The sequence below is a fragment of the Bubalus kerabau genome, chromosome 1, assembly GCF_029407905.1.
Source record: "Bubalus kerabau isolate K-KA32 ecotype Philippines breed swamp buffalo chromosome 1, PCC_UOA_SB_1v2, whole genome shotgun sequence".
NCBI classification, from domain to species: domain Eukaryota; kingdom Metazoa; phylum Chordata; class Mammalia; order Artiodactyla; family Bovidae; genus Bubalus; species Bubalus kerabau.
The window spans coordinates 22,701,922-22,774,010 of NC_073624.1; the positions used below are offsets into that span (position 1 = coordinate 22,701,922).

The 72,089-nt window shown below is 36.0% G+C and overlaps 1 protein-coding gene and 1 pseudogene across 1 annotated transcript; both read left to right on the forward strand.

Moving 5' to 3' along the window:
* Positions 1–6,524: 6,524 nt before the first annotated feature.
* On the forward strand, positions 6,525–11,230 carry LOC129641395 (NKG2-A/NKG2-B type II integral membrane protein-like). The gene is made up of 6 exons (XM_055566127.1): positions 6,525–6,652; positions 7,215–7,313; positions 7,809–7,862; positions 8,394–8,545; positions 10,620–10,720; positions 11,043–11,230. Exons 1-6 carry the CDS (start codon positions 6,583–6,585, stop codon positions 11,158–11,160), a joined length of 594 nt encoding a protein of 197 aa, XP_055422102.1. The 5' UTR covers positions 6,525–6,582; the 3' UTR covers positions 11,161–11,230.
* Positions 11,231–28,340: 17,110 nt separating this feature from the next.
* On the forward strand, positions 28,341–47,110 carry LOC129632505 (NKG2-A/NKG2-B type II integral membrane protein-like; annotated as a pseudogene).
* The last annotated feature ends 24,979 nt before the right edge of the window (positions 47,111–72,089 follow it).

A 72,089-nucleotide genomic window follows, 5' to 3' on the forward strand; every position in this document is an offset into this window, starting at 1 on the left:
GTCAATATCTATTTGGATATATCCACATAAGTTCTTTTCTTCGATTCTTCTTTCCTTTCTGCATATCCAAATTTTCAACTAGAATAAGAGTTTCTTCTTTACAAGACCTTAAAATGTTTCCTTTACACAGAGTCATTTAGTACTTTTGACAATCTCCCTCCATTTAAAAATTTCCTTGAAAATGAAGGAAGCCATCATATTAAAAGGGTATTTGAAATTACTATGGACCTCCAATTTATCTCTCTCTCTTAGATCACTAGGTACTTCCATTTTAGATATAGTCATAAACATGTATTTATGCAATAAACAGTAAATTCAAAATACTCTTAGATGTTGAGTATTATCTTGGCTGTATGTGGATTAACCATAGATTTTATTAAAGTTAAATACTAGAAGAGTCAACATATTTGGGCATGTAACCAAGGACATGATGTGTACAAAATTATTTAATTGAAACCAGCAAAGTGTATGATAACATGAATAATACATTTAACACTTGCCTTGTAGCTCAGCTAGTAAAGAATCCGCCTGTAATACAAGAGACTTCAGTTCAATCCGTGAATTGGGCAGTACCCTGAAGAAGGGAATGGCTACCCACTCCAGAATTTTTACCTGGAGAATTTCATGGACAGAGGAGCCTGGTAGGCTACAGTTCATGCATTTGCAAAGAGTTGGACACAACTGAGTGACTTTCACTTTTCACTTCAAATTTTAAAAGTGAATATTACATTATTTGGCATCACTAATGAATGCTTCACTTGCTATAATTCAATGAAGTGGGTAATAGAATATTATTTTTTAGTTTATTAATATAAAATATAATAAAGATAGTCCCCATATAGGTAGCCATTAGCGATTGCTATAGAAAGTTCAAATATTAGTCTATATTATTAGGACATAATAGAGTTTGCAAATAACTTACAAACAGCTTACAAATACCTGAGAAAAGAAGAGAAGTGAAAGGCAGAGGAGCAGGAAAAAATATACCTAACTGAACGCAGAGTTCCATAGATTAGCAAGGAGAGAGAAAGTCTTCTTAAGTGAACAATACAATGAAATAGAGGAAAACAATAGAGTGGGAAAGACTAGAGATATCTTCAAGAAAACTGGCGATACCAAGGGAATACTTCATGCAAAGACAGGCACTAGGGAGGACAAAAATGGCAAGGACCTAACAGAAGCAGAAGAGATTAAGGAGAGGTGGCAAGAATACCCAGATTAACTGTACAGAAAAGCTCTTAATGATCCAGATAACCACAGTGGTGTGGTCACTCACCTAGAGCCAGACAACCTGAAATGTAAAGTCAAGTGGGCCTTAGGAAGCCTTACTAAAAACAAAGCTAATGGACGTGGTGTAATTCCAGCTGAGCTATCCCAAATCCTAAAGAATGATGCTGTTAAAATGCTGCACTCAATATGCCCCCAAACTGGAAAACTCAGCAGTGGCCACAGGACTGTAAAAAGTCAGTTTTCATTCCAATCAGAAAGAAACGCAATGCCGAATAACATTAAAATTATATTACAATTGCACTCATTTCACCTGCTAACAAGATTATGGGCAAAATCCTTGAAGCTAAGCTTCAGCAGGACATGAACAGAAAACTTCCAGATATTCAGGCTGGATTCAGAGAAGGCAGATGATCAAATTGCCAACATCCATTGAATCATAGAGAAAGCCAGGAAATTCCAGAAAAAAATCTACTTTTGCCTCATCGACTCCGCTAATGCCTTTGACTATGTGGATTACAACCACCTATGGAATATACTTAAAGACATGGGAATACCAGACCAATTTAGCTGCCTCCTGAGAAATCTGCATGCAGGTCAAGAGGCAACAGTAGAGCAGTACATGGAACAATGGAATGGCAAGTTGGTTCCAAATTGGGAAAGGAGCACATCAAAGCTGTATATTGTCACCCTGTTTATTTAACTCATATGCAGAGTACATCATATGAAATGCTGGGCTACATGACTCACAAACTGGAATTAAGATTGCAGCAGGAGATATCAACAACCTCAGATAGCAGATTGTACCACTTTAATGGCAGAAAGTGAAGAGGAACTAAAGAGCTTCTTGATGCAGGTGAAACAGGAGAATGAAAATGATGGCTTAAAATTCAACAATCAAAAAACACAGATCATGGCATCCAGTCCCATCAATTCATAGTAAATACATGGAGAAAGAGTGGAAACGGTGTCAAATTCCATTTTCTTCGGCTCCAAAATCACTGCGGACAATGACTGCGGCCATGAAATTAAAAAGTGCTTGCTGATTGGAAGTAAAGCTATGACAAAATTCGATAGCATATTAAAAAGCAGAGACATGATTTTGCCAACAAAGTTTCATCTAGTCAAAGCTATGGTTTTTCCAGTGGTCATGTATGGATCTGAATATTTGGACCATAAACGCTGAGAGCCAAAGAATTATGTTTTCCAGCTATGGTGCTGGAGAGAGTCCCTTGGACAGCAAGGAGATCAAGCCAGTCAACCCTAAAGGAAATAAACCCTGAGTATTCATGGGAAGGACTGATGCTAAAACCGAAGCTCCAATACTTTGGCCACCCGGTGCAAACAGCTGACTCATTGGAAAAGACCCTGATGCTGGAAAAGATTCAATGCAAGAGGAGAAGAGGGCCACAGAGGATTAGATGACTGGATGACCTCACTGACTCAATGGACGCGTAGTCTTGGGTGTGCTCAGTCTCTTCAGTCATGTCCGACTCTGTAACCCCATGGACAGTAGCCCCACTAGGCTTCTCTCTCCATGGAATTTTCCAGGCAAGAATACTGGAGCGGGTTGCCATTTCTTTCTCCAGGGGATCTTCCTCAGCCAGGGACTGAACCTGGGTTTGTTGCATCACAGGCAGCTTCTTAACCATCTGAGCCAGGGAAGCCCCTCAATGGATGTGAATTTGAGCAAATTCAGGGAAATAGTGAAGGACAGGGAAGCTTTGCCTGCTGCAGTCCACAGGGTCACAAAGAGTCAGACACAGCTTCATGACTGAACAACAACAATAAACTGGTATATAACTACAGCTTTATATTCCACTTTTCTAGATTTTAGAAAGCTAAATTTGACTGTGTGGATCACAGTAAACTGTGGAAAATTCTGAAAGAGATGGGAATACCAGACCACCTGACCTGCCTCTTGAGAAATTTGTATGCAGGTCAGGAAGCAACAGTTAGAACTGGACATGGAACAACAGACTGGTTCCAAATAGGAAAAGGAGTACATCAAGGCTGTATATTATCACCCTTCTTATTTAACTTCCATGCAGAGTACATCATGAGAAATGCTGGACTGGATGAAACACAAGCAGGAATCAAGATTGCAGGGAGAAATATTAATAACCTCAGATATGCAGATGACACCACCCTCATGGCAGAAAGTGAAGAGGAACCAAAAAGTCTGTTGATGAAAGTGAAAGAGGAGAGTGAAAAAGTTGGTTTAAAGCTCAACATTCAGAAAACGAAGATCATGGCATCTGGTCCCATCACTTCATGGGAAATAGATGGGGAAGCAGTGGAAACAGTGTCAGACTTTATTTTTCTGGGCTCCAAAATCACTGCAGATGGTGACTGCAGCCAGGAAATTAAAAGACGCTTACTCCTTGGAAGGAAAGTTATGACCAACCTAAATAGCATATTCAAAAGCATAGATATTACTTTGCCAACAAAGGTCCGTCTAGTCAAGGTTATGGTTTTTCCTGTGGTCATGTATGGATGTGAGAGTTGGACTGTGAAGAAAGCTGAGCGCTGAAGAATTGATGCTTTTGAACTGTGGTGTTGGAGAAGACTCTTGAGAGTCCCTTGGACTGCAAGGATATCCAACCAGTCCCTTCTGAAGAAGATCAGTCCGGGGATTTCTTTGGAAGGAATGCTAAAGCTGAAACTCCAGTACTTTGGCCACCTCATGGAAGAGTTGACTCATTGGAAAAGACTCTGATGCTGCGAGGGATTGGGGGCAGGAGGAGAAGGGGATAACAGAGGATGAGATGGCTGGATGGCATCACTGACTCAATGGACATGAGTCTGGGTGAACTCCGGGAGTTGGTGATGGAAGGGAGGCCTGATGTGCTGCAATTCATGGGGTCGCAAATAGTCGGACACGACTGAGCGACTGAACTCAACTGAAAAAAGTTTAAAATGTAGTAACTCTTCTGAATTAGGGACAAGTATCCTTAAATACAAACTGTCAATTGAATTATGATTTCCTCCATTATAATAGAAATGACACAATGAAATTATAAGGAAAAAATAAATAATGCCTAGATTTAGTAAACTTATCTAAAGTAAAACTTAAACATTGAAGTTACTCTTGACAAGGCATAAATGTTCAGCATTGATGAATGAAGTGAAAGCAAGTTAACAGCATGGTGATCATGTCCTTTGTCCCCCTATATCTTTTAGAAGGTGAAATCAATTCTGAGGAACTCACCAAAGAACAAACCAACTGATACACTACATATCCAAAATCTCCTATATTCTGGAGTTGTGTGATGAGATAAACTGTCTTCAAAATACCCAAGCGTAAGAATTTCCTGTTTCAGTGACACGGTGATAAGAAATGTACTTTTTTCACTATTGTTTCACTCTGGGCCTTCACAGGGCAGTCTGTGAAGACCACAGACATTGTTTGATTTTCACAGTAACCTGGCCACTCACGAGAAGAGGCAGGACTCTGGCCTGTAGAAGGTATGTGCTTTTCTCTCCTTCCTAATTCCTCATCTCATTTAGTAGGAGATTACAAATGCCAATGTGGTTCGACTTAGGGACAATTGCTAAGCAAACAAATTACAGAGATATTGGTATCTGTATTTGATATTTGGGTATTTCAAATTGGGAGAAAGTAAGAATAAAATATGAAGTATTTGGGAAGATTTCTTAAAATGTTCAAGTGCTTACCTGCAGACGTTATTCAAGTGAATACATACATGTATAACTGATTTTGCTAATCATTGCAATTTAAGATGAAGTATCAGGAGCATCAGGACAAGGGACAGTTAACATTGTATTTTGTCATCAATAGACATAGAATTAGATATAGTATTAAATATTTAACTCAGCCCTTAAAAATAGAATCTTAAAATGGATTCATAGAATTGTGAATGGCCAATATAATTCTACACTGATCTAGTTAAAGTAAAAATCAGAATATGGTACCTCCAGTAAAATGCTGGATTACCTCAATTATATATGATCAAACGATTCATAAAAACTTGATCACAATATTGAAAAAAGATAAATCACACTAACACAGAGAATTCTGTCTAATAAATTACATTGCCTGATATGAATAATACCATGGCAATTGCATTAAAATAAGAAATACAATAAAAGTCAAATTTAATATTAGGTGTTTTACATGCTTTATATCATACATATTTTTATTTTCATTTTAGATTAGTAAACTCATTTGCTAAATAGTAAATAATTTTTAAAGGTCGTACATTGTAAATTTCAAGGCCAGAATTAATTGTAGATTGCACTGACTACAGAATACATTGACTGAATTTTTAAGGCATATCATTGACTGATTATAATTGCTGATACAACTAAAGCTTCTCTTATTGACTTAACAGCCTCAGGATCTTCCTGGAAGTTTGTACGAACATTATTCTTCCATAAATGATGTATGCTTTTCCTTATCATTTTGTGATTTCATATCTTAGCCATTGTCAATTACTCATGAAATATAAGTATTTAAAGACATTTTAACATTGTTTTGTCTTTATATGATAAAAACTTTTGGAGAATTTAATATGTCATGTACCATTTTTAACATGTAAAATATTTCTTTAATTTTTTTAATGATTTCTCAGAGCTCCACAATAACTCAAAACAGAAGAATTATTTGATAGCATCTCATTCCCTTTTCATTAATGAATGTCCCAATTAAAGTAGTTGAATGCAGAGTGTACCATATATGCCAATACTGTTATTCCCTCATCATAGAAAGCTGTCTTTAACTTTTAATGGATTTTAAACTTACCTATATAATAGGTGCATGTTTTTCCAATATGGACTTTAATTTGAACAAAGATATTATAACAATTTTCAAGTGTTTCTGTGAATTTTGACTTTCAATTCATCAGGATATTACTATTCATGAACTTTTTCAGTAATCTGCTAATTTTCATTGTTCCAATAAACAAGTAACATTATGTCAAACAGAATATTTTTTAAAATATTTATTTGTTTTTAACTGATTGATGACTGGTTTACAATATTGGTTTGATTTCTGTCATACATCAGCATAAATTAACCATAGGTGTACATATGTCCCCTCCTTTGAGTTTCCCTCTCACCTCCCACCTCCAACCCATTCCCACCACTCTTGGTTATTAAACACCAAATACTACTTTTAAAACTACTTACTCTACCATGAAACAGTTGTCTAAAGGTCTACTGAAATGAGAACCAAACTTGGATTTGCTCAGCTGCTAAATGAGTGCTGTTAACTGATCTCACACATCACCCAGTTTAACCTTTCAAGCTTTCTTGTGATGTTATACACCATTTATTAACTACTTATGTAAAGTTTCCATAGAGTAACATCCTTGACATTAAACAGCCACAGAGATGAAGAACCAAAAGGAAAGCTACTCAGAACCAAGTCTGGATAAGGACACCAGGAGACAGCAAATGAGAGGTAAGATCCTGAAAAGATCAATTTTAGCAGCTGAGCAGGAGAAAACCCATGTGGGATTAAACTTTCAAATTGCCTTTCATTATGTCAATGGAATGACAGGAACTACCACTGCAAGTGTAAAGCATTTACCCGCTTACATGATTTTATTAATGAGACTTAGAGCTGGAGTTTGAAATCCAATATTCTAATATGACATACGTGCTGTGCTCTGCTGCTCTTAGTCATTCAGTTGTGTCCAACTCTTTGCCACACCACGGTCTGTAAACCGCCAGGCTCCTCTGTCCATGGGGATTCTCCAGGCATGAATGCTGGAGAAGGTTGCCATGCCCTCCTCTAGGACTATCTACCCACGCATTGCTGTAATTTGTAGTCTTTGATCTACAACTCGTGAAGCCTTATATTCACTGAAAAAGGAATGGTATATTCTGAGAGGGGGATTGCAATGGTAGATATCGTTTTGATGTTGATGTCTTTGAATTCTCATGGATGTGGGATCTTTTGTTCTTCTGAAATAACTGTCTCCATCACTCCTTTCTCAGTGTTTCCTTTTCTCTCCCTGCAGATTCACCGTCCGCTCGAGAGAAACTCATTGTTGTGATCCTGGGAATCGTCTGTTTTGTCTTGATGTATACTATAGTGAGAGTGATAACTTCTATTCCACGTAAGTCAAGTTTTGAAAGATTATGATTGAACCTTTCATTTTAATGATCGTCGGTGCCTCTAAAATTTCATATTATTATGGAATAGAACTCTTATTTTAATGTGTGCATTTAGCCTAAGTATTGAATGGTTATCCTGAGTTGAGCAAAGTATAAATTACAGAATGATTGTAGGGAAAATTAAATATATACACAGATATTTTCTGATTTCATAACTCAAAGATATACTTTAAGAAACTGAAACACCTTATTGAGAAAAACAAATTAATTCTTGAGATTGCTTGAACCAAGGATTGTAAGAGGTGGTAGAATCTTTTCTCCAAGATTTTTAAAATATACACCCCCCAGTCTTCATTACCTCATTAATTATTCTTAAAGCAATATTTTCCAGATCATCCTAAATCCTACTAACGCCATGTTTAAACTAAAAAATAAATTTTTAAGATGTATTTAGATCAATGTAAAAATTTTAAAAGATTACTTCCATTTTTTTCTAGGTACCCAAATATCAGAACAGAATAAGTCCTCTCTGGTAACAAAGCTCCCGAAAGGTACATAATGATTTCAAACTTCTAATATAAATATAGTTTGTATTTTGTCTCTCTCTTAGGCTAGTGAAGATAGAAATAGATCTGGGGATAAAATATAAATTATAAAAGCAGGCAACAATATTCCTAAATAATGATTATAGGAGAGTCTTTCTCCCTATGCAACAATATGATCACCATATCCATTGTTGGCAATTGGCTGTAATTTCCTGCTGTTATAATATGATAAGAGACAAATAATTTTGCTATCTAAAATAGAAGTTTCATTTCTTTATTTTTAGGACATGTAAATAGTAGATATTTCTATGTGTTTGCTTTATATGGGGACATAAATTGGGATATGAGAGACAGACCCTCTCTATGAATGTATGAATGAGATTTGTTTTATATGTACCAGCCTTGAGGATGCATAGATATGTTATTTTATATATGTGTGTGTATGCATAAATGTTTATATCTATGCATATGTGTAAGTTAATTTTTATTTTTCAAAATCAAATTGTTTTTGAATACTAATTCATAATCTTTCTTCAGAATGTCATTGTGGTCATTGTCCACAAGACTGGCTTACATATTCCAACAACTGCTATTATACTAGTTTGGAAAAAAAATCATGGAATGAAAGTTTGATATCCTGTGCTACTAAGAATTCTACTTTGCTTTATATAGATAATGAAGAGGAAATGGTAAGATATTAAATGTTTCCAACACTGCTAAAGGCTTCATTTAGTCAACATTATATTTGTTAGGATTCACTTGTGCTTTTGTACACATTTGCAGCTTGATTATTTTAAGGTCTGCTAGTATTCCATTAAACAATGGAATATAACTTTATGATACTTTATTTACATTTTTATACCATTCATGCATGAGTGGTAATTTCTGGTTCTTGTTTTTCATAGAAAACCATGTTTCTACAAATGCTATTAAATTCTAAAATACACTGTGCTATCTAATTTTACCATACATCAAGGAAAATAAACATATGATTTTGCCTATAGAATTGTGTAATTGCACATCAGATCATGGAAAAGAAGTTTCAACTTCCCAGCAGCCCCACCCCTCTGTAATATCTTATCACGTCTCCACCTCCTTATTTACTCACTGTCCTGACTTTTGATTTTATAGAATCTCTTTGATTGCTTTTGAATCATATACATGGAATCCCGTGTTCGTACTTAGTCGTTCAGTCATGTCCGACTCTATGCAACCTCAATAACTTCAGCCTGTCAGGCTCCTGTGTCCATGGAATTTTCCAGGCAAGAATACTGAAGTGGGTTGCCATTTTCTACTCCAGGACATGGAATCATACAGGTTATCCCTGTCTCATCACTGCCATATGATATTTTGCAGTTCCTCCAACTTTTTGCATTTATGTGAAGTTTGTAAATTTCCACAGCTCATTGTGTGAATTCAACAGTTAAGATCCATTCTTTCCAATGCCGCTGGGTGGAGATGGAGTCTTACACCCTCAGGGATAAAGAGGCTTCTTAGCTTCAGTAGCTTTAGTCAAGACATCCCCTTTGCTGGTCCCACCCCCACCCCTATCACCCAACCCTAGTGTCTCTCAGTGGAGGAAACAGAGGCTATTTCTGACTGCTCCTTGTTAGTAAGTGTCCTGATGGATCATCTTGTAAGGCTTACCTGGTGTTGCCTACACGGTTCTCTCAACACACAGGAGGAACGGATTACCTGTGACACCCCCAACAGCCAGGTTAGGTATTGTGTGTTTGGGAAGTAAGAGGCCTAGGTCACTTTCACCTGGTTGGTGGGGAGATACAAGATGCACCTAATTATCTTTCCCTCACCTCCCACCTTGTTCTCTCATCACGGAGAAGTGATTAGCGATTACAGAGAAGTGGGGCTGCTAGGAAGTCTCAAGCCACATCACCCTTCTCTTTCCACCTTTCAGAGTTCTCCTTTCTCATGTCTTTCATAAGCTCTCATGTTTACAGTTGAACTTAGCAGGGAGGAGCAGAGAGAAATGAGTCTCTGACCCCTTGTCTGGTCCACTGATTCCACCAATACAGAAACAGATGGCTTTGGGCTTTATCTAGTCAAAGAATGGTGTCAGGCTCAGAAAACCAAATCTTCGGCTCTCATGTCACTTATTTTCTCAATTTCATTTCCTTAATTTCCCTCTAAAACTGAAATTCTGAGAAACATATAATAGTAGAGAAATCCATCAATATTGTCACAATAAATAGAAAAATGAATGTCATGGAATCTAAAGACTTATTTAAAGCCTTGCTATGTTAGTTTTGACATGAGGAAAAATGAAATTATGTGAATCAGAATTTTCCTCATTGCACATATTCAATTACTCCACCTTCTTATCCCTTAGGCTTAATGTCAGATGTAGTTCACGGCTGTAAGTATCCCCAAGTTGTTATGCAAGGTGTGTTCTTCTGTAGGATCTCTACAACTAATTCATGTCTTTGTAAATATTCTCTATATTAAATGGCTGTCAAAAAAAAGGAATTTTCCTTATTAACATTAGAACACAGTGACACTGATGAGTATAAATATTGAGTTAATTTAGAATCAAAAGTACAGATATTGGTTAATATTTATGGTACTACTAAAACTTCAAACTTTCAACTCCTATGTTTTTTAGTGTTAGATTAGAATCTAACATGCTCAATTTGTTCAAAGAATGAAAGATGCTATGAAAGAACACATCCTTTGACTTGCATTTTAAAAATTAACAAAAACATTTCATAGTGACTATTTATGTGAAAATTCTTTATTTTGGGCTAGAAATTTCTGATGTCCCTATCAATTGTATCGTGGATTCAAGTCTCTCGTGAAGGCCGCAGTCATCCTTGGAAGTGGCTAAATGGTTCAACTTGCAATCTACAGTAAGTTTGTAAAAAGAATGCTATATAGAGGAGGAAAAATACAAAAAAAGAAATATTTTTAAAATAACATGAATACATTTGTTTTAGTCGAATTACAGAAAGCTGAAGGAAGATATTGAAAGTTAATAAAATGTTGATACCAATGTTGAAAACTAGGCTACTCTGTAGCCCAATTTCCTAGTAAAAAGCTCTTACTGAAATTTTATTAAAGACTTCATTACCCATTTTCAAAATATCTTGTATTACAGTTGCATGGAAAATGCTATTGTTTTATGAGTTGTCTTCATAGAATGTAACAGAATTATGCATTTTTCCATAACAGGATAGCAGACAAATTACCTGGTGAACGTAACTGTGCTGTACAAGCTTTATGGGAAATAAGAGCAGAAGACTGTCAGTTTCCAAATGCATATCATTGCAAGCATAAGCTTGAGAATTAAAATATGAGTTTGGATGCTGTTGGGTAACTTGACCTTTTATGAAATGGAAATAAAATTCTGATTGCATACATTTTAAAATGAATTATATTATTTTTTCTGATAATGAATGTTTTTCAAAAACAGTTGAAATATAATTGTGTGTGCTCATTCGTTCACTTGTGTCTGACTCTTTGAGACCTCATGGACTATAGGCTGTCAGGCTTCTCTGTCCAAGGAATTCTCCAGTAAAGAATACTGGAGTGGTTCTATTCCCAGATTTTTAAGGAATTTCCACACTGTTCTCCATAGTGGCTGTACCAGTTTGCATTCCCATCAACAGTGTAAGAGGGTTTCCTTTTTCTCCACACCCTCTCCAGCTATTGTTGTTTGTCGACTTTTTTATGGTGGCCATTCTGACCGGCAGAGATGATACCTCATTGTGTTTTTAATTTGCATTTCTCTAGTAATGAGTGGTGTTGTGATATGAGAAAGCTACATATCTTTTCGTGTGTTTTATTAGCCCTCTGTATATCTTCTTTGGAGAAATGTCTGTTTAGTTCTTTGGCCCACTTTTTGATTAGGTTTTTCATTTTTCTGGTATTGAGCTGCATGTGCTGCTTGTATATTTTGGAGCTTAATTCTTTGTCAGTTGTTTCATTTGCTGTTATTGTCTTCCATTCTGAAGACTGCCTTTCCACCTTGCTTATAGTTTCCTTTGTTGTGCAAAAGCTTTTAAGTTTACTATGTCCCATTTGTATTTTTGTTTTTATTTCCATTACTCTGCAAGGTGATTCATAGAGAATCTTGCTGTAATTTATGTCAGAGGGTGTTATGCCTCTGTTTTCCTCTAAGAGTTTTAATAGTCTCTGGTGTTAAATTTAGACCTTTAATCCATTTTGAGTTTATTTTTGTTTATGGTGTTAGAAAGTGTTCTAGTTTCATTCTTTTGCATATGGTTGACCTGTTTTCCCAGCATTTGAATCAGTTCTAATGAGGTGGATGAAACTGGAGCCTATTATACAGAGGGAACTAAATCAGAAGGAAAACCATCAGTACACTATATTAATGCATATATATGGACTTTAGAAAGAAGGTATCAACGATCCTATAACAAGGCAACAAAAGAGACACAGATGTAAAGAACAGACTTTTGGAGTATGTGGGAGAAGGCGAGGGCGGGATGATTTGAGAGAATAGCATTGAAACTGTATATTCCCATATATAAAAGAAATGACCAGTGCAAGTTTGATACATGAAGCAGGACACTCAGAACTGGTGCTCTGGGACAACCCAAGCGATGGGGGAGGGAGGAAGGTGAGAGCGGGGTTCTGAATGGGGGAACACATACACACCCATGGCTGATTCATGTCCATGTATGAGAAAAATACCACAATATTTTAAAGTAATTATCCTCCAATTAAAATAAATTAATTAATTTTTTTTAAAAAAGACTACTGGAGTGGGCTATCATTTCATATTCCCTGGAGGACCTTCCTGACTCAGGGATCAAACCCTCCTCTCCTGCACTGGCAGGCAGTCTCTTTACCACTAGTGCCCCCTGGAAAACCCCACTGAAGTATCATATACACATCCAATGATATAGGTATCGTTCTTTTGTGTCTCACTTTTTTTGCTCAACAGTGTGTTTATGGCATTCAGACTTCTAAAAGATTGCATATTGTGTGAGCCCATTTCCATGTAATATCAAAAATAAGAGTAGAGAGACCAAAAGTAGATTAGTGATTACTAAGGGTCGTGAAGAGACGGAATAGGAAAAGACTGCAAATTGATTAGTGATGAATGCTCTCTAGAGTTTGATAGTAGTGACGGTCGTAAACTGTGAATAATTTCAAAATCATGGATTTATATATTTTAAATGGATAAATTTTATGCTCTGTAAATTACACCTCAATAAAATTTTTAAAAAGTAACTGCTTTGGGACTGCGTTTAATCTTTAAAATAATTTCTGAAGATAATCGTCTTGCAATATTGACTCTTCCAGTCAATATCATGCTTTATCCTTCCAATCAATTAGGTTTTCTTTAAATTCTGCCTATTTTATTGATCAATTTTTTTTTTTTTTTATTTGTGTGATGCTGTTCAGCATGTGGTAATTTGATTCAGCGACCAGGGATCGAACGCCCACTCCCTGCACCGGGAAGCAAGTAATCCAAACCACTGGACCACCAGCAAAATCCCCCTATAATATTTTATAGATTCCAACATTGAAATTTCACACAAATATGGACTTTTCATAGCCATGCTTTTGTAAACAGCTATTTTGTTTTTAAATTTGTAGTAATTGTTGCTGTTACAAATAGAATCATGCCCAATGATTTCTCTGATTGTATGTATTAATTTTATCATTTCAAATATATATTCCTCTGGATTGTTTATGTAAATAGAGAGTGCATTTCTGAATAATCACGTTTTATTTCTTCCTTCCAGGTGCAATAACTTTTTCTTGTTTTTCTTTTCTTTTTTTTGTTTTTCTTGTTTTTGACTTATTTTTACCCGATTGGCTTTTATTTCCAATGTTGAACAGATGGTACAGTAAAGGTCTTATAAGTATCTTTCCTATACTGGGGGTGAATATTTCAATACTTCATGCTCAAATATATGTTTTTTAAGGTTTTTTCATATACATTTCTAACATGAAAGCAATTCTATAGTATTCATAATTTTCTTATAGGTTTTGTATGCAATTAGTCATGTTACCATTTTACTATTTTTCTTTCAATGGAATGAGAAAATTTTTAAATGTTTTTGAAATATCCCTTTCCTTCAAATGTTAACCAATTATGCATTCCTGAAATAAAACCACAAAAATCTTTCTATATTGTCTTCCTTTGAAAAATCACTGCATATATCATATTTAGATTAAGACAATTTTCTTCATCCACTTATCACAAAGAGTTGGGACTGAGTTCATTGATATTATGTAACTTGACAGGTTTTGTTATCAAGGCTCTATGGAAGCCTCTGTTTTATGCTGAAAGACATGGCATAGTTTTAAGTGTTATTATTCACTACTGATACCATTAGAGCTCCTAGAATATTTTGTAGAAAGGTTTATACAGTGAACTTAATATATTTAACACATGCTAAGCTTATACAGGTTTATGGTGGTTGTACTATATTTGGTAATTTGTATTTTCTAGACATTCTATTTCATATGGATTGTAAAAAGTTTTTATAATACAGCTTTATTGTCTGTTTAACATCCGTAAAAACCATACTGGTTTTATCAGGTTTCAGTTCAGTCACTCAGTCATGTCTGACTCTGCAACCCCATGGACTGCACTATGCCAGGCTTCCCTGTGCATCACCACCTCCCAGAGCTTGCTCAAACTCATGTCCATCGACTCAGTGACACCATCCAACCATCTCATCCTCTGTTGTCCCCTTCTCCTCCTGCCTTCAATCTTTCCCAGTGTCAGGGTCTTTTCCAGTGAGTCAGTTCCTCCCATCAGGTGGCCAAAGTATAGAAGTTTCAGCCGCAGCATCAGTCCTTCCAATGGATATTTAGGACTGATTTTCCCCAGGATGGACTGGTTTGATCTCCTACTAGCCCAAGGGACTCTCAAGAGTCTTCTCCATCACCACAGTTCAAAAGTATCAGTTCTTCAGTGCTCAGCTTTCTATATGGTCCAACTCTCACATCCATACATGACTACTGAAAAACCAAGCTTTGACTAGACAGACCTTAAAGTAATGTCTCTGATTTTAATATGCTGTCTAGTTTGGTCATAGCTTTCCTTCCAAGGAACAAGAGTCTTTCAATTTCATGGCTGCAGTCAAATCTGCAATGATTTTGGAGTCCAAAAAAAAAAAAATCTCTCAATGTTTCCATTGTTTCCGCATTTTTTTTTTTTGCCATAAAATAATGGGTCTGGATACCATGATCTTCGCTTTTTGAATGTTAAGTTTTAAGCCAGCTTTTTCACTCTCCTATTTCATTGTCATCAAGAGGCTCTTTAGTTCTTCACTTTCTGCCATAAGGGTGGTGTCATCTATATATCTGAGGTTATTGATATTTCTCCCAGCAATTTTGATCCAGCTGTGGTTCATCCAGCCTGGCATTTCACATGATGTGCTCTGCATGGAAGTTAAATAAACATGGTGACAGTATACAGGCTTGACATATTCCTTTCCCAATTTGGAAACACTTCGCTCTTCCATGTCTGGTTCTAACTGTTGCTTCTTGACCTACATACAGATTTCTCAAGAGGCAGGTCAGGCGGTCTGGTAATCCTATCTCTTGAATAATTTTCCACAGTTTGTTGTGATCTACACAGTCAAAGGCTTTGGCATAGTCAACAAAGCAGAAGGTGTTTTTCTGGAAGTCTCTTGCTTTTCCAATGATCCAACAGATGTTGGCAATTTTATCAACAACAAAGAATCAAATTGCCAACATCTATTGGATTGTCACGGAGAAGGCCCTGGTGACCCACTCCAGTGCTCTTGCCTGCAAAAATCCCATGGATGGAGGGGCCTGGGCTGAAGTTCATGGTGTTGCTAAGAGTCGGACACGACTGAGCGACTTCACTTTCACTTTTCACGTTCTTGTACTGGAGAAGGAAATGGCAACCCACTCCAGTGTTCTTGCCTGGAGAATCCCAGGGATGGAAAAGCCTGGCAGGCTGCCGTCTATGGGGTCACACAGAGTCAGACACAACTGATGTGACTTCGCAGCAGCAGGAGCATTGGATTGTCATATTTATATAGATATAAAAGATTCATGTTTTCTCTATTCTCCACATGTCATTTATTAATTTTATTGTCTTTCAAATGAAAATAGCTTTGACCCTTTTATTCCCCTCTACTGTAATTTTTTCTTTTTCACGATTTTTCATATTTGCTATTTTCTTCCTTAGTCTTTATGTCAACTACTTTAATTTCACCAAAATTGCTCTTTCATTGCAAGTTTCTTGTCAAGCATGCTCAGATTTCTTCTTTTGTTTTTTGTTTATAATGTATGCTTTAACCCAATTAATATGTCACAAGACAGAATCTTGTTGTTATATTTTTCTTTTAATTCATATAAAATTATGAAATTTGACTTTGATTTTTCCTTGGTGCGTATGTTATTTAGAAATAGATTACTGAATATAAAATCTTAATAAAGATTTTTAAAATTTTGGTTATTGACTTCTATTTTAGGTAAACTAGTTAGAGACATTTTCATGAGCCTGGAAACGTTCTGTATGTCTATTACATATGGCTAATGTGACTATGAAATCTATCTGAAATGTTTATTTCTTCTAATTAATTAAAAATTAAATTTGAATATTCACATTTCAAGTGCCCACTTGCCAAACTTGGCTGGAGGCTAGTGTTGTGACACCATAGTTCTGTAGCTTTTTTAGTAATGTAACTGGACTTAGGCACATATAGCGAATTTTGGGGAAATGTTCATTTGAACTTAAAAAATAAGAATATTCTATGTTAGTGTATGGAGAAGGCAATGGCACCCCACCCCAGTACTCTTGCCTAGAAAATCCCATGGATGGAGGAGCCTGGTAGGCAGTTCATGGGGTCGCTAAGAGTCGGACACGACTGAGCGACTTCACTTTCACTTCTTACTTTCATTTACTGGAGAAGGAAGTGGCAACCCACTCCAGTGTTCTTGCCTGGAGAATCCCAGGGATGGAGCCTGGTGGGCTGCCGTCTATGGGGTCGCACAGAGTCGGACACGACTGAAGTGACTTAGCAGCAGCAGCACGTTAGTGTATGTGTGTGTGTTCATATATGTCCTGGTTACTTGTCTAGTTTAGATATTTCTATTGCCTACTGCTATATCTGCTTGCTTGATAAGTAGTGGTGATAAATTGTTTAAATCTCCATTTATGGTTATTTATGCATGGCTTTCAATCTGTGTTGACCTTGTGCTATTCAGTATATGCATTTTAAAATTGCTAATAGCTTAGATACTCAATATATAATTATTAAACATGCTCCATCTTTTGTAACGTGGTTCTTGCTTTATACTGTGAGAGTAATTAACTAAAGCAGTTTGTGTTCTTCTTCTTTACTTTCCTGTTCATGGCTTTTGATAACATAATATGGCTCTTAAGTTAGCAGTTATTAAAATAACTGTTTTACATACATAGCTATGTTAAACAAAATATTTTAAAATATAAACATTCATAACTCAAATGGAAAGCTATTCCATATATATTTAATATAAAGGTAAGATTATCATATGCTGTATTTACATATATTATTTAAGTACATATAGTTAATATTTAAGTATAATATATTGTTACTTTGAATTCTACATTATGTTGCTTTTTTAGCTTTCACAATAAATATTTTTAACTTTCTTTTATAAGAATTTATAAATTTAATATGTCTTAGTTCTATAAGTGGAGAAGGCAATGGCGACCCACTCCAGTACTCTTGCCTGGAAAAATCCCATGGATGGAGGAGCCTGGTGGGCTGCAGTCCATGGGGTCGCTGAGTCGGACACAACAGAGGGACTTCACTTTCACTTTTCACTTTCATGCACTGGAGAAGGAAATGGCAACCCACTCCAGTGTTCTTGCCTGGAGAATTCCAGGGATGGGGGAGCCTGGTAGGGTGCTGTTTATGGGGTCGCACAGAGTCGGACACGCCTGAAGCGACTCAGAAGCAGTTCTATAAGTGCCCTGCATTTTACAGCATTCTTTACTCAATAGTCTAGTAAGTTCATATTTTTGTACTTTTCTGAAACAATGAAAAGATATAGTTTCTCTCTACTGTTTTCACTGCTCATGCCATTTTTGCTCCCTTGACTTCTAATACTAACATACATGCACAATTTGATACTTTATCATTACTATTTTACCTGTCACTATCTATTTGGATATATCCACATAAGTTCTTTTCTTCTTCTTTCCTTTCTGCGTATCCAAATTTTCAACTAGAGTAAGAGTTTCTTCTTTACAAGACCTTAAAATGTTTCCTTTACATAGAGTCATTTAGTAATTTTGGCAATCTCCCTCCATTTATAAAACTTCCTTGAAAATGAATCCATCTAGCCATCATGTTAAAATGGTATTTGCACTTACTATGGACATCCAATTTATCTATCTCTCTTAGGTCACCAGGTACTTCCATTTTAGATATAGTCACAAAGATGTATTTATGCAATAAACAGTAAATTCAAAATATTCTTAGATTTTGAGTATTTATCTTGGCTGTATGTGGATTAACCATAGATTTTATTAAAGTTAAATGCCAGAAGAGTCAACATATTTGGGCATGTAACCAAGGACATGATGTGTACAAAATTATTTAATTGAAACCAGCAAAGTGTATGATAACATGAATAATACATTTAACACTTGCCTTGTAGCTCAGCTGGTAAAGAATCCGCCTGTAATACAAGAGACTTCAGTTCAATCCGTGAATTGGGCAGATCCCCTGAAGAAGGGAATGGCTACCCACTCCAGAATTTTTACCTGGAGAATTTCATGGACAGAGGAGCTTGGTAGGCTACAGTTCATGCATTTGCAAAACGTTGGACACAACTGAATGACTTTCACCTTTCACTTCAAATTTTAAAAGTGAATATTACTGAATATTACATTATTTGGCATCACTAAAGAATGCTTCACTTGCTGTAATTTAATGAAGTGGGTAATAGAATATTATTTATTTAGTTTATTAATATAAAATATAATAAAGATAATCACTATATAGGTAGCCATTAGCGATTGCTATAGAAAGTTCAAATATTAGTCTATATTATTAGGACATAATAGAGTTTGCAAATAACTTACAAACAGCTTACAAATACCTGAGAAAAGAAGAGAAGTGAAAGGCAGAGGAGCAGGAAAAAATATACCCAACTGAATGCAGAGTTCCATAAATTAGCAAGGAGAGAGAAAGCCTTCTTAAGTGAACAATACAATGAAATAGAGGAAACAATAGAGTGGGAAAGACTAGAGATATCTTCAAGAAAACTGGCGATACCAAGGGAATATTTCATGCAAAGAGAGGCACAAGGGAGGACAAAAATGGCAAGAACCTAACAGAAGCAGAAGAGATTAAGGAGAGGTGGCAAGAATACCCAGATTAACTGTACAGAAAAGCTCTTAATGATCCAGATAACCACAGTGGTGTGGTCACTCACCTAGAGCCAGACAACCTGAAGTGTAAAGTCAAGTGGGCCTTAGGAAGCCTTACTAAAAACAAAGCTAATGGACGTGGTGTAATTCCAGCTGAGCTATCCCAAATCCTAAAGAATGATGCTGTTAAAGTGCTGCACTCAATATGCCAGCAAACTGGAGAACTCAGCAGTGGCCACAGGACTGGAAAAGGGCAGTTTTCATTCCAATCCCAAAGAAACGCAATGCCGAATAACATTCAAATTATCTTATAATTGCACTCATTTCACATGCTATCAAGATTATGGGCAAAATCCTTGAAGCTAAGCTTCAGCAGTACATGAACAGAAAACTTCCAGATATTCAGGCTGGATTCAGAGAAGGTAGATGATCATATTGCCAACATCCATTGAATCATAGAGAAAGCCAGGGAATTCCAGAAAAAAATCTACTTTTGCCTCATCGACTCTGCTAAAGCCTTTGACTTTGTGGATCACAACCACCTATGGAATATTCTTAAAGAGAATTGGTCTTAAAGACCAATTTGGCTGCCTCCTGAGAAATCTGCATGCAGGTCAAGAAGCAACAGTAGAACAGGACATGGAACAACGGAATGGCAGGTTGGTTCAAAATTGGGAAAGGAATACTTCAAGGCTGGATATTTTCACCCTGCTTATTTAAATTATATGCAGAGTATATCATGTGAAATGCTGGCTGGATGACTCACAAGATGGAATTAAGATTGCAGCAGGAGATATCAACAACCTCAGATAGAAGATGATACCACTTTAATGGCAGAAAGTGAAGAGGAACTAAAGAGCTTCTTGATTCAGGTGAAACAGGAGACCGAAAAAGATGGCTTAACGTTCAACAATCAAAAAGCAGAAATCATGGCATCCAGTCCCATCACTTCATAACAAATAGAGAAAAAGTGGAAACTGTGTCAAATTTTATTTTCTTTGGCTCCAAAATCACTGTCTACAATGACTGCAGCCATGAAATTTAAAAGTGCTTGCTCCTTGGAAGTAAAGCTATGACATAATTAGATAGCATATTAAAAAGCAGAGACATCACTTTGCCAACAAAGGTCCATATAATCAAAGCTATGGTTTTTCCAGTAGTCATGTATGGATGTAAGAGTTGGACCATAAAGGCTGAGAGCCAAAGAATTGATGTTTTCCAGCTATGGTGCTGGAGAGAGAGTCCCTTGGATAGCAAGGAGATCAAGCCAGTCAACCCTAAAGGAAATAAACCCTGAGTATTCATGGGAAGGACTGATGCTGAAACCGAAGCTCCAGTTCTTTGGCCACCTGATGTAAAGAGCTGACTCATTGGAAAAGATCCTGATGCTGGAAAAGATTCAATGCAAGAGGAGAAGAGGGCCACAGAGGAATATGTGACTGGATGACCTCACTGACTCAATGGACATGTCGTCTTGGATGTGCTCAGTCTCTTCAGTCATGTCTGATTCTGTGACCCCATGGACGATAGCCCCGCTAGCCTCCTCTCTCCATGGAACTTTCCAGGCAAGAGTCCTGGAGCGGATTGCCATTTCTTTCTCCAGGGGATCTTCCTCAGCCAGGGATTGAACCCAGGTCTGTTGCATCACAAGCAGATTCTTTACCATCTGAGCCACCAGGGAAGCCCATCACTAGACTTGAATTTGAGCAAACTCAGGGGGATAGTAAAACAGAAGCTTTGCCTGATGCAGTCCACAGGGTCACAAAGAGTCAGACATGGCTTCATGAAGGAACAACAACAATAAATTGGAATATAACTACAGATTTATATTCCAGTTTTCTAGATTTTAGAAAGCTAAAAACGTGCTGTGATTCATGGGGTCGCAAAGAGTGGGACACGACTGACGCGACTTAGCAGCAGCAGCAGTATCATATCTAAGAAACCATTGCCTAATCCAGGATCACAACTTTCACCTATGCTATCTAAGCATTGTTTTTACTTCTTCATGTTTGTGCTTTCATCCATTTTCAATTAATTTTCACATGTGACATAAGGGAAATATGATATATCTTTCCATCCATTTATTTAAATCTTTCATTTTTAACAATTTTTTTAAAGTATATGTTTTGCACATATTAGTTAAATATATTTCTGGATATTTTATTATTTTTGATCTATTTTAAATGGAACATTTTTCTTTTTTTTTATTTTTTCCAACTTTATTGAGCTATAATTGACATATAACACTGTAAGTTCAAGGTATACAATGCGTTGATTTTATACACATATATTGTACAGTGATTACCACCAGCCACATAATTACCATTTCTTTCTTCTGGTGAGAATATTTAAGATCTTCTCGGCAACATTCAAGTATTGAATACAATATTTTAAATTACAGTCACAATCCTGTACATTAGATACTCATCATGTATTTATTTTATAACTGAAATTATGTACCCTTTGAACATTTCTCCTCCTTCTCTGCTCCCCAGCACCTAGAACCTACTATTCTGGTCTCTGTTTCTATGAGTTCAGTTTTTTAGATTCCACAAATAAGTGACGGCATACTATATTTGTCTTTGTCTGACTTATTTCACTTAGTATAATGTCCTTAAAGTTCATCTATGTTGTTGCAAATGGCAGAATTTCCTTCTTTCTTGTGGCTGAATATTGCATTGTATGTATCTGCATATGGGTGTGTGTGTGTGTGTGTATCCCACAACTTTTTTATCCATTTATCTGTCAATGGACACCTAGGATGTTTCCATATCTTGGCTGTTGTGAATAATTCTTCAAAAATGCTATTTTCAGATTACTCATTGTTGGCATTGAGATCACAAGCTTTACCTTAAAAATCCAACTACCTTAGCATCCCTAAAGGCTTTTTCATGATGTAATTTGCGTCTTCCTTTATAGTCTTATCTCCATCTCCCTAAAAAGCACAGGAATAAAACTCCTGAACATTAACTGACATCTTAAAATTTAATTTATGCCTTTTAGTCTGCCCCATGTTATGTTTTCCTAGAGCTAATGATGTACTGATGTACCTGAGAGCTCAGTCGGTAAAAAATCCTCCCACAATGCAGGAGACCCCGTTTTGATTCCTGGGTTGGGAAGGTGCCCTGGAGAAGGGAAAGGCTACCCACTCCAGTATTCTGGCCTGGAGAATTCCATGGACTGTATAGTCCATGGTATCTCAAATGGTCAGACACAACTGAGCGAAATTCAATTCACTTCACTTCACTTAAATAATGTACAGTAAAAGTTTTCCAGGGTGGATTACCAGAGCCTTCATTGGACAACGGAACACAAGAAAATTCCACATCTAAAAACATGACTTTCAAAGAGAAACCATGTATACCTGTGGCGGATTCATTTTGATATTTGGCAAAACTAATACAGTTATGTAAAGTTTAAAAATAAAATTTAAAAAAAAAAAAAAGAGAAACCACTTAATAAAGGTAGGTAGATAAAAGACTGAGAGCAACAAGTATCTTCTCTGCTTTTCTCAGTCAATTGATAACCTCCTCAATTTGGATGTTATTTTAGACTTAGCCAACTGTGAAGTCCAACTTTCATTTTATTTAATTGGGGGGAAAAAAACAAACTTATTCTTTCCCAGTGGTTAGATTCTTCTGTATATATGATATATTTTTTTAATCATCATTTCTCAAAATAATATTTTTTCTACCAAAAAATTCTATATATCTTTAACACATTATGTAATTATTATTATATGCTCTCATATGGGTATATAGATCAGGCACTAGGTTAATATATCAATGCTAAGTTAAGATCAGGTCTGTACCTATAGATTTTATTCAGTCTAGAGAGTTCAAAGAAGTTGTCTTCCCCTGTGAAGTCCTCTCTGTAGAGGTTGTGAGGGAAGGCATCAATTTTCTAAGATTTATTTCCTAGAGAATTTTAATAATACTATACATATATTTGGAGGGATGTAAGTCTCTCCTTAAGGCCAGAAACTTCAGAAATGAAGTCCTTCCATCTCATGAAATCAATGGTTTTACAAGGACTAGAAAGGATTCCTTAAAGCTAAGTTCCAGAGCATTCCTTTCAATACACACACTGAATGGTCTCTGGACATAAAACGCTCTTGTTTTCAAGGAAAGAAATGAAAAGTAAATGGTCGTGTTGTGGACAGAAATGTTACTATTTTTTGGATGAATTGAAGAACTTTGAAGACAGTAAAAAAATCTGCAAAGAAATGGACTCCACACTTCTTAAGCTAGAAGATAAGGAAGAACTGGTGACGTATTTCTGTTTTCCATTTCACACTGTGTTAATTCGTCCATCTGTTATTGGCTAAATCTTTTTTTTTTTTTTTGGCAGCACTTGCTCTTCCTTTCTACCTTGGGCTTTCTCTAGGTGCAGCGAGAGGGCTTCTCATTCAGGTTATTTCTCTTGTTGTGGAGCGTTGGCTCTAAAGTGTGGGCTTAGTAGTAGTGGGGCATGGGTTTAGTTGTTCTGTGGCATGTGGAATCTTCCTGGACTGGGGAGCCAAGTTGTGCCCCCTGCATTGGCAGACAGATTCTTAACCACTTAGCCAACATAGAAGTGTTGTTGGCTAAATTTTAATGCTTGATAATATTAAGTGTCCATAGTTTACAGTTGTAAATTGATTTAGATCCAGACAGTACTCATATTAAAGTCAAAAATACAAATAGAAATGAAATTAGAATTTCATTTAATTCATCTAATTAATCCACAAATAGAATTTTTCCAGTATAGTTGATATAAAGATGAACATGAACCAATTAGAAAAAAAATGCTTAAAATATATCATTTTATTGGAGATAATGTATTTTCATACTGATAATTTCATGGAATATAGCTTTCTCCTCTCTGGAAAGAAAATGTCATTTTACCTCCAACAAAATCGAGAAATACAACATTACCACTGAGTTTGAGGGGAAAAAAAAAGAGCTCTATATGAATTTAAAATTGAAGATCAATTAATTTAAACTGACACTGAATTTTGTCTCATGCTAGTTTCCAATAAAATTGAACTAAATATTTTATGATACTTATCATTATCTTTGATTTGAATAGAGAAATAATTTACTATTATTCTTTCAAGAAATATATATACTTACATTCCAGGTTGAGGAGAATCTTTTAATACTATTCTCTCAAATATAAATAAGCACTAAGACTCCTTCAATTATCTGTACTAGTTCATTACCCATATCCTTGGCTTTAACAACTCATAAATAGCTATAAAAATATGAACTTGAAAACTTTCAAGAAAAGAAAGCAAATCTGAACCCAAAAAGAAAACATTTGTAGAGTCTGAATTAACCTCTTTTTTACTCCAAGGGGGTTCCCTGGTGGTTCGGATGGTAAAGAATCTGCCTGCAGTGCAGAAGATCTGGGTTTGATCCCTGGATCAGAAAGATCCCCTGAAGGAGGGAATGGCAACCTGCTCCAATATTCTTGACTGAGAATTCCATAGACAGAGAAATTAGTTTTAGAGTCATGAAGCCCTAACCTTTCATGCACGGTATTGTCGTCAAAAATAAAAGCATCTATGAGAACCATGAAATTGAATGCCAAATTTTATGAATATATATGTAGGTTTTTTCTGGATAGAGGAACTAAGTTTTTGCTGTCTTCTCTATGGTAAAAGAAACAAGAAAATAAAAACTAAGGGTGAAAATTAAAGCAGAATAGGGAAACACAGAATTTATAGTAAGAAACCCTTTATTTCACTCCCTTTCACACATTACTTTGCCTGTAATAAAGCTGGTTATATTTTCTTTCCAACATATTTTAAGAGGATCACATTAGATAGTATATGTGCCTTGTTGTTGTTCTTGTTATTTAGTTGCTTAGTCATGTCTGACCCTTTTGTGGACCCATGGACTGTAGCCTGCCAGTCTCCTCTGTCCATGGGATTTCCCAGGCAAGAGTACTGGGATGGGTGGCCATTTCCTTCTCCAGAGAATCTTCTCGAACTAGGGATCAAACCCTCATCTCCTTCATTAGCAGGTAGGTTCTTTACCCCTGAGCCACCAAGGAAGCCCCAATGTCTGTGCATACATGTTGTAAAAATTAAGTTACAAGATGAACATTGGTTACATTTGTACTTGTCAAGTTATTTCCACATACCTGTATAAACATCTCATCTGGTAGAATAAGGACTACTTCTTCAAGATGCCCACTTCACAAAAAAATAAGCACAGTAATTGTGAAGCAAAAATTTAAATGACATTGGTAAAAACCTCACATCTATAACACCTGGACCTCAAAATACAAACCAATTTTGCTCAGAATTTGTTCTTGAGCTACAAGAATCAATTTTGAAAGTAATTAAGATATTTCAGTCTGAAGATTAAATAAGATAGGTACAGGACTTCCCTAGTGGGCCAACAGTTAAGACTTTGCCTTCCAACACATGAGGTATAGGTATGATCCCTGGTTAGGAAGCTAAGAGCCCACATGACTTTCGGCTAAAAATTCAAAGCATAAAACAAAAGCAATATTCCAACACAGTCAATAAAAGCTTTAAAAAATGATCCACATTCAAAAAGTCTTAAAAAAATAGATAGGTAAGCTACGAGTGTGTTATTTTGTCTCATTTATGACACTATATTTAATAAATATAACTAAGATTCTATTATCATTTGAACAGAATCAGGATGAAATTGATCTTTATACTTTTTGTTATTCAAAATCATAAAAATATTGAAAAAGTTATTATTTCATTTCAGAATTATAAAAAGACATTTTTCTCATACAATATATCTTTTTTTATTGCAGAACTTCATTCAAAGCCAACTATCCTATTTCTATTGGATTGGATTATCTCGTAAAGGAACCAGAAATCAATGGACATGGGAAGATAAATCAATGCCTTTTCTCAAATTGTAAGTCTCTAGAATAGATAGTAATTAGTAAGTTCCATATTCTAGCTTATGTTTCAAAAAGTATATAGAAAAATGCACACATTCAATATATAGACAAATATACATACATATATGGACATACACAGGTGGCTCAGTGGTAAAGAATCCACTGGTAATGCATGAGACACAGGTTTGATCCTTGGGTCAGGAAGATCTCCTGGAGAATGGCAACCCACTGCAACATTCTTGCCTGGGAAATCCCATGAACAGAGGAGGCTAGGAGGCTACAGTCCGTGGGATTTAAAGAATCAGACATGACTTAGTGACTGAGCACACACATGGGCATTGCATGCACTTACAGACACACACATACAAAGAATTTAAGTTCAGAAAATGAGTATATATAGAAAGGGAGGATTTTCAACTTGAATGCTATAATCCTCATAAAGTATGCTTTAGGAAGGGATAGTTTCTTATAAGGAAAGAAAAAAAAAACACCTTAACTTTAGACCAATATTTCTTATGTTTGCATTAGTGAATGTCTATTTTGCATTATTTATATGCTTTTATTTTATTTTAAGTGATTGGAAAGTGTCAAACGAAGGAAGCTGTGCATATATTAAAGCAACAAAGATGTCTGCTTCTGACTGTTCCAGATTCATGCACTTCATTTGTGAGAAGTAGGTAGCTTGTCTTGCTACCTAATGAAACAACAACCAAGGACACATGCAACAACTTTTCCTTATAAAAACTCAGACCCTTGGAAGTCCAGTCTGTATATCTCTCATTTCAGAATGCTTTATTATAGGCTGCACCTATATTCTAGCTTGATAGAGATACATTGTGGACCCTCCACTTCTGCTTCTTTCAAATGTAGATCCCAGATCACACCAGTTATGAGCACAGGTTGGTAGAATGAGAAAGTATCTGTGCTTCTTAGGAACCTTAGGATGCAAAGTTCTGTGTAGTCAATTTCTGCAACTCACACAGATTTAGTAAGTAATCTTGCAAACTGTTGTCACTGTCATGTATATTTTACCTGGGATTTAATGCCAAGAATAAGTGAAGACATTATTCTGTATCAATTGTATGTGCATTTGCTTGATTCCTTACATTTTAGCAGAAAGACAGGATATCAACTGGAAAGAAAATAAATAGTATCTTGAATCAGATCTGTGTTTATGACCTACACCACAACTAACAGCTTGAGTGCTCTCTGGCAAGTCCAGACTTCTGGGCGTGTTTCCATATTGCAAAGTGACTGTACCATTTTGTATTCTATTATCCGTGTATGACAATTCAGTTTGCTTGTGTCCTGCCAACATTTAATACTGATAATCTTTAAAGCTATTTTTAATAAAGTTGTGGTATAATAAAGTGTGTTTATATTTGTATATCTCTAATGAATAAATGATGCGCACCAACATTTCATATGATTTTATTAACCACAGATCGCCTATGGTAAAGTACTGATTAAAGTATCTTGCCTGTTTTTATTGGATTGCTCATTTTCTTATTATTGAACTTCGAGAGCTCTTTCTTTATATATTTTGGATGTTAATATTTTATCAGACATGTGTTTTATAAATATATATAATACCAGTATACCTTGTATTCTCTTAACATTGTTTTTAGAAGTTTAGATGAGCAGAAGTTTGTAACTAGATGAAGTGCAATTAATGTTTTAAATTTACATTTTTATATTTAAGAAGTTTTTAATTAAGAAATCTTTAATTAATCTGAACTTGAAATTTTCTCTCCTATGCCTTCTTCTAGAAGCTCTAAGTTTATGCTGAATTTTATGTTCCATTTCAGGTTAATTTTTGTATATAGTGCAAAGTATGGATTTAATTCTTTTAGAAGAATTTTTGCAAAGAGAAGTCTAGATACTTTAGCACCACTTTTGTGAAAATTGTACTTTTCTGTTAAATTATCATGGCACTTTTGTCAAAAATCAATTGACCATTTATGCATGAATCTATTTCTAAACTTTATACCCTGTTTCATTGATCTGAATATCTGCCTTCTTTCACCAATATCTTGGTTACTGTGAATTTATAGGAGTCATGAAGCGATGTGAGTTCTCCTGCTTTTTTTTTTCAAAATTTTTTTGACTTTTTTATGCAAAGAAAAAAGTTTACTTAGCGGCCAGTTTTTATTATAATTCCATTACCTGGTATGGTACATAAAATCTCAGCTATTTGAAAAAAACATGGCTGATTCTAAGATAGGGGTAGGAAATATATAAGAAGAGCCTGGAGATTTTTGTAGTTCTAGAAAATGGAGAAGTACTTAAATGATGGAGGTATGTCAACAGGATTGAGGAACTAGCTAAAGAAATTACCAATAGCCAAAGCTGGAACAATTTAAGTGGCAAAACCAAAATAAGATATAGTATTGAATTATAACCCCCAAATTAAATATCCATGAGTACACAGTAGTTTAAAATAATTGAATACTTAAGTAAATGAGGGAGATGAAACAAATCTCCTGTGCAGAAAAGTTCTAAATAAATAATGTAGATGCTATTGCCTAAAGGTGATGGGACTCCTTATTCCTTAAGGACTTACTGCACATAATGATTTCCTTCCAAAGAAATTATTATACAGTCAAATGGAAAGGGAAAATAAGAGTAACTTTAGAGTGAAAAATCTGACAAACACCACCTCAGTGAGCAAAGGTAACATCAACAGTGATAAGTCATGCTAACAGTTTGTTCTCTTGATGTGATGTGATAAAATTTGCACTCTGTGGTCCTCCCCCAAACTTACAACCCCAATCCACACATGAGAAAAATGTCAGACATTTCCCAATGAGGGATATTCTAAAATATATCTACCTGGTACTTTTCAAGACCAACAACATCATCAAAGAGAATACAGAAAGTCTGTAATAGCCAAGGGGAACCAAAGGAGACATGACATCGAAATGTCATATGGTAACCCGGATAGGATCCTGGAATACAAAAAGGACAAAGCTAAAAAAATTAAGGAAGGAATAAACTATGGAATAAATTGAGGAATAAACTATGGATTTTAGTTACTAAAAATGTATAACTGTTGGTTTACTATAAAAAATGTGTAATACTAATATAAAATGCTTTAAAGAGGAAATGAGTACAGAGTATACAGAACTCTATACAATTTTAAAACTTTTTCTGTAAATGTATATCATTCTAAACAATAAAATGCATTTTGAAAAATTAAAATCAACGTATAAAGTTCTACAAAATAAAATCTTACTATGCTTCCAGTTTTTTAACTTTTTTTTAATTGGAGGAAAATTGCTTTACATTGTTGTGCTGATTTCCATCATACAACAATGTGAATCAGCCATAAGTATACATATATCCCCTCCCTCTAGAACCTTTCTCCCATGTCCCACGCCATCACACCCCTCTAGATTGTCACAGAGAACCAGGCAGTGTGTTTCTGATTTTGATTGACTTAAATTCATAGAGGAATTTAAAGAGAAAAGAAATCATCATAACCTTTTGATTTCCAGTTTAGGAACATAGTTTATTTATCAATTTGTCTTTCTCAACTTTTCTCATTAGTATTTCATAATTTTCAGCATACAAATGGTGCACATGCTTTGGTACATTTATACTATCAACTTAATGTTTTTGATACTATTGCAAATGATACTTTTTGTTTATCACAAATTCTAATAATTTAATTTTAGTATATGGAAATATAACTGATTTTGATATGCTGTTCTATCTGAAACCATGTTTAACTTACTGGTTAGTTTTAGGAGGATTTTGGAGATACTTTGGAATTTTCTATGCAGACAATTATGTCATTTTGTAAATAAACATAGTTTTGTTTTCTCTTTTGAAACTATGTGACTTTTTACAATAGAGAAATAGAGTCAATGGATGTAGAAAATAAATTTATGGTTACCACCTAGACAGCAAATTAAAAAGCAGAGACATTACCTTGCTGAAAAAGGTCTCTATAGTCAAAGCTATGGTTTTTCAGTAGTCATATATGGATGTGAAATTAAAAGATGCTTACTTCTTGGAAGAAAAGTTATGACCAACCTAGACAGCATATTAAAAAGCAGAGACATTACTTTGCCAACAAAAGTCTGTCTAGTCAAGGCTATGGTCTTTCCAGTAGTCATGTATGGATGTGAGAGTTGGACTATAAAGAAAGCTGAGCACCAAAGAATTGATGCTTTTGAACTTGGTGTTGGAGAAGGCTCTTGAGTGTCCCTTGGACTGCAAGGAGATCCAGCCAGTCCATCCTAAAGGAAATCAGTCTTGAATATTCATTGGAAGGACTGATGTTAAAACTAAAACTCCAATACTTTGGCCATCTGATGCAAAGGACTGACTCATTTGAAAAGACCCTGATGCTGGGAAATATTGGAGGAGAGAGGAGAAGGGGACGACTGAGGATGAGATGGTTGGATGGCATCACCGACTCAATGGGCATGAGTTTGAGTAAACTCCAGGAGTTAGTGATGGACAGGGAGGCCTGGTGTGCTGCAGTCCATGGGGTTGCAAAGAGCCAGACACGACTGAGCAACTGAACTGAACTGATATGGATGTGAGAGTTGGAATATAAAGAAGGCTGAGAATCGAAGAACTGATGCTTTTGAACTGTGATGTTGGAGAAGACTCTTGAGATTCCCTTGGACTGAAAGGGGATCAAACCAGTCAGTCCTAAAGGAAATCAATCCTGAATATTCATTGGAAGAACTGATGCTGAAGCCGAAGCTCCAATACTTTGGTCAGCTAATGCAAAGAACTGGATCATTAGAAAAGACCCTGACACTGGGAGAGATTGAAGACAGGAGGAAAAGGAATGACAGAGGATGAGATAGTTGGATGGCATCACTGACTTGATGGGTATGAGTTTGAGCAAGCTCCAGGAGAAGGTGAAGGACAGGGAGGCCTGGTGTGCTGCAGTCCATGGGGATGCAAAGAGTCAGACCTGACTGAGCAACTGAACAACAACAATGGAGGATAAAGGGAGAGCAATAAACTGGGATATTAGCATTGACATATACACATTGTGTATGTTAGTTGCTCATTTCGTGTCTGACTCTTTGTGACCCCATGGAATGTAGCCCGCCAGGCTTCTCTGTCCGTAGGATTCTCCAGACAATAATACTGGAGTGGATTGCCATTCCCTTCTCCAGAGAATCTTCCCAACCCAGGGATTGAACCCTGGTCTCCTGCATTGCAGGCAAGAAGAACTCTACTCAATACTCTTTAATGGCCTATAGAGGAAAATGAATCTAAAAACAGAGTAGATACAGGTTGCTCCTAAAACAAAACAAAACAAAACATGTCCTCCCAAATATATGTTCATGAAGTAAGAGCCTGTTTGCCTCTCAACATCTTTTCCTCACATAGTAGACTTTAAAGTGCACAGTAAGTGAAGACTGTGGAGTCAAAGATACCCCTCTATCTTCCATATGTTTTACTATGAGTGTATATTAATTTCTGATTTATGAAAATATTTTAAATGAATTAAAACAGAATTGATGTCAGTGAATCACATAGTCTCAATACACAAATATTTTTTAAAAGTTTTAGATGAAGTTGTGGACAACTAATGCAAAATAAATTACTGAGGAAATTGAAAGTACTAGTAAAGCAAAACAAAAACAAAAACAAAAAAACCCATATTTTTCTTGAAAAATATTTTTACAACCTGTAAACATAGCCAGAACTTTGTTCCTCACAGGTTAGGATTGATTCATGGATTTTTAAAGTGTCTTAATATTTCACTATTTAATTACTTTGTAATTTGAGAAATCTGGATTTGAACAATCATTAAATAATAATATAATAGATAAATACACTACCATGTAATTTTCAATAAATATTCTCTCTTATACAATGCCAAATTAATAGAGTAAATCTTTTAATACATAAAGTATCTTCCATGCAAACTATATTTCATTTAGCTTTTTTCACCATCTAATATTTGTACTATATATACTAAAGGGCTTCCCGGGTAGCTCAGAGGTTAAAGCATCTGCCTGCAATGCAGGAGACCTGGGTTTGATCCCTGGGTTGGGAACATCCCCTGGAGAAGGAAATGGCAACCCACTCCAGTATTCTTGCCTGGAGAATCCCATGGACAGAGGAGCCTGGTGGGCTACAGTCCACGGGGTCGCAAAGAATCGGACACATGAGTGACTTCACTTTCACTTGCATATATACTAAAAACAAGTTTATAAATACAAAACTGGATTTCTTTTAATAGAAAAAGAATTATACTACCAAACCACTTAAACTTTCAGATTGCATTGAATTTGAAGATGAGGGAATTTGAACATTATAGCTAACCAGGCAGGTAACACCAATAGCTATGGAGAAATCACCCCCAACACACACAAAATTTAACATCAAAAAATGAATTAAATATTTTCCAAAACATCTGGAGACATAAAGATTATATTCTGCATAATGAATATTTTTGACCCACTTTCACTTTGATTCATTCTTGTCTTCACCTGTAGAATAAAAGTTAACATTAGATATTAGTTAACATGAATCCCAAGGTAAATTATTTCCTGCAACAACCCTGAGGCCTCCCAAATTCTATGTAGCTTACCTATAGCAAGTTCTCCTGTATCCATCTTTGTTCAACAGTGTGACAGCAGAAGCATGGATTACATACCCACACTACCTGATAACACCTAGGTCTATGCCTTAAGATTGCACCAATTGGAGGACAAACTTGGTCAGAACACAGAGAGGATGAGCTATCTCGGCTGGCCTTTCACCTCTGCTTTGAGACTAGGAGGTCCTTGTTTTTATGTATGACTGGCTTCAGAGACATGATCTCAGAAAAAGGTAGCCAATGATCAAATAGCATTCAATATTCCCACACAGAAATTTTCCACTGGTTTCAATACCTCATTTACTTCACACTCTGTCAGACAAGGATCATAGAGAACTAAAATGCCAAATTTTATCATCATTTCATAGCTCAAATTAAACATGAACTTTAGCAGCCAACATAAACTTGAAAACTCAAGGCCTCTTTAGACTCTCATGAGGGTAGGAAATAATCAATAACTAAATCCAAAAACTCTAAGAATACATTACTTGACATAATTCATAGATAAAAATAAAAACTATCAAACTATACAGAAATACGAACCTATATGTTTAAGAAGTATCCTACAGATATCCAACCTGATTGATACAATATAGTAAATATATACAATATTGGGTTGATTGATTTGAATAATGGTAGATTTCCATTTCTTTCTGTGTTCTCTTTAAATTGTCTGAAGAAACAGACATTGGCTTTCAAAAAACTGACACCTATAATTGAAAAGCTTAAAATTTTGAATAGGTTTAAAAGTTGCCCTTTAAAAGCATCAAAGTCAAAATGATCTGTTCCACTAGCCATAGCAACAATTAAAATAGCATTGTTTAAAAATCATTGCATGTGTAAATATAATGAGAATGTCTGTGCCCTATTTAACTCCAGAAGTAAGTGCTATTTAGACAAAGGCCCCAAAAAAAAAAAAAAAAAAGGATTGTATTTTGTTTTTTTTTTTAATCTTTTTTCTCTTATGAAACACATAGATCTGCGCACCTGAAGGGCCACCCATGCTCTGATACTTTACCATTTTTTCTTAGAAATGCATAGTAGTAACAATTGAAATGACCTCTATATTAGTTACACCATTTGTAGTCTTTTCAAAAGCATTTTTCCAAGGTTTGGGATTCCTTCTATGAATAGAAGTACAAAATTGCTTTTCATCTTTTAAAATAATGGTAGCACATTTTTTAGATCCTCTAGTGTTTACGCCTATAGATCTGCCTTTAAATTATTATATATTTGCCCTAAGATCTAACTGTAAAATTTTAGGGACTAAGTTTCTTATATTAAAAAAAAAATGAGAAAGGCAATCCAAAAATTCTTCTGTCAATATGGCAATAGGGCTTTCTCCTAAAGGCAAAAGAGTAGCTTTGAGGCATGTCTATGAACTATAGGTATTATTAATAGGCTCACAGATATTAATCACTCTGCTTGGTTGCTCTACATCTCTGCCTACTATGTGAAATTTCCCAGTTCCAAATTGTGTTATTTAACAGAAACATATTAAATAGAATTTTCATATATAATGAACCATATTATAATTTAATTATAAACATTATTGTACCATATATTTAAGTAATATGGTGGATCTCTTTTAAAAAGCTGTATAGTTTTATATTTTATCATTTTTAATGTTAACAAGTTAACTGATACACACTTATTTATAAGCATTGCCGTAAATCTTCAGTGAAAAGCAATAATTAGAAATTTTATTTCTTAGGCTTTTTTAAGTAAGCATCCACAGAGGTAAAACAAACTAAAATTCAGCCCTAAGATGAAATACATAAAATAAAACAGAGAGGGGAATATTTCATGATGACATCAGTAAACAGAAAAAAAGTGGAATGATAGCAAGATTAAGCTAAACTAATATCAAATTTCTTGTCAAATAGATGGGGAAACAGTAGTTGACTTTATTTTTCTGGGCTCCAAAATCACTGCAGGTGGTGATTGCAGCCATGAAATTAAAAAACGCTTACTCCTTGGAAGGAAAGTTATGACCAACCTAGATAGCATATTGAAAAGCAGAGACATTACTTTGCCAACAAAGGTGCATCTAGTTAAGGCTATGGTTTTTCCAGTGGTCATCTATAGATGTGAGAGTTGGACTGTAAAGAAAGCTGAGCCAAAGAATTGTTGCCTTTGAACTGTGGTGTTGGCGAAGACTCTTGAGAATCCCTTGGACTGCAAGGAGAGCAAAGCCTGGCATACTGCAGCTCATGGGGTCGCAAAGAGTCACACACGGCTGGGCGACTGAACTGAATATTAAATTTATCATAAAGCAGGCAGAATACATACTATTATGGAATAATTTTCCAAAAGCAAAAGTCTCACTAAAACTATGCGTTTTGTTTGAGGAAAGCTAAATCTCTCCTATGTGTTCTTTAAATTTTTTTTTCTAATTGAAGTATAGTTAATTTATAATTTGTGTTAGATTCTGGTGTACAGAAAATGATTCAGATATATATATATATATATATGTTTTATCACGATATATGATCCTTTATACATATTGTTGCATTCAGTTTGCTAATATTTTGTGAGGACTTTTGCATCTATATTCATCAAGGATATTGACTGGTAATTTTCTTTTTTTGGTAGTATCTTTGTCTAATTTTGATATCAGAATAATGGTAGCCTCCTTGAATGTCTTTGAGAGTGTTCCCTTCTCTTTCAATCTTTTTCAATCTTCAATAGCTCAAGAAGGATTGATATAAGTTTTTCTTTGTATATTTGGTAAAATTCACCAGTGAAGCCATCCAGACCTGAACATTTGTTTGCAGGGAGTTATTTGTTTAAAGTACAGATTCTATTTCACTTATAATGATCATTGTTCAAATTATCTCTTTCTTTTCTTCTCCTCACTTTTGGTGGGTTGTACTTTTCTAGAAAATTTTCCATTTCTTGTGTGTTATCTAATTTGTTGACGTAAGTGTTCATAGTATTTTCTTATTTTTTTTATTTCTTCAGTATATGTTATTATTTCACCTTTTTATTTTTTTCTTTTGTTTATTTCAGTTCTTTCTCTTTTATTCTTGGTGAGCCTGGCTAGAAGTATGTTGATTTTACTTACCTTTAAGAAAAATAGTTCTTTTCTTTATTGATATGTTCTACTGTTTTTGTATCTATTTTATTTCCTCTCTGATCTTTGTTATTTCCTTCCTTCTTTGGGCTTTAGGTTTTATTTGTTACTCTTTTTCTAATTCTTTTAGGTAGTAGGTTAGGTTATTTGAGATTTTCTTCTTTCTTTTTATTTTTTTATTGAAGGATAATTGCTTTACAGAATTTTGTTGGTTTCTGTCAACCTCAATATGAATCGCCATAGGTATAAATATATCCTCTCCCTTTTGAACCTCCTTCCCATCTCCCTCATCTCATCCCTCTAGGTTGATACAGAGCCCCTGTTTGAGTTTCCTGAGTCATACAGCAAATTCTAGTTGTCTATCTATTTTACATATGGTAATGTAAGTTTCCAAATTACTCTTTCCATACATCTCACCCTCTCTTCCCCTCTCCCCATGTCCATAAGTTTATTCTCTAGATTTTCTTCTTTCCTGATGAATCCTGTATCACTATGAACTTCCCTTTCAGAACTGCTTCTGCTGTATCCCATAGATTTTGTAAGTGTCTTTTCATCATCATTTAACTCCAGATATTTTCTGAGAGCTTGTTTGAAGGTTCTAGCTGGGAAACGGAGCTATGCATATACCCTTGACTGAAGACTGGTCCTCCTCTATCAGAGATGGTTGTCCTCTTTGACAGAGGATGCAGCTTCAGGAAGGACACACATGGAATGTTGAGAGGGGAAAAGGACACCCGCCTAGCCAGCCAGATCAGCTTAATCAACCCTGGTGATCAGTGGGGTGACAGATGTCACAACCAGATCACCCTCATATCCTCCAGGTATTTTCAAACTTTCTTTTTCATGTCATTGTTTACCCATTAGTTTTTAGTATCCATGTAATATTTTTTTTTTTACTTTTACTTTCTGTGGTTTATTTCTACTTATATACAGTTGTGGTCAGAAAAGATGTTTGAAATACTTTCTATCCATTACATTTCATGAGGCCTGTTTTTTGTCCTAGAATGCAATCTATCCTTGAGAATATTTCACATGCACTTAAAAAGAATGTGTATTCTGGGCTTTTCATATGTAACATCCTGTAGACTTCAATTAAGTTCAACTGTTCTATTGTGTCATTAAGAATCTCAGTTACCTTAATGATTTTATATCTGGGAAATCTGTCCAGTGATGTCAGTGGGGTGTTAAGATCTCCTACTATTATTGTATTCCCTTTAATTTCTCCTTTTATATCTGTAGTTTATTTTATGTATTTAAGTGTTGTCATTTCCTATACCAGGGGATCTTCCAGACCCAGGGATTGAATTTATGTCTTTTGTGTCTCTTGCATTGGCATGTTTTACCACGGTACAACCTAGAAGCCATTACTTTATTGGGTTCATATATTTGCAAGTGTAATACCTTCTTCTTGTATCTCCTTATCATTATACAGTGTCCTTCTTTATCTTTCATTATGAATTTTGTTTCAAAGTCTATTTTGTCTTATATGAGCATTGCTACATGTTCTTTCTTGTCATTTTCATTTGGATGCTCTATTTATCTCGTGATTTAAGTCGTCTTTTCCTCCCCTTCCCATTATTTGGTCAGGTGATTATTTTTTTCTATTTGTGTTTTTTTTTTTTTTTTTTTTTTTAGTTGGAAGCTAATTACAATATTGTAGTGGTTTTTGCCATACATTGATATGAATCCGCCAGGGGTTTACAGGTGTTCCCTTCCTAAAACCCCTTTCCCACCTCTCTCTCCATCCCACCCCTCTGGGTCATCCCAGTGAAACAGCCCTGAGCACCCTGTCTCATGCATTGAACCTGGACTGGCTATCTGTTTCATATTTGATAATATACATGTTTCAGTGATATTCTCTCAGATCATCCCACCCTCACCTTTTCCCACAGAGTCCAAAAGACTGTTCTATACATCTGTGTCTCTTTTGCTGTCTTGCATATAGGGTTATCATTATCATCTTTCTAAGTTCCATATATATGCGTTCGTATACTGTACTGGTGTTTTTCTTTCTGGCTTACTTCACTCTGTATAATAGGCTCCAGTTTCATCCATCTAATTAGAACTGATTCAAATGCATTCTTTTTAATGGCTGAGTAATATTCCTTTGTGGATATGTACCACAGCTTTCTTATCCATTCGTCTGCTGATAGACATCTAGGTTACTTCCATGGCCTGGCTATCATAAACAGTGCTTCAGTGGACATTGGGGTACATGTGTCTCTTTCAATTCTCATTTCCTTGGTGTGTATGCCCAACAGTGGGATTGCTAGGTCAAATGGCAGTTCTATTTTCAGTTTTTTAAGAAATCTCCACAATGTTCTCCATAGTGGGAACTAGTTTGCATTCCCACCAACAGTGTAAGAGGGTTCCCTTTTCTCCACACCCTCTCCAGCATTTATTGCTTGTAGATTTTTGGATAACAGCCATTCTGACTGCTGTGAGATGGTACCTCATAGTGGTTTTGATTTTCATTTCTCTGATAATGAGCAATGTTGAGCATCTTTTCATGTGTTTGTTAGCCATCTGTATGTGTTCTTTGGAGAACTGTCTGTTTAGTTCTTTGGCTCCTTTTTTTTTTGGCCCATTTTTTTGATTGGGTCATTTATTTTTCTGGAATTGAGCTTCAGGAGTTTCTTGTATATTTTTGAGATTAATTCTTTGTCAGTTGCTTCATTTGATATTATTTTTCTCCCATTTTGAAGGCTGTCTTTTCACTTTGCTTATCGTTTCCTTCATTGAACAAAAGCTTTTGAGTTTAATTAGGTCCCATTTATTTATTTTTGCTTTTATTTCCATTACTGTGGGAGGTGGGTCATAGAGGATCCTGCTGTGATTTACGTCAGACAGTGTTTTGCCTATGTTTTCCTCTAAGAGTTTTATAGTCTCTGGTCTTACATTTAGATCTTTAATCCATTTTGAGTTTATTTTTGTGTATGGTGTTAGAAAGTGTTCTAGTTTCATTCTTTTACAAGTGGTTGACCAGTTTTCCCAGCACCACTTGTTAAAGAGATTATCTTTTCTCCATTGTATATTCGTGCTTCCTTTGTCAAAGATAAGGTGTCCATAGGTGCATGGATTTATCTCTGGGCTTTCTATTTTGTTCCATTGATCTATATTTCTGTCTTTGTGCCAGTACCATATTGTCTTGATGACTGTAGCTTTGTAGTAGAGCCTGAAGTCAGGCAGGTTAATTCTTCCTGTTCCATTCTTCCTTCTCAAGATTGCTTTGGCTATTCGAGGTTTCTTGTATTTCCATACAAATTGTGAAATTATTTGTTCTAGTTCTGTGAAAAATACCGTTGGTGCTTGATAGGGATTGCATTGAATCTATAGATTGTTTTGGGTAGTATACTCATTTTCACTATATTGATTCTTCCAATGCATGAACATGGTATATATCTCCATCTATTTGTGTCCTCTTTTATTTCTTTCACCAATGTTTTATAGTTTTCTATATATAGGTCTTTTGTTTCTTTAGGTAGATATATGCCTAAGGATTCTTTTCATTGCAATGGTGAATGAAATTGTTTCCTTAATTTATTTTTCTGTTTTCACATTGTTAGTGTATAGGAATGCAAGGCATTTCTGTGTGTTAATTTTATATCCTGCAACTTTACTATATTCATTGATTAGCTCTAGTAATTTTCTGGTGGAGTGTTTAGGGTTTTCTATGTAGAGGATCATGTCATGTGCAAACAGTGAGAGTTTTACTTCTTTTTTTTCCAATCTGGATTTCTTTTACTTCTTTGTCTGCTCTGATTGCTGTGGCCAAAACTTCCAAAACTATGTTGAACAGTAGTGGTGAGATGGGCACCCTTGTCTTGTTACTGACTTTAGGGGAAATGCTTTCAATTTTTCACCATTGAAGATAATGTTTGCTATTGGTTTGTCATATATAGCTTTTATTATCTTGAGCTATGTTCCTTCTATTTCTGCTTTCTAGAGGGTTTTTTACCATAAATGGATGTTGAATTTTGTCAAAGGCTTTTTATCTTTCAATTTGTTAATGTGGTGTATTACATTGATTGATTTGTGGATATTAAAGAACATTGCATTCCTGGGATAAAGCTCACTTAGTCATGATGTACGATCTTTTCAATATGTTGTTGGATTCTGTTTGCTAGAATTTTGTTAAGGATTTTTGCATCTATGTTCATCAGTGATATTGGCCTGTAGTTTTCTTTTTTTGTGGCATCTTTGTCTGGTTTTGGTATTAGGGTGATGGTGGCCTCATAGGATGAGTTTGGAAGTTTACCTTCTTCTGCAATTTTCTGGAAGAGTTTGAGTAAGATAAGTGTTAGCTCTTCTTTAAATTTTTGGTAGAATTCAGCTGTGAAGCCATCCAGTCCTGGGCTTTTGTTTGCTTGAAGACTTAAATAAGAATAATATATTAATAAAACACCTGTCCATGATTAAGGTTGAAATATTAAATAAAGACTCATTATGTGATTCATGAATTCATCCTCCAACCATGTCTAGTAGTTTTTTACTAGGAATATTTGATATAACAAATGATGTAAAAAACAACTAGACACAATTGGAGGATGAATTCATGAATCACATAATGATTCTTTATTTAATATTTCAACCTTAGTCACTGACAGGTATTTTATTAATATATTGTTCTTATTTTATTCTTTCAAGGGCATGTATGTTTCTCAGAGAAAATATGAAGATTAAATTTTTTACTTAATAATCACAAAACTGAATGTAAGAACTAGGGCAGAAAAATAGAAATGTCATTTTGAAAATGATGGTCTTTGCTCCAGGCACAATATGGTTGGAAATGTAGTAATTCTGCAGAATAATTAGTGACAAATATCCTTAAATACCTGTTGAAAATGGGTTTATGATTTTTAGAACTTTTTCTATGACAATAGAAATGAAATAACAATGGATGTGAAGGACAGGTGTGTTCACTGCCAAGATTTAGCAACCTAGTTTTAAAAGTAAAACTTGAGGTACTCTAAGTTTACAATGTATGTGACTGAGATGGAAACAAGATAACTACTACGTCCGTCTTCTCAAATCTTATAGAATATGATAACAATTTCTCATAGGCATTTAAAAATGGAAAATCTAAATAACACACTTAGAGTTCCATTTGTCCTTTTTTTTTTTTTAATTTTATTTTATTTTTAAACTTAACATAACTGTATTAGATTTGCCAAATATCAAAATGAATCCACCACAGGTATACATGCGTTCCCCATCCTGAACCCTCCTCCCTCCTCCCTCCCCATTCCATCCCTCTGGGCCGTCCCAGTGCACCAGCCCCAAGCATCCAGTATCGTGCATCGAACCTGGACTGGCAACTCATTTCATACATGATATTTTACATGTTTCAATGCCATTCTCCCAAATCTTCCCACCCTCTCCCTCTCTCACAGAGTCCATAAGACTGTTCTATACATCAGTGTCTCTTTTGCTGTCTCGTACACAGGGTTATTGTTACCATCTTTCTAAATTCCATATATATGCATTAGTATACTGTATTGGTGTTTTTCTTTCTGGCTTACTTCACTCTGTATAATAGGCTCCAGTTTCATCCACCTCATTAGAGCTGATTCAAATGTATTCTTTTTCTTTTTTTTTTTTTTTTTTTTTTTTAATTTTATTTTATTTTTAAACTTTACATAACTGTATTAGATTTGCCAAATATCAAAATGAATCCGCCACAGGTATACATGTGTTCCCCATCCTGAACCCTCCTCCCTCCTCCCTCCCCATTCCATCCCTCTGGGTCGTCCCAGTGCACCAGCCCCAAGCATCCAGTATCGTGCATCGAACCTGGACTGGCAACTCATTTCATACATGATATTTACATGTTTCAATGCCATTCTCCCAAATCTTCCCACCCTCTCCCTCTCCCACAGAGTCCATAAGACTGTTCTATACATCAGTGTCTCTTTTGCTGTCTCGTACACAGGGTTATTGTTACCATCTTTCTAAATTCCATATATATGCGTTAGTATACTGTATTGGTGTTTTTCTTTCTGGCTTACTTCACTCTGTATAATAGGCTCCAGTTTCATCCACCTCATTAGAACTGATTCAAATGTATTCTTTTTAATGGCTGAATAATACTCCATTGTGTATATGTACCACAGCTTTCTTATCCATTCATCTGCTGATTGTCCTTTTAATTGCAGCCCAAAATCTCATATTTTCTGGAGGTGTGTGATGAGCTTCAGTCAGTTCAGTTGCTCAGTCATGTCCAACTCTTTGCAACTCTCTGCAAATAGCATAAGTATGAGAATTTCCTGTTCAAACTTGAAGTGACACATTGATGACAAATCAACTTTTTTCCTTCTTGCTTAACTCTGAGCCTTCTCAGGGCAGTCTGTGAAGGTCACAGACATTGCTTATTCTCATCCTGGGTTTATGTTTTTAAATTTCTCCTTTTATTACCCAGCTATAACAGGCCTCTTTTATGAAAGTAACCTGACCTCCCCACTAAAGGATGCACAACTTTCTGGCCAACAGAAGGCATGTTTCCCTCCTCTCCTGTCTCTCTACTAGACTATCTCACTTAGTGGGAACTAACAAATGTTAGAGGCAATGCCACTGAAGTATAGTTAGTATACAGCAAAATCAAAATAGAGCATTGTTTTTTAATAATTTGAGGTAAAAAGCAATCATAAAGTATCAAATATGATGGACCATTTCTCCAAATATTCAAATTATTGTCTGTAGAATGTTACTCAAGAGCATACACACAGGCATATGGGTTTGTATATAATATTAAGTGAAACCATAGACCTCATTACAGGGAACAATTAGTTTGGGATTTTATGATCAGTAGAAGGTAAGTTTTTTGTATAATAATATGTTAGTATATTTTTGCTCAACCTTTATAAATATATTCTTGGAAAGGAATTCATTGTATAGCAAAGGCCAAACATAATTCCTCATACGGAGAAGGCAACGGCACCCCACTCCAGTACTCTTGCCTGGAAAGTCCCATGGGCAGAGGAGCCTGGTAGGGTGCAGTCTGTGGGGTCGTGAAGAGTCAGACACGACTGAGCGACTTCACTTTCACTTTTCACTTTTCACTTTCATGCATTGGAGAAGGAAATGGCAACCCACTCCAGTGTTCTTGCCTGGAGAATCCCAGGGACAGGGAGCCTGGTAGGCTGCGTCTATGGGGTCGCATAGAGTCGGACACGACTGAAGTGACTTAGGAGGAGCAGTAGCAGCAGCAATGATAGTATGCTTTTAGAAATCATCATTGCGTAAATGATATATAATTAAAGATGCTGATATAAATCAGAAATAGTACCATAAAAATGATGACTAAAATAACAATTAAAATGTATAATTATTGAGACCTTGCAAGTGCCAGGTTGAGTGCTCAGTGTTACACACGTTATATATTACATAAACTTATTTGCATTTTAGATTAGTAATATATTACTAGATACTAAATAACTTTTTGAAGGTCACATTTTGTAAACTTAAAAGCTGTAATTCATTTCCAGATATTTCTGACTATTGCATCAACTGTCTGAATTATTAAGTTATGCTATCTGTATTTTTCATAAGTAATCACCATCACTTATACAACTAAAATGACCTTTACAAACTTTAACATCTAGGGGATTTTTCTGGAAGTTTGAACCAACGCTGTTCTTCCATAAATGACCTATACTTACTTATCATTTTGTGGTTCAAATTTTAACCATTAAATCACTTATCAACAACTTTTGTAAAATAAGTACTTTTTAGTCTTTTTCTGTCGTTTTATTTTTCATATTGTTTAGGTTATATGCATTTAGTGTGTCATGTAACATTTTTCAATGTATGAAGCATTTCCTCAATTTTTAATGACTCCTCAGAATTCCTCAACAATTCTAAATATAAAGCCCATTTGGTACCCCTTTTCAACAATAAATGTAAGTCACTAACTAATGTAATTTAGTGCAGGAAATTGTTGCATATGTCAACATTACTCTCTCCTCATCTTTGAAGAACTCAGTCTTTAATCATTATTGAATTTGAAAATTATCATAAATATATGTGAATCTCTCTTGTTCATAGAACATTTTAATTTTAATACAAGCACTATGATGATTTTAAAATATTTCTGTGGAATCTGATTTTAATGAGGATATTATTAGTCATAAACTTCTTTATTCCTCCCTAATTTATTGCTTTTTGTTGTTTCAACCAATAATATACTGTCAAATGCTGCTGAGTCATTTCAGTCATGTCTGACTCTGTGTGACCCCATAGACGGCAGCCCACCAGGCTCCCCCATCCCTGGGATTCTCCAGGCAAGAACACTGGAGTGGGTTGCCATTTCCTTCTCCAGTGCATGAAAGTGAAAAATGAAAGTGAAGTCGCTCAGTCGTGTCCAACTCTTAGCGACCCCATGGACTGCAGCCTACCAGGCTCCTCTGTCCATGGGATTTTCCAGGCAAGAGTACTGGAGTGGGGTGCCATTGCCTTCTCCAATACTGTCAAATACAGAATATCTTTTTAAAAAGTATTCTATCTGAAATGCTTGTTTAAATTACTGAGGAATTTAGAACCAGTCTTTAAGTTTGTTCAGCTGCAAAGTGAGCACTAAGTTCTTTGTCCCACCCACCTTATTATACTAAGGTTCTTATCTCACATACACCACTCATTCCTCAGTTTACTTAGAGCACAGTCCATGACCTCACTCAACAGCAGAGGTGAGTAACCAAGGAGTAACCTATGCAGAACTGAAGGCAGTCAAGAACTCAAAGAGGCAGAAAATAAAGCCTAAGGTTTTTAAAGTTCCAGTTCAATAACTGAGCAGGAATTCACATATGCAGAATTAAATCTTTAAAATGCTTCTCAGAATCTTCATGGGGATAAGGAGAACTACCACTCCAGCGGTGAAACACTTACTAGTCACACAATTGAAATGTTCTGGGATGTGCAGTTGGGGTGCAGAGGTGTGGAGAAAAGTAGGGGATAAGCTCACATACTTTTTTCATTATGAGGAAGAGAGCTTAAAATTGGTTATGCAAAGCCTACTTTTATTCTGGCATTGCTATAATTTGAAGTGTTTGATCAGCAGCAACTCATGTAGCATTACATTTGCTGAAAATGCAACATATATTAGAAAAAGACTACAGTGGTAGAAATGGGTTGGGGTCCAAGTTTATATCCATAACTCCCTGTTGATGTTGGTTCTCGTGTATGGAAACTCTAAGCAACTGTCCCCATCACTCCTTTCTCACTGTTTCCTTTTCTCTCCCAGCAGGTTCACCATCACCTCCAGAGAAGTTCATTGCTGGGATCCTGGGAATCTCTGCCTTGTCCTGATGTCCACTGTGGAGACAATGATCACTGTTACTCCCGGTAAGTACATTTTTTAAAAACTTGGCATCACTGACTCGATGGATGTGAGTTTCAGTGAACTCTGGGAGTTGGTGATGGACAGGGAGGCCTGGTGTGCTGCGATTCATGGGGTAGCAAAGAGTCGGACATGACTGAGTGACTGATCTGATCTGAAGGGAACTTTTCACTTTAATGATGGTCAGTCCTCTAAACATTTTCACAATATTATAGAATGTGCCTATCATTAAAATACACACATTTAGACTAAATACATAATGTTATTCTGAATTTGTCAAAAATGCAAATTCAACACAGGATAATTACAGAGAGTACATATATGTGTATTCTAATTTCATAACTCAAAAGCATGCTTTAGGAAATTGAAAGATCTTATTGAGAAACACAAATTAATTTTTGAGTTTGGTAAGAGATGGTGGAATCTGTTCCTTTAGATTTCTGAAATATATTTTTTCACCAAATTTTCATTACCTAATTATTTTGTCTTGGTAAAATCAGTTTTATTTCAGGTTACTCTAATCCTAACCAATAAACAATTTTAAACCCACAACTGAAATTATTATTTATTTAGAGCAATATTAATTTCTATAATGATTAATTTTTTAGCTACTATAATACCGGAGCAGAATAACTCCTCTCTGATAGCAAGATTCCAGAAAGGCACATAATGATTTAAATCTCTGATATAAATGCAACTTGTATTTTGTCCCTATCTTCAGTTCAGTTCAGTCACTCAGTCATGTCTGACTCTTTGCGACCCCATGAATCGCAGCACTCCAGGCCTCCCTGTCCATCACCAACTCCCGGAGTTCACTCAGACTCATGTCCATCGAGTCAGTGATGCCATCCAGCCATCTTATCCTCTGGCGTCCCCTTCTCCTCCTGCCCCCAATCCCTCCCAGCATCACAGTCTTTTCCAATGAGTCAACTCTTCACATGTGGTGGCCAGAGTACTGGAGTTTCAGCTTCAGCATCATTCCTTCCAAAGAAATCCCAGGGCTGATCTCCTTCAGAATGGACTGGTTGGATCTCCTTGCAGTCCAAGGGACTCTCAAGAGTCTTCTCCAACACCACAGTTCAAAAGCATCAATTCTTCAGCACTCAGCTTTCTTTACAGTCCAACTCTCATATCCATAGATGACCACAGGAAAAACCATAGCCTTGACTAGACGGACCTTTGTTGGCAAAGTAATGTCTCTGCTTTTGAATATGCTATCTAGGTTGGACATAACTTTCCTTCCAAGGAGTAAGCGTCTTTTAATTTCATGGCTGCAGGCACCATCTGCAGTGATTTTGGAGCCCAAAAAAATAAAGTCTGATAGTGTTTCCACTGTTTCCCCATCTATTTCCCATGAAGTGATGGGACCAGATGCCATGATCTTCGTTTTCTGAATTTTGAGTTTCAAGCCAACTTTTTCACTCTCCTCTTTCACCTTCATCAATAGGCTTTTTAGTCCCTATCTTAGGCTAGTGAAAATAAGAAAAGATTAAGGCATAGAACATAACTTACAAAATCAGGCAACAAACATTCCTAAAGAATGATCATGGGAGAGTGCTTTCCCTAAGCAACAATATGATCACCATATCCATTATTGGCAAATGACTCCAATTTTCACCTGCTATAATATGGTAAAAGACAAATAATTTTGCTATTCTAAAATAGAAGTTTCATTTCTTGATTTTCAGGATGTTAAGAGCAGATAATTTTATATGTTTACTTTATATGGAGACATAAATTGGGGTATGAGAGACTGACCCTCTCTGTGAATGTATGAGTGAGATTTGTTTTATATGTAGCATCCTTGAGGGTGTATAGATATGTTTTATGTGTATATAATATATATATAAATATACATACATGTTTATATCTATGCATACATGTAAGTTAACTTCTATTTTTTTTTAATTCAAATTGCCTTTGAATAGTAATTCACAATCTTTCTCCCGAATTTCACTGTGGTTGTTGTCCAAAAGAGTGGTTTACATATGCCAACAATTGCTATTCTATTCATTTGGGGAAAAAAATGTTAAATGGAAGTTTGATGTCCAGATAATGCACAGGAAATGGTAAGATATTAAATGTTTCCAACACTTTGTTAAAGCCTTAATTCAGTCAATATTATCTTTGTTAGAATTCACTTGTGTTTTTGTACATATTTGTAGTTTGTTTATTTTAAGATCTATTAATACTCCATTAAACAATGGAATATAACTTTATGATACTTTATTTACATTTTAAAACCATTAATGCACATTTGGTAATTTCCAGGTCTTCTGCTCCTTGTTAGCAGGTGTTCTGATGGATCACCTTGTAAGGTTTACCTGGTGTTGCCTACACGATTCTCTCAACACACAGGAGGAATGGCTTACCTGTGCCACCTCCTACAGCTAGGTTAGGTATTGGATGTTGGGAAGTTAGAGGCCTAGATCACTTTCATATGTTGGTGGGGGGATACAGGATGCCTGCAATTATTGTTCCCTTACCTCCCACCTTGTTCTCTCATCATGGAGAAGTAATTAGAGATTACAGAGGAGTAGGGCTTCTGGGAAGTCTTAAGTCACATCACCCTTCTCTTCCCACTTTTCAGGGTTCTCCAATCTTGTGTCTTTCATTAGTTCCCATGTTTACAGTTGAAGTTGCAGGGAGGAGTGGAGAAAAATGAGTCTCTGACCCCTTGTCTGGTGCACTGGATTTCACCAGTACAGAAACGGAAGGCTTTGGGGGTTATCTAGTCAAAGAATGGTGTCAGGCTCAGAAAACCAAATCTTCAGCTCGCATGTCACTTATTTTCTCAATTTCATTCCCTTAATTTCCTTCTAAAACTGAAATTCTGAGAAACATATAATAGTAGATAAATCCATTGATATAGTCACAACAAATGAAAATTGAATGTCACAGATTCTAAATACTTATTTAAAGCTTTGCTATGTTAGTTTTGACATGAGTAAAACCTAAATTAAGTGAATCAGAATTTTCCTTATTGCAATTATTCTATTCAGTTACTCCTTCTTATCCCTCAGGCTTAATGTTAAATATGATTCACAGCTGTCAATATCCCCAAGTTGTTATACAAGGTGTGTTCTTTTGTGGGATCTCTACAACTAATTCATGTCTTTGTAAATTTCCCTTTGTTAAATGGCCCTCAAAAAAAAAAAAAAAGAAAAGAATTTTCCTTATTAACATTAGAAAACAGAGAAACTGATAATTATAAATGTTTGAGTTAATTTTGAATAAAAGGTACAGACATTGGTTAATATTTATGGCAATATTAAAAGCTTCCAGCTTTCAACTTTTTGTATTTTAGCGTTACATTAGAATCTAACATGCTCATTTATAGCATGTTAAATAATGAAAGATCCTATAAAAGTGCACATCTTGACTTGCCTTTTAAAAATTAATAAAAACATTTCATTAAAAACTGTTCAAGTGAAATCCTTTATTTTGGGCTAGAAATTTCTGATGTCGCTATCAATTATATCGTGGATTCCAGTCTCTCGTGAAGGTTGCAGTCATCCATGGATGTGGCTAAATGGTTCAACTTGAAAACTACAGTAAGTTTTTTTAAAAGATTGCTATGTAGAGGAGGAAAAATAGATAAAGAGAAATATTTTTAAAACAATATAAATACATTTGTTTTAGTCAAATTATAGAAAGCTGAAGGAAGATGTTGAAAGTTCATAAAATGTTGATATCAATGTTGCAAAATAGAATACTCTGTTGTGCATTTTCTTAACAAACTTATTGAAATTTTGTGAAAGACAGAATTAACCATTTTCAAAATATCTTGTATTCCAGTTACTTGGAAAATGCCATTGTTTCATGAGTTGTCTTCATAGTCTATAATAGAATTATGCATTTTTTTTCAATTACAGGATAGAAGACTCTTTACTTGGTGAACATACTGTGCTCTACTAACATTATGGGGAATAAGAGCAGAAAGTTGTCAGTTTCCAAAGGCATATAATTGCAAATATAAGCTTGAGAATTAAAAACTAATACAGTTATGTAAAGTTTAAAAATAAAATAAAATTTAAAAAAAAATAAATAAAAATAAAATGTGAGTTTGGGTGCTGTTGGGTAACTTGACCTTTTATGAAATGGAAATAATATTCTGATTGTATAAATTTTAAAGTGAATTGTATTATTTTTTCTGATAATGTTTTTTCAAAAACAATTGAAATATAATTGTGTGTGCTCATTTGCTCTGTCGTGTCTGACTCTTTGAGACCACATGGACTCTAGCCTGTCAGGCTTCTCTGTCCATGGAATTCTCCAGTTAAGAATACTGGAGTGGTTCTATTTCCAGTTTTTTAAGGAATCTCCTCACTGTTATCCATAGTGGCTGTACCAGCTTGCATTCCCACCAACAGTGTAAGAGGGTTCCCTTTTCTCCACACACTCTCCAGCTATTATTGTTTGTTGACATTTGGATGGCAACCATTTTGACCAGTGTGAGATGATACCTCACTCTGGTTTTTGCTTTGATTTCATTTCTCTAATAGAGTGATGTTGAGCATCTTTTCATGTGTTGATTTGCCATCTGTGTGTCTTCTTTGGAGAAATGTCTGTTTAGTTCTTTGGCCCACTTTTTGATTGGGTTGTTCATTTTTCTGATATCGAGCTGCATGAGCTGTTTACTTTGGAGTTCTTTGTCAGTTGTTTCATTTGCTGTTATTTTCTCCCATTCTGAAGGCTGCCTTTCCACCTCGCTTATAGTTTCCTGTGTTCTGCAAAAGCTTTTAAGTATAATTAGGTCCCACTTGTATTTTTGTTTTTATTTCCATTACTCTGCAAGGTAAGTCATAGAAGATCTTGCTGTGATTTATGTCAAAGAGTGTTCTGCCTCTGTTTTCCTCCAATAGTTTTATAGTTTCTAGTCTTACATTTAGATCTTTAATCTGTTTTGAGGTTATTTTTGTGTGTGGTGTTAGAAACTCTTCTAGATTCATTCTTTTACACATGGTTGACCACTTTTCCCAGAATTTGAGTTAGTTGTAATGAGGTGGATGAAACTGGAGCCTATTATACTATATGAAGTAAGTCAGAAAGAGAAATACCAAAATAGTATATTAACATATATATATGGAATTTCTTTTTTTTTCCTTTTTAGAAATGCAGAAAATCAAAATGGCTGTCTGCGGAGGCCTTACAAATAGCTGACAAAAGAAGAGAAGCAAAAGGCAAAACAGAAAAGGAAAGATATACCCATTTGAGTGCAGAATTCCAAAGAATAGCAAGAAGAGATAAGAAAGCCTTCTTCAGGGATCAATGCCAAGAAATAGAGGAAAGCAACAGAATGGGAAAGACTAGAGATCTCTTCAAGAAAATTAGAGATACCAAGGGAATATTTCATGCAAAGATGGGCTTAATAAAGGACAGAAATGGTAGGGACCTAACAGAAGCAGAGGATATGAAGAAGAAGTGGAAAGAATACACAGAAGAACAGTACAAAAAAGATCTTCATGACCCAGATAATCACGATGGTATGATCACTCACCTGGAGCCAGACATCCTGGAATGTGAGGTCAAGTGGGCCTTAGAAAGCATCACTATGAACAAAGCTAGTGGAGGTGATGGAATTCCAGTTGAGCTATTTCAAATCCTGAAAGATGATGCTGTGAAAGTGCTGCATTCAATATGCCAGCAACTTTGGAAAACTCAGCAGTGGCCACAGGACTGGAAAAGTTCAGTTTTCATTCCAATCCCAAAGAAAGGCAATGCCAAAGAATGTTTAAACTACCACACAATTGCACACCTCTCACACACTAGCAAAGTAATGCTCAAAATTCTCCAAGCCAGGCTTTAACAGTACATGAACCGTGAACTTCCAGATGCCCAAGCTGGTTTTAGAAAAGACAGAGGAACCAGAGATCAAATTGCCAATATCCACTGGATCATTGAAAAAGCGAGAGAGTTCCAGAAAAGCATCTATTTATGCTTTATTGACTATGCCAAAGCGTTTGACTATGTGGATCACAATAAACTGTGGAAAGTTCTGAAAGAGATGGGAATACCAGACCAGCTGACCTGCCTCTTGAGAAATCTGTATGCAGGTCAGGAAGCAACAGTTAGAACTGTACATGGAACTGCCGGGGTCCAGCCCCTGCTGATCCAGGGTATTCGAAGCGGGGACGGCGTCGGCGAGGATAAGGATACAATAGCTTCAATTAGATATTAATTAAAGATATAAAGAGTAATAGAATGAGGATAGCTCAGTAGGAAAATTCAGTGGAGAAAAGAGGCTGAGTAGCTTGGTTTACGCGGGAGACCAATAAAACTTCAAGACAAGAAGTTTGCACCACTTAACGTAGGCCGCAGGCATCCTTCCGTTCTCCCGAAAGAGAGGAGACACTGAAGCCTCCCTGGTCGGATCTTAGAAGCCCAGGCATAATTAGCAAGCATGGCGGGTTCCGCGCTCCAGATGGAGACTCAGCCAGAATTTGAGAGAGAGAGCGACATGGGGAGACCAAGTTTCAGTGAACAAGGCCCGCACTTTATTTTCCAAAGTAGTTTTTATACCTAAAGTTGTGCATAGAGGATAATGGGGGAAGGGGTGGAGTCATGCAAGGACAGCAGTTCCTGGTCCTAATCGAAGCCAGGCTTTCAAACTTATCATAGCAAAAGTTCAGGTGATTGACATCATCTTCTGGCCAGGAGGCCTGTTAACATTTTAAGAAACTTTTCTTTCTCTAAAGGTGATTATTCCAAAGTCAGGCACCAGCCTCCAAAAAAGCATTGGACAAAGCTGCATTCCTATAGGGCAAAGGTGAGGTGGGCTCAGTCAAGAAAAGAATTAACTCAAGGGTCCAATGTTACAAACATTGAGGCTACTACTTACATTTCTATACACCCATTATATCAATCAATACACTGCCAAGGACACAGTAGGTAAGGAGTATGGAGACTTAGCAGCAAACATTGGCCCAATAAGTGAAAAACCCTTCACCAATACAATTTCTAATCAATCTTTTAACTACTCAAAAGAATCTGTGTTTAGACAGTTTAGAACATCTCCTGCCTCTCACAGTTGGGAGGCTCTGAACAATCACATGTGGCCGGAAAAACCTATTCAGGCAGGCTAGAGGATTTCCAAAGGAGTTTGTAGGTTGAAACAGTCACACCCAGGAATTATTAACTGGAGCTGTAAGCTAACTCTTTTTTCAGAGAGAGGTAGTGGGGGACAGCCCCCGTAAAGTCAGAGGTGTAGGTGAGAGCACAAAGCAGAAAGTAGGCAGACTCTGGTTTTGGGGGTAGATGCTCGAGAATTTCCAGGGGCGCTCCTGAGGCTCGATCCCGCCTTTGCGTATGCCAAGCCTCCTTCCTCATGACCTTTGCCATGGGTGGAGCTCCTGCTCCCGGCAGTGATAGAATTCCAGTTGAGCTATTCCAGATCCTGAAAGATGATGCTGTGGAAAGTGCTGCACTCAATATGCAATATGCAATATGCACTCAATATGCCGGCTCCCGGCATGGAACAACAGACTGGTTCCAAATAGGAAAAGGAGTATGTCAAGGCTATATATTGTCACCCTGCTTATTTAACTTATATGCAGAATACATCATGAGAAATGCTGGGCTGCAGGAAGCAAAGCTGGAATCAAGATTGCCAGGAGAAATATCAGTAACCTCAGATATGCAGATGACACCACCCTTATAGCAGAAAGTGAAGAAGAACTAAAGAGCCTCTTGATGAAAGTGAAAGAGGAGATTGAAAAAGTTGGCTTAAGGCTGAACATTCAGAAAACGAAGATCATGGCATCTGGTCCCATCACTTCATGGGAAATAGATGGGGAAACAGTGGAAACAGTGGCAGAGTTTATTTGGAGGTGGGGCTACAAAATCACTGCAGATGGTGATTGCAGCCATGAAATTAAAAGACACTTACTCCTTGGAAGAAAAGTTATGACCAACCTAGACAGCATATTAAAAAGCAGAGACATTACTTTGTCAACAAAGGTTCATCTAGTCAAGGCTATGGTTTTTCCTGTGGTCATGTATGGATGTGAGAGTTGGACTGTGAAGAAAGCTGAGCACCGAAGAATTGATGCTTTTGAACTGTGGTGTTGGAGAAGACTCTTGAGAGTCCCTTGGACTGCAAGGAGATCCAACCAGTCCATCCGAAAGGAGGTCAATCCTGGGTGTTCATTGGTAGGACTGATGTTGAAGCTGAAACTCCAATACTTTGGCCACCTGATGCGAAGAGCTGACTCATTTGAAAAGACCCAGATGCTGGGAAAGATTAAAGGCAGGAGGAGAAGGGGACGACAGAGGATGAGATGGTTGTATGACATCCCTGACTCAATAGACATGAGTTTAACAAGCTTCTAGAGTTGGTGATGGACAGGGAAGCCCGGGTGCTGCAGTCATGGGGTTGCAAAGAGTCGGACATGACTGAGCGACTAAACTGAACAAACAAGGAGAATGGGGATCTCATGTTCAAAAGACCCGAATTCCTTGATGGATTTGGGGGAAGGGTTATTAAAGACTCAGGGAGATAGTGAAGGCCAGGGAAGCTTGGTGTGCTGCAGTCCATGGGGTCACAAAGAGTCAGACATGACTTCGTTATTGAATAACAACAATAAATTAGGATGTAACTACAGATTTACACTCCATTTTTCTAGATTTTAGACAGCTCAAATTTAGATGACAGTTAAAACTTAGAATGTAGTAACTCTTCTGAGGGCTTCCCTTGTGGCTCAGCTGGTGAAGAATCTGCCTGCAATGTGGGAGACCTGGGTTTGATCCCTGGGTTGGGACGATCCCCTGGAGAAGGGAAAGGATACCCAGTCCAGTATTCTGGCTTAGAGAATTCCATGGACAGTATAGTCCATGGGGTTGCAGAGTCGGACATGACAGAAACTTTCACTTTCATTTTCAGCTCTTCTGAATTAGGAACAAGTATCCCTAAATATGAACTGTTAATGGAATTATGGTTTCCCCCCTTAAAATAGAAATGACACAATGAGATTATAAGGAAATAAATAATGCCTAGATTTAGCAAACTTATCTAAAAGTAAAACTCAAACATTGAAGGTACTCTTGACAAGGCCTAAGTGATCAGCAATGATGAATGAAATGAAAGCTAGTTAACAGCATGGTGATCGTTTCCTTTGTCCCCCACTATCTTTCAGAAAGTGAAAACAATTCTCAGTGGTACTTGCCAAAGGACAAATTAACTGACACTACATATCCGAAGTCTCCTGTATTCTAGAGTTGTGTAATGATATAAACTGTCTTCAAAATACCCAAGTGTAAGAATTTTCTGTTTCAGTGACACTGTGATGAGAAGTGTACTTTTTCCACTATTGCTTCACTCTGGGCCTTCACAGAGCAGTCTGTAAAGACCATAGTTGTTGTTTTTTTTTTTTTTAATCAAAATAACCTGGCCACCCATGAGAGGAGGCAGGACTTTGGCCTGTAGAAGGTATGTGTCTCCCTCTCCTTCCTAATTCCTCATCTCATTTAGCAGGAGATTACAAATGCCAGTGTGGTTCAATTTAGGGATAATTGCTATGCAACCAAATTAAAGAGATATTGGTATCTGTATTTGATATTTTGGTATTTTAATTGGGGGGAAAAGTAAGACTAAAATATGAAGTATTTGGGAAGATTTCTGAAAATGTTCAAATTCTTGCCTTCAGACATTATACAAATGCATACACACATGTGTAACTGAGCTTGTAAATCAATGCAATTAAAAGTAAAGTCTCATGAGCATCAGAAAAGGAACAGTTAAACGTTGTATTTTGTCATCAATAGACATATAATTAGATATATTATTAAATATTCTTAAACTGGATTCATTAAATTGTGAAGGGCCAATGTAATTCTTTACAAATCTAGTTGAAATAAAAATCAGAATGTGGTAATTTCAGTAAAATGCTGGCTTAAGCCCAGTTATATACCATCAAATGCTTTAGAAAAACATGAACATAATATTTAAAAAAAGATAAACCACACTGACACAGATTTCTAATAAATTATGTTGAATATGAATAATATGGCAATTATATTAAAATAAGAAATATAATAAAAAGTCATATGTAATATTAAATGTTTTACACACTTTGTCATACATATTTTATTCTCATTTTAGATTAGTAAACTTGCTTGCTAAATACTAAATAATTTTTAAAGATCATACATTGTAAATTTCATAGCCAGAATTAATCTAGATTTCACTGACTACAGAATCCTTTGACTGAATTATTAAAGTACATTATCTAACATTATAATTGCTGATACAACTGAAGCTATCCTCATTGAACTACAGCCTAAGAATCTTTCTGGAAATTTGTACCAACATTGTTCTTCCATAAATGAAGTACCCTTTTTCTTATCATTTTGTGATTTAATACCTTAGCCATTATCAATTGCCATTACTCATGTAAAATAAGTATTTATTTAATAATATTTTTAGCATTGTTTTGTCTTTTTCTCATACAACATTTTGGAGAGGTTAATATGTCATGTAACATTTTTAGCATGTAAAATATTTCTTTAAAATTTTAATGATTTCTTAGAGCTCCACAATCACTCATAAGAGAAGAGTTATTTGATAGTATCTCATTCCCCTTTCATAAACGAATGTCCTAATTAAAGTAGTTTAGTGCAGAAAGTACTATATATACCAATACTGCAATTCCCTCATCCTTAGAAAGCTGTCTTTAACTTTTAATGGATTTTAAAATTATGAATATGATTGGTGCATCATTTTTTCCAATATGGCATTTTAATTTAACACAGTTATTACAACAGTTTTAAAATGTATCTGTGAAAGATGACTTCAGATTGATCAGGATATTGCTATTCATGAACTTTTTCATTAATCTACCAATTTTCATTGTTCAAATAATGAAGTAACATTATGTCAAACGGGAATATTATTTTTCTAATATTTTTTATTTTTAATTGATTGACAATTGGTTTACAATATTGGTTTGATTTATGTCATTCATCAACATGAATTCGCCATGTTCCCTCCCTCTTGAATCTCCCTCTCACCTCCTGCCCATTCCCACTCCTCCAGGTTATTAAAAATAGAATACAATTTTTAAAACTACTTACTCTATCATGAAACAGTTGTCTAAAGGTCTATGGAAATGAGAACTAAACTTGGACTTCTTCAGCTGCAGAATGAGTGCAGTTACTGGTCTCATACCTCACCCAGATTAACCCTTCAAGGCTTCTTGTGATTTTTTACACCATTTATTAACTACTTATGTAAAGTTTCCATAGAGCACCATTCTTGACATTAAACAGCCACAGAGATGAAGAACCAAAAGGAAAGCGACTCAGAACCAAGTCTGGTTAAGGATACCAGGAAATAGCAAATGAGAGTAAGATCCTGAAAAGATCAATTTCAGCAGCTGAGCAGGAGAAAACCCACGTGGGATTAAACTTTTAAAATGCTTTTCATTATCCTCAATGAAATGAGAGGAAATACCACTGCAAGTGTAAAGCATTTACTCACTCACATGTTTTTATTAATGAGGTTCAGAGCTGAAGTTTGAAATACAATATTCTAATATGACATATGTGCTATGCTGTGCTTAGTCACTCAGTCATGTCTGACTCTTTGCCACCCCATGGGCTGTGGCTCACCAGGCTCCTCTGTCTGTGGGGATTCTCCAGGCATGAATACTGGAGTGGGTTGCCATTCCCTCCTCCAGGACTGCCGGTTCAGTCATTGCTGTAATTTGTCGCCTTTGATCTACAACTTGTGAAGTGTTACATTCATTGAAAATGCAATGGTATATTCTGAGAGGAGTATAACAATAGTACATATGGATTTGGGGTCCAAGTTTATGTTATGAATTCCCTGGATGTGGCATCTTTTGCTCTTCTAAAACAACTATCTCCATCACTCCTTTCTCAGTGTTTCCTTTTCTCTCCCTGCAGATTCACTGTCACCTTGAGAGAAGCTCATTGTTGTGATCCTGGGAATCATCTGTTTTGTCTTGATGAATACTATGGTGAGAGTGGTAACTTTTATTCCACGTAAATCAAGTTTTGAAAGATTATGATTGAACCTTTCATTTTAATGATCATCAGTACCTCTAAATTTTCACATTATTATGGAATAGAGCTCTTATTTTAATATGTGCATATAGCCTAAATATTGAATGGTTATCCTGAAATTGTGCAAAGTATAAATTATAGAATGACTGTAGGGAAATTAAATATATACATAGATATTTTCTGATTTCATAAATCAAATACATACTTTAGGAAACTGAAACACCTTATTGAGAAAAATAAATTAATTCTTGAGATTGCTTAAACCAAATACTGTAAGAGGTGGTGGAGTCTCTTCCTTAAGGTTTTTGAAATATACACAAATATACACACCCCAGTTTTCATTTCTCACTAATTATTCTTAAAGCAACTTTTTCCAGATCATCCTAAATCCTAAAAACACCATGTTTAAACTAAGAAACTAAAATTATTATGAATTATTTAGATCCATGTTAATAGTTTAAAAGATTACTTCCATTTTTTTCTAGGTACCCAAATACCAGAACAGAGTAAGTACTCTCCAATAACAAAGTTCCAGAAAGGCACATAATGATTTCAAGCTTCTAATACAAATAGGGCATATATTTTGTCTCTTTCTTAGCCTAGTGAAAATAGGAATAGATTTTGGGGTAGAATATAAATTATAAAATCAGCCATATATAAAAGAGATAGCCAACAGGAATTTGCTGTGTGGCTCAGGAAACTCAAACAGGGGCTCTGTATCAATCTAGAGAGGTGGGATGGGGAAGGAGATGGGAGGGAGGTTCAAAATGGAGGGGATATATGTATACCTATGGCTGATTCATGTTGAGGTTTAACAGAAAACAACAAAATTCTGTGAAGCAATTATCCATAAATAAAAAATTAAAAAAAATCAGACAACAAATATTCCTAAATAATGATTATAGGAGAGTCTTTCTCTCTATGCAACAATATGATCACCATATGAATTTTAGGCAATTAACTCTAATTTTATACTGCTATAATATAAGAGATAAATAAATATTGCTATTCTAAAACAGGGGCTTTTGGTATCATATCTAAGAAACCATTGCCTAATTCAGATCATAACTTTGACCTATGTTATCTAATGTTGTAGTTTTAACTTATTCATGTGTGTGCTTGATCCATTTTAAGTTAATTTTCATATGTGACATAAGGGAAATGTGAGATATTGCTCCATTTATTTAGGTCTTTAATTTTTATGATTTTGTTTTTTTGTTGTTGTTTTTGTTAAAGTACTTAAAAAAATTTTAATATAAATTTATTTTAATTGAAGGCTAATTACTTTACAATATTGTATTGGTTTTGTCATACATTGACGTAAATCCGCCACGGGTGTACATGTGCTCCCCATCCTGAACCCCCCTCCCACCTCCTTCCCTATCCCATCCCTCTGGGTCATCCCAGTGCACTGGCCCCGAGCATCCTGTATCATGCATCAAACCTGGACTGGCTATTCGTTTCACATATGATAATATACATGTTTCAATGCCATTCTCCCAAATCATCCCACCCTCGCCCTTTCCCACAGAGTCCAAAAGACTGTTCTATACATCTGTGTCTCTTTTGCTGTCTTGCATACAGGGTTATCATTACCATCTTTCTAAATTCTATATATACATGTTAGTATACTATATTGGTGGTTTTTTTTTTTTTTCTGGCTTACTTCACTCTGTATAATAGGCTCCAGTTTCATCTACCTCATTAGAACTGATTCAAATGTATTCTTCTTAATGGCTGAGTAATACTCCATTATATTTCACACACCTTTGTTAAATGTATTCCTGAATATTTTATTATTTTTGATGTTATTATAAATGGAACATTTTTCTTCATGTTATTTTCAGATTAGTCATTGCTAGTGTTGAGATCACAAGCTTTACCTTAAAAATTCAAATACCTTAGCATCCCTAAAGGCTTTTTTATGATGTAATTTTGATCTTCCTTTATAGTCTTATCTCACTAAAAAGCATAGGAATAAAACTCCTGAACTTTAATTGACATATTAATATTTAAATTATGCCTATTAGTCTGCCCCATGTTATGTTTTCCTAGAGCTAATGATGTACAGTAAAGTTTTCCAGGGTTTATTACCAGACCCTCCATTGGACAATGGAACACAAGAAAATTCTGCATTTAAAAACATGACTTTCAAAGAGAAACAACTTAATAGAGGTATGTAGATATAAGACTGAGACAGACAAGTTTCTTCTCTGCTTCTCTCAATCAGTGGATAGCCTGCTCAATTTGGATGTTATTTTAGACTCAGCCAATTGTGGAGCCCAACTTTCATTTTATTTAATTTCAGAAAAAAATACTCGTCTTTCCCAGTAGTTAGATTCTTCTGTATACATGATATATTCTTTTAAATCACCATTTCTCAAAATAATACTTTTTCTACCAAAAAATTCTACATCTCCTTTAGCACATTCTCTAATCATTATTATATGCTCTCATATGGGTATGTAGATTAGGTACTAGGTTAGTGTATCAATGCTAAGTTAAGCTCAGCTCTGTACCTCTAGATTTTACTCAGTCTAGAGAATACAAAGAAGTTGTTTTCCCTTCTGAAGTTCTCTCTGTAGAGGTTGTGAGCGAAAACATCAATTTTCTAAGATATATTTGCTAGAGAATTTTACTAATATTATGTATAGATTTGGAGGGACGTAAGTCATCTCCCTAAGGCCAGGAAAATCATTGTTTTTACAAGGACTAGAAAGGATTTCTCAGTAGCTAAGTTTCAGAGCATTCCTTTCAAGATACACTCTGAATGGTCTCTGGGGAATATGTTTTGTTTTCAAGGAAAAGAATGGTCATATTGTGGACAGAAATGTTACTATTTTTTGGATGAATTGAAGAATTTTGAAGACCGTAAAAATATCTGCAAGCAAATGGCCTCCACATTTCTTAATATAGAAGATAAGGAATAACTGGAGATGCATCACTGTTTTCCATCTCACACTGTGTTTATCTGGCCATTAGCTGTTGCCTAAATCTGTTTTTGTTTTTTTTGCTGCCCTGGGTCTTCCTTGCTGCCCTTTGGCTTTCTCTAGCTGCAGTGAGACGGCTTCTCACTCAGGTGACTTCTCTTGTTGTGGAGTATGGGCTCTAAAGCCTGGGCTCAGCACTTGCGGTGCGTGGATTTAGTTGTTCTGTGGCATGTGGAATCCTCCTGGACTGGGGCTGAAGCTGTGTCCCCTGTATTGGCAGACAGATTATTGACCACTTGACCACCAGGGAAGTCCTGTTAGCTAAATCTTAATGCTTGATAATATTTGAGTGTCTATAGTTTATAGTTGTAAGTTGATTCAGATCTAGACAGTACTCATGTTAAAGTCAGAAATACAAGTAGAAATGAAATTAGAATTTCATTTAATCCATCTAATTCATTCCCAACTAGAAGGGCTAGTTCTTTACCACCTGCAATGCAGGAGAATTCACCTGCATTGCAGGTAAAGAATCCACCTGCAATGCAGGAGACCTGGGTCCGATCCCTGGTTTAGGAAGATCCCCTGGAGGACAGCATGGTAGCCTATTCCAATATTCTTGCCTGGAGAATCCCCATGGACAGAGGAACCTGGAAGGCTACAGTCCATGAGTTTGCAAAGCATCAGACACAACTGAGTGATTAACCACAGCACAGAATTTTTCCAATAGGACAAACTTGAAGCAATTAGAAAAAAAAATTATGCTTAAAATATATCTTTTTATCAGAGATAATTATATTTTCACATTGATAAATGGAAAAAAAAAGTCTGAAATAAAAAGCTTTTTTACCTCCAACAAAATTGAGAAATACAACATTACCACTGAGTTTGAGGTAAAAGGAAGACTCAATATGAATTTAAAATTGAAGATCAATTAATTGCAACTCGTATTACATTTTAACTCATACTAGTTTCCTAGAAAATTGAACTAAATATTTCATAATCATTATCCTTGGTTTGAACAGAGAAATAATTTACTATTATCTTTCAATAAATATTCTTACATTCCAGGTTAAAAAGAATCTTTTAATATCCACTCACTCACCCAGTTTTCTGTACTAGGCCAATTACCCATATGCTTGGCTTTTAACAACTCATAAATAGCTATAAAAATATGAACTTGAAAACCATCAAGAAAACAAATCAAATCTGAACCTGAAAAGAAGACATTTGTAGAGTCTGTATTAGCCTCCTTTTTACTCCAAGGGGCTTCCCTGGTGGCTGACACAATAAAGAATCTGTCTGCAATGCAGGAGAGCTGATTCGATTCCTGCGTTGGGAAGGGATTCCTACCCTGGAGAAGGGAATGACAACCCACTCCAGTATTCTTGTCTGGAGAATTTTATGGACAAGGGAGCCTGGTGGGCTCAAGAAGTAGTTTTAGAGTCTTGAAGCCCTAATCTTTCATGCAGGGTATTTTCATCAAGAAATAAGATCACCTATGAAAACCATGAAATTGAATGCCAAATTTTATGACTATAGATATAATATAGATGCATCAGTTCAGTTCAGTTGCTCAGTCGTGTCTGACTCTTTGTGACCCCATCAATCGCGGCACGCCAGGCCTCCCTGTCCATCACCAACTCCCGGAGTTCACCCAGACTCACGTCCATCAAGTCAGTGATGTCATCCAGCCATCTCATCCTCTGTCATCCCCTTCTCCTCCAGCCCCTAGTCCCTCCCAGCATCAGGGTCTTTTCCAGTGAGTCATCTCTTCACATGAGGTGGCCAAAATATTGGAGTTTCAGCTTCAGCATCAGTCCTTCCAATGAACACCCAGGGCTGAGCTGCTTTAAGATGGACTGGTTGGATCTCCTTACAGTCCAAGGGACTCTCAAGAGTCTTCTCCAACACCACAGTTCAAAAGCATCAATTCTTCGGCACTCAGCTTTCATCACAGTCCAACTCTCACATCCATACATGACCACTGGAAAAACCGTAGCCTTGACTAAACAGACCTTTGTTGGCAAAGTAATGTCTCTGCTTTTTAATATGCTATCTAGGTTGATCATAACTTTCCTTCCAAGGAGTAAGCGTCTTTTAATTTCATGGCTGCAGTCACCATCTGCAGTGATTTTGGAGCCCAGAAAATAAAGTCTGCCACTGTTTCCACTGTTTCCCCATCTATTTCCCATGAAGTGATGGGACCAGATGCCATGATCTTCATTTTCTGAATGTTGAGTTTTAAGCCAACTTTTTCACTCTCCTCGTTCACCTTCATCAAGAGGCTTTTTAGTTCCTCTTCACTTTCTGCCATAAGGGTGGTGTCATCTGCGTATCTTATGTATAGATATAATTTTTTTTCTGGGTAGAGGAACTAAGTTTTTGCCATCTCCTCTATGGTAAAAGAAATAAAAGAAAATAAAAACTAAGGGTGAAAATTAAAGCAGAATAGTGAAACACAGAATTTAAAGCCCCAGACCCTCTATTTCATTTCCTTTCACATTACTTTGCTTATAATAAAACTGATTATAGTTTCTTTCCAACATATTTAAGAAGATTGCATGAGATAATATATGTGCATTGTTGTTGTTTGTTGTTTAGTTACTAAGTTATGTTCGACTCTTTTGTGAACCCATGGACTGTAACCTGCCAGTCTCCTCTGTCCATGGGATTTCCCAGGCAAGAGTACTACAGTGGGTGGGCATTTCCTTCTCCAGGGAATCTTCCCGAACCAGAGATCAAATCCTCATCTCCTTCTTTAGCAGGCAGGTTCCTTACCACTGAGCACCAAGGAAGCCCCAATATATGTGCATGCTGCTACTGCTGCTAAGTCGCTTCAGTCATGTCCAACTCTGTGCGAACCCATAGACAGCAGCCCACCAGGCTCCCCCATCCCTGGGATTTGCCAGGCAATAACACTGGAGTGGGTTGCCATTTCCTTTTCCAATGCATGAAAGTGAAAAGTGAAAATGAAGTCTCTCAGTCATGTCCAACTCTTAGCGACCCCATGGACTGCAGCCTACCAGGCTCCTCTGTCCATGGAATTTTTCCAGGCAAGAGTACTGGAGTGGGGTGCCACTGCCTTCTCTGACATATGTGCATATATTTTTTAAAACTTAAGTTACAAGATGAGCATCAGTTACATTTGTACTTACCACATAATTTCCAGACATCTCCTGGCTAAAAATCCAAAGCATAAAACAGAAGCAATATTGTAATGCATTCAATGAAGGCTTTAAAAAAATGGTCCACATTCAAAAAATATTTTTTTAAAAAAAGGATAAGTAAGCTAAGATAGTGCTATTTTATGTCTCATTATGCCACTATATTTAATAAAATATAACTAAGATTTATTATTTTATCATTTGAACAGAATTAGGATGAAATTGATCTTTATACTGTTTTGTTATTCAAAAAAACAAAAACATTATAAAGATTATTATTTAAGTTCAGAAGTATTAAAGTCTATTTTTTTCTTATAGAATATATTCCTTTTTATTGCAGAACTTCATTCAAAGCCATCTATCCTATTTCTATTGGATTGGATTATCTCATAAAGGAACCAGAGATCAATGGACATGGGAAGATAATTCAATACCTTTCTCAAATTGTAAGTCTCTAGAACAGATGGCAACCCACTCCAGTGTTCTTGCCTGGAGAATCCCAGGGATGGGGGAGCCTGGTGGGCTGCCATCTATGGGGTTGCACGGAGTCGGACAAGACTGACACGACTTAGCAGAACAGATAGTAATTAATAAGTTCCATATTCTAGTTTACATTTTGAAAAGTACACAAGAAAATGCAGACTTTCAATATTAGACATATATGTATACATATATGAGCGTATACAGGTGGTAGAGAATCTGCTGGCAATGCAGGAGACTCGGGTCAGGAAGATTACCTGAAGAATGACAACCCACGGCAATATTCTTGCCTGGGAAATCCTGTGAACAGAGAAGGCTGGCAGGCTACAGTGCATGGGATTGTAAATATTGGACATGACTTAGCAACTGAGCTACACACATGGGCATTTGCATGTACATACAGATACACACATACAAAGAATTTAAGTTCAGAAAATGAGTACATGGAGAAAAGGAGGCTTTCCATCTTGATTGCTATAATCCTCATAAAGTATGCTTTAGGAAAGGCTAAGGCACCAAGGGATAGTTTCTTAAAGGAAAGAGAAAAAATATATATGTATACATATATATATATATACCTTAAATTTGGACCAATATTTCTTATGTTTGCATTAGTGAATATCTATTTTACAAGATTTATATGCTTTTATTTTATGTTAAGTGATTGGAAAGAGTCAAACAAGGGAAACTGTGCAAGTATTCAACCAACACAAGTGGCTGCTTCTGACTGCTCCAGACTCATACACATTATTTGTGAGAAGTAAGTTGCTTGTCTTGCTACCTAATGAAACAACAACCAAAAACACATACAACAACTTTTCCTTGTAAAAACTCAGACTCTTGGAAGTCTAGTCTGTATAGCTCTCATTTCAGAATATCTTTGCTTTGTTATGGGCTGCACCTATATTTAGCTTGATAGAAATACATTGTGGACCCGCCTCTTTCAAATGTAGATCTCAGATCACACCATTATGAGCACAGGTTGGTAGAGTTAGAAACTATCAGTGCTTCTCATGCACCTTAGGACACAAAGCTCTGTATACTCAATTTCTGCAACTCAGATCTAGTAAGTAATCTTGAAAACTGTTGTGACTGTCATGTACATTTTACCTGGGATTTAATGCTATTCTACATCGATTGTATATACGTTTGCTTGATTCCTTACATTTTAGCAGAAAGACAGGATACTAACTGGAAAGAAAATAAATAGTATCTTGAATCAGATCTATGTTTGTGACGTACACCACAACTAGCTTGAGTGCTCTCTGGCAAGTCCAAACTTCTGGGTGTGTTTCCATATTGCAAAGGGGCTGTACCATTTTGTATTCTATTACCAGTGTATGACAATTCCATTTGCTTGTGTCCTGCCAACATTTAATATTGATAATCTTTAAAACCATTTTTGATAAAGGTGTGGTATAATAAAGATGTATTTATTTTGTATATATCTAATGAATAAGTAATGTGCACTATATTTTCATATGAGTTTATTAACCACAGATCTCCTATGGTAAAGTACGGATTAAAATATCTAGCCTATTTTTATTGGTTTGCTCATTTTCTTATTATTGAACTTGGAGAGTTCTTTATATATTTTGGATGCTAATATTTTGTCAGACATGTGATTTATAAATATTGCCTTGAAGTATACCTTGTAATCTCTTAACATGATTTTTAGAAGTTTAGACGAGCAGAAGTTTGTAACTAGATGAAAGTGAAAGTCGCTCAGTTGTGTCAGACTCTTTGAGACCTCATGGACTCATCCATGGAATTCTCCAGGCCAGAATACTGGAGCGGGCAGCCTTTCCCTTCTCCAGGGAATCTTCCCAATCCAGGGATTGAACCCAGGTCTCCTGCACTGCAGGCAGATTCCTTATCAGTTGAGCCACAAGGCAAGCCCAAGAATTCTGACGTGAGTAGCCTATCCCTTGTCCAGGGGATCTTCCTCGTCCAGAGGCCCAGGAATCGAACCAGGGCCTCCCACATTGCAGGTGGATTCTTTACCAACTGAGCTATCAGGGAAGCCTTGTAACTAGATGAAATGAAATTAATAAGGTTTAAATTTACATTTTTATATTTAAGAAGTTTTTAAGAAATCTTTAATTAACCTGAACTTGAAATTTTTTCTCCTATGCCTTCTTATAAAAGTTCTAAGTTTACATAGAATTCTATATTCCATTTCAAGTTAATATTTGTATATAGTGCAAAGTATGGATTTAATTCTTTTTAATTTTTTATTGGCAAAAAGATGTCTAGTTATTTCAGCACCACTTTTTAAAAAAATTTTACCCTCCTGTTGAATTATCATGACATTTTTGTCAAAAATCAATTGACCCCTTGTGCATGGATCTATTTCTAAAATCTTTACCCTGTTTCATTGATCTGAATATCTGCCTTCTTTGACCAATATACTGATTATGTGAATTTATAGAAAGTCTTGATGTGAGTTCTCCTACTTTCTCTTTTTCGAAATTGCTTTGACTTTTGTTTTGCAAAGAAAAAAAAATTTACTTAGTGGCCATTTTTTATTATAATTTTATTATCTGGTAAATAAAATCTTAGCTACTTGAAAAAAATGACTGATTCTCAGATCAGTTCAGTTCAGTCACTCAGTCATGTCCAACTCTTTGTGACCTCATGGACTGCAGCATGCCAGGCTTCCCTGTCCATCACCAACTCCTGGAGCCTACTCAAACTCATGTCCATCGAGACAGTGATGCCATCCAATCATCCCATCCTCTGTCGTCCCCTTCTCTGCCTGCCCTCAATCTTTCCCAGCATCAGGGTCTTTTCCAATGAGTCAGTTCTTTGCCTCAGGTGGCCAAAGTATTGGAGTTTCAGCTTCAGCATCAGGTCTTCCAATGAATATTCAGGACTGATTTCCTTTAGGATTGACAGGCAGGATCTCCCTGCAGTCCAAGGGACTCTCAAGAGTCTTCTCCAACACCATAGTTCAAAAGCATCAGGATTCTTCAGCACTCAGCTTTCTTTACAGTCCAACTCTCAGATCCATACATGACTCCTGGAAGATAGAGGTAGGAAATACATAAGAAGAGCCTGGAGATTTTTGTAGTTCTGGAAAATGGAGACATACTTAAAACAGTAGGGGTATGCAACAAGATTGAGGAACTAGATAAAGGAATTACCAATGACCAAAGATGGAACAATTTTAAGCAGCAAAAATCAAAATAAGAAATAGTATTGAATTATAACCCCAATATAAAATATCCATATATCCATAGTAGTTTAAAATGATTAAATACTTAATTGAATTACAGAGATGAAACAAATCTCTTGTACAAAAAATTCTAAATAAATAATGTAGATGCTCTTGCCTTAAGGTGATGGGACTCCTTATTCCTTAAGTACTTACTGCACATAATGATTTCCTTCCAAAGAAATTATTATACAGTCAAATGGAAGGGGAAAATAAGAGTAACTTTAGAGTGGAAAATCTGACAAACACCACCTCAGTGAGCAAAGGTAACATCGACAGTGATAAGTCATGCTCACAGTTTGTTCTCTTGATATGATGTGATAAAATTTGCACTCTGTGGTCCTCCCCCAAACTTACACCCCAATGTACTCATGAGAAAAATGTCAGACAAATCCCATTGAAGGGTATTCTAAAATATACCTACCTAGTACTCTTGCCTGGAAAATCCTGTGGACGGAGGGGCCTGGTAGGCTGCAGTCCATGGGGTCACTAGGAGTCGGACATGACTGAGTGACTTCACTTTCACTTTTCCCTTTCATGCATTGGAGAAGGAAATGGCAACCCACTCCAGTGTTCGTGCCTGGAGAATCTCAGGGACAGAGGAGCCTGGTGGGTTGCCATCTATGGGGTCACACAGAGTCAGACACGACTGAAGCGATTTAGCAGCAGCAGCAACAGCAGTACTTTTCAAAACTATCAAGATCATGAAACACAAGGAAAGTCTGTAATAGCGAAGGGGAGCCTAAGGAGACATGACATTTGGTATGTCATGTGGTAACCTGGTGGGATCCTGGAATATAAAGAGAACATAGGAAAAAAATTTATGGAAGCATGGATAAACTATGGATTTAGTTACTAAAAGTATATTGATGTTAGTTTATTAATTATTACTAATGTGCAATATTAATATAAAATTCATTGAAAAAGAACTGAGTGCAGAGTATACAGAACGCTATACTATTGTGAAATTTTTTTCTATAAATGTATATTGTTCTAAAAAATAAAATGCATTAAAAAAATTAAGATCAGTGTGTAAATGTCTACAAAATAAAAGTTTAATATGTTTCTGATTTTTTAGCTTGTTTTTAAAATAGGAGGAAAATTGATTTACAACGTTTTATTGGTTTCTATCATACAACAATGTGAATCAGTCTTAAGTGTACATATGTCCCCTCCCTTTTTAACCTTCCCCCCACCCCACCCACCCCTCTAGGTTGTCACAGAGAACCTAGCTGTGTGCTTCTGATTTTGATTTACTTAAATTCATAGAGCAATTAAGGGAGAAAGGGAGTCATCATAATGTTTAGATTTTCAGTTTAGGAACGTAGTTCATTTATCAAGTTGTCTTTTTCAAATTTTCTCACTAGTATTTTATAATTTTCAGCATATAAATGGTGCACATGCTTTGGTACATTTATACTATCAACTTAATGTTTTTGATACTATTGAAAATGGTACTTTTTGTTTATCTCAATTTTCAATACTTTAATTTTAGTATATGGAAATATAACTGATTTTGATATGCTGTTCTATCTGAAACCATGTTTAACTTACTGATTAGTTTTAGAGGATTTTGGAGATACTTTGGAATTTTCTATGCAGACAATTATGTCATTTTGTAAATAAACAGAGTTTTGCTTTCTCTTTCCAATCTATATGACTTTTTACAATAGAGAAGTAGAATCAACAGATGTAGCAAACAAATTTATGATTATCACGTAGAAGCAAATTAAAAAGCAGAGACATTGCCTTGCTGACAAAGATCCCTATATCAGAATTACGATTTTTCCAGTAGTCATGTATGGATGTGAGAGTTGGACTATAAAGAAGACTGACCATTGAAGAATTGATGCTTTGAACTGTGGTGTTGGAGAAGACTCTTGAGAGTCCCTTGGGCTGCAAGGAGATCCAACCAGTCCATCCTAAAGGACATCAGTCCTGGGTGTTCATTGGAAGGACTGATGTTGAAGCTGAAGCTCCAGTACTTTGGCCACCTGATGCAAAGAACTGACTCATTTGATAAGACCCTGATGCTGAGAAAGATTAAAGGCAGAAGAAGAAGGGGATGTCAGAGGATGAGATGGTTGGATGGCATCACTGACTTGATGGGCATGAGTTTAAGCAAGATCCAGGAGATGGTGAAGGACTGGGAGAACTGGTGTGCTACAGTCCATGGGGTCTCAAAGAGCCAGACACAACTGAGCAACTGAACAACAGCAACAACAGAGGATGAGAGGGAGGGATAAACTAGGAGATTAGCATTGACGTATACACATTACTATATATAAAATAGATAATTAATAAGAATCTGCTGTATAGCACAGGGAACTCTACTCAATATTCTGTAATGGCCCATATGGGAAAAGAAACTAAAAACAGTAGGTACACGTATGTGTATAACTGAATCACTTTGCTGTACACCTGAAACTAACACACGTTGTAAATCAACTAGAATCCAATTAAAAAAAATTTTTTTAAGAAAAAAATATATGTGTCTTTCTTTTTCAATATGTGTCTTTCTTAAATATTTGCTTTTGCTCCTAAAACAAAACAAAACAAAATATGTCCTCCCAAATATATGATAATGAAGTAAGGGTCTGTTTACCTCACAATGCCTTTTCATAGCATAGTAGACTTCAAAGTGCACAGTCAGTGTTCAGTGAAGACTGTGGAGTCAGTGACACCCGTCCATCTTCCACGTGATATACTATGAATATATGTTAATTTCTGATTTATGAGAATATTCTAAATAAACGAATACAAAATTGGTATCACTGAATCTCATAGTCTCAATACACAAATACTTTAAAAATTTGCAGATGACTAATACCAAATATGGGATGACTATGGGCTTCCCTCATAGTTCAGTTGGTAAAGAATCCGCATGCAGTGCAGGAGACCCTGATTCAGCTCCTAGGTTGGGAAGATCCAATGGAGAAAGGATAGGCTACCCACTCCTATATTCTTGTGCTTCCCTTGTGGCTCAGCTGGTAAAGAATCTGCCTGCAAGGCAGGAGACCTGCGTTTGATCCCTGGGTTGGGAAGATCTCCTGCAAAAGGGAAGTCTCCAGTGTTCTGGCCTGGAGAATTCCATGGCCTGTACAGTCCATGGGATCCCAAAGAGTCAGACATGACTAAGCAACTTTCACTTTCACTCACTTTCACTTTCAATACAAAATAAATTACTGAGGAAATTGAAAGTACCAGTAAATAAAGGAATAAAAACCCATATTTTTCCTGAAAAATATTTTTATGACCTGTAAACATTGCCAGAACTTTGTTTCTCATAGGTTAGTATTGATTCTTGGGTTAAAATGTCTTAATATTTTACCATTTAGTTACTTTGTAATTTGAGAAATTTAGATTTGAACAATCATTAAATAATGATAAAATGGATAAATATACTACCATTTAATTTTCAATAAATATTCTCCCACATAAAATGCCAAATTATAGAGTAAATCCTGTAACAGACAAAATAACTTCCAGGCAAACTATTTTCATTTAGCTTTATTCACCATCGACTACTTGTATTGTATGCACAAAAAAACAAATTTATGAATGCAAAGCTGGATTTATTTTGATAGAAAGATAATCATAGTACCAAACCATTTAAGCTTTCATATTGCATTGAACTCGAAGATGAGGGAATTTGAACACTGGAAAATTTATTGCTAACCAGGTTGGTAATACCAATAGCTGTGGAGACACCACTCACACACACACACAAAATTTAACATCAAAAAATGAATTAAATATTTCCCAAAACATCTGGAGACATAAAGATTATATTCTACATAATATATTTTGACCAACTTTCATTTTGATTCATTCTTGTCTTCATCTGTAGTTAACATTAATATTGGATAATTAACATGTACCCCAAGGTAAATTATTTCCTGCAACAATCCAGAGCCCTCCAAAATTTCTACATAGCCTACCTATAGCAAGTTCTGTATCCCTCTTTGTTCAATGTGACAGCAGAATTACATACCCACACTGCCTGATAACACCTGTATCTATGCCTTGAGATTTCACCAATTGGAGGATAAGCTTGATCAGAACATGCTAGGATGAGCTCTCTCAGCTTGCCTTTCACCTCTGCTTTTAGAGTGGGAGGTCTGTGTTGATATTTATGACTGGCTTCAGAGACATGATGTCAGAAAAAGATAAGCAAATGCTCAGTCATGTCTGACTCTTTGCGGCCCCATGGACTGTAGACTACAAGGTTCCTCTGTCCGTGGGATTCTCCAAGCAAGAATACTGGAGTGGGTTGCCGTTTCCTTCTCCAGGGGATCTTCCCAATCAAAGGATCGAACCCAGGTCTCCAGCGTTGCAAGCAGATGATTTTACCGTCTGAGCCACAAAGGAAGCTCAGAAAAAGTAAGCCTATGATCAAATAACATTCAATATTCCCACTCAGAAAGTTTCTGCTGGTTTCAGTAGCTCATTTACTTCACACTCTGTCAGACAAGAATCATAGAGAACTAAAATGCCAAATTTTATCATCATCTCGTAGATCAAACCAAACATGAACTTTAGAAGCCAACATAAACTTGAAAAATCAAAGCCTCTTTAGACTCATGAGGGTATGAAATAGTTAATAATTAAATCCAAAAACTCTAAAAATAGATTAGTTGATGATTTATAGGTAAAAATAAAAAATATCAAACTGTACATAAATATCACCCTATATGTTTAAGCACATACTGAGAATAGCCAAGCTGATTGATGCAATATAGTATATATATACAATATTTGGTTGACTGATTTGAATAATGGCAGATTTCTATGTCTTTTTTGTGTTCTCTTTAAATTTTCTAAAGAAACAGACACTGGCTTCCAGTAAAAAATGGCAGCTATAATTGAAAAGCTTAAAATGTTGAATGGTTTTGAAAGTTTCCCATTAAAAGCATCAGAATCAAAATGATCTGTTCCACTAGATACCCTTGACTGAAGACCAGTCCTCCTCTATCAGAGATGGTTGTCCTCTTCAACCGAGTGTGCAGCTTCGAGAAGGACACACATGGAATGGTGAGGGAGGAAAGGGACACCCACATAGCCAGCCAGATCAGCTGAGTCATCCCCAGAGATCAATGGGGTGACAGATATCAAAACCAGATCACCCTCACATCCTCCAGGTATTTTCTGACTTTCTCTTTCACGTCATCATTTACCCATTGATTCTTAGTATCATGTTTGTAGTATCCATGTAATTAT

Coding starts and splice junctions, on each gene's coding strand:
- LOC129641395 (XM_055566127.1), top strand. CDS start 6,583: ATGAAGAACCAAAAGGAAAGCTACTCAGAACCAAGTCTGGATAAGGAC. Junction 6,653..7,214: donor CAGGAGACAGCAAATGAGAG/GTAAGATCCTGA, acceptor CTCTCCCTGCAG/ATTCACCGTCCGCTCGAGAG. Junction 7,863..8,393: donor GGTAACAAAGCTCCCGAAAG/GTACATAATGAT, acceptor ATCTTTCTTCAG/AATGTCATTGTGGTCATTGT.